The 72,089-nt window shown below is 37.1% G+C and overlaps 2 protein-coding genes across 2 annotated transcripts; both read left to right on the forward strand.

Annotated features, from left to right (window-relative positions):
• Window positions 1–7,712: 7,712 nt before the first annotated feature.
• LOC115928218 lies at window positions 7,713–11,707 on the forward strand. The gene is made up of 2 exons (XM_030995191.1): window positions 7,713–9,122; window positions 11,306–11,707. The coding sequence occupies exons 1-2, from the start codon at window positions 8,045–8,047 to the stop codon at window positions 11,338–11,340; spliced, it is 1,113 nt and encodes a 370-aa protein (XP_030851051.1). The 5' UTR covers window positions 7,713–8,044; the 3' UTR covers window positions 11,341–11,707.
• Window positions 11,708–12,776: 1,069 nt separating this feature from the next.
• Window positions 12,777–36,535, forward strand: LOC105445551. The gene is made up of 8 exons (XM_030995067.1): window positions 12,777–12,987; window positions 14,019–14,231; window positions 16,676–16,840; window positions 22,531–22,698; window positions 31,963–32,130; window positions 34,142–34,515; window positions 35,013–35,114; window positions 35,868–36,535. Exons 1-8 carry the CDS (start codon window positions 12,901–12,903, stop codon window positions 35,881–35,883), a joined length of 1,293 nt encoding a protein of 430 aa, XP_030850927.1. The 5' UTR covers window positions 12,777–12,900; the 3' UTR covers window positions 35,884–36,535.
• Window positions 36,536–72,089: the final 35,554 nt, after the last annotated feature.

Consider the following 72,089-nt stretch of genomic DNA (forward strand, 5'->3'; position numbering starts at 1 on the left):
AAATGATTTGCCAAACTCCACAAAATTTTTCAACTTCAGGTTATTTGCTGATGATTCAAACTTGTTCCATACCTTTAAGGCTGGTCAGAAAGATATTGATATGAATGAGGGGAATACGGATTTGAATAAGGTCCAGCAGTGGTGTTATGCCAACAAAGTCACAATTAATCTAAGCAAATCAAATTATATGATAATAAAGGGCAAAAGGAGATCTGTCCAAGTAAAAGGTGCTCTTGAAATATCTGGATCTAAATTACTTGAAGTCGATAAGGCATCTTTTGTAGGACTACAAATTGATAAGCATCTCACATGGATTGAACATATAGAAATGGTAAATCGAAATATTCGTTCAAAAGTCGGAATTTTGTTCAGAATAAGGCATTATGTCCCACAGAACATTTTAGTGCTATTATACAAAGCGTTAATCCAGCCACATATTTTGTATGGAATTGAAGTATGGGGAACCACATACAAAACCAACTTGAATTGTATTTTCCTTACCCAGAAAATGGCAATGAGAGCGATAACTTTTAGCCCAAGAGGTACCCATTCGGAACCCTTGTTCCAAAAGATAATTTATAAAAATATTTACAACCTTCATTTCCTATCTGTCTCAACCTTCATCTATGACTTATTAAATGGCAATCTTTCTCATTCCTTAATTGAATACTGTCAGGTAATAGAGCACAGATATGGCACAAGGGGCAAAGAACAAGGACAACTATATCTGCCTAAATGCAAAACCACACAAGGTCAATTTTCAATATCATTTATGGGCGTGAAAATATGGAATAGTATACCATACGATGTATTAAGAGGAATACAATCTAAAAATGCTTTTCGGAAGTGGTTAACGAAACATCTAAATACTTTGAGTTAAACAAAAGTTAAAACTTCTTAAAATGGCAAAAAGAAATCTGAGATTAGAGAATTTATAAAAAGATCACTAGATAATGATTTATTTTTTATTTACTGTATGTTTGGTATTGATACGGAAGTCGACACACATTTGACTTCCATGTATATTAAGTAAGGAATATTTCTAAAGGACTATTCTATTTCTTTGTTTACTTATATAGTTTATGTTACATGTATATAATGTAGTATAGTAAAAAAAAAAATTAAAAAAAATAGTTTTAAAATTCTTGCCAAAGACAGGGAACCAGACTCGACTAGTACTTGTGCTAACTTCTGGTACCCCCCTTTAACAACAAAAGTGTACACATAATATTTTATTCAATTTGTATACGACATACTTGTAAAACAATATTTATATTATTCATGTGTAATGTTATCGATCTTGTGTTATATTGTTGTATTTTATGTAATCATGCTTGATACATTATGTTTTACTTGTTATTATTTTTGTTGTTAATAAACTCAAACTCAAACTCAAAGCTATTGTTTATCCAACATGTTGTCGTACTATTATAACAGATTGAGACTCTCAACATCCGCTCTAATGATCTCAGAGAACGTCCCTCTGCATCACGTGATCTCGCTCAGTTCATCAGTAAGATGCCTCATCTGAAGGACCTGACGCTCCGCATTCAGTATCACGATGATTTCTACTCAACATCGTCATCGATGGCATCACCTTCAAAGGTATTGATTTGATCATATATTTTAGTATTCTCAGCAAATCACTACATGTTTTGTTGTACTGTTGGTGCACTCTTTCCTATAAAGTCAATCGCAAGTGTACAATTTTACTCTCCCTGTTGGTACATCGATACGAGCAAGCAGATAGGAAAACTTGATCGCTTCAGGAAGTGGAAGCAAAAAGTGAACTTTCTGCCATAGTACATACACAGAATGAAGATTATAAAGATTGATATTGAACTAGACACATAGTACTTGTTTGGAACAAGTATAGGTGGGCTGGTCAACTAAAATTTGAGACAAAATAGAGCAAAAATAAGCGAGATACTGCTAAAAAACAATGTAATGTAGATTAATGATATGAACGAAATTCACCGTCCATAGGCATAACACGCAAATTAAGAAATTTCTGATACATGCCCTTTAATCGTAATTTTCACTATGATGACGTGATCAAAATGAAAAATGGTGTTAAATGAGCTTGTAGAAAATTGTCTTAGCTACAACATATCGAAATTTGGAAGAAAATCGATCAATATTTACAGAGATACAATCAATTTTCCATAAATATGCTGACTTCATAATATGCAAATTCGAATTTTGAGTTCCAAGGCCATTATGATGATGTCACGATACACTTAATGGCCAAATGAGACATGGAATCATATTTCCGACTCATACTTTATCTAAATATGAACAAAGATTGAAGGTCACGGTTTATTCCAAAGAGCTATAATGGATTTTGTATAGGCATGTTTTTGCCCATATATGCTATGTATTAAAAGAGTTTGCGCGCACAGACATTTATCTTGAATTGACGCTCATCTTGTTATTAATGGTCATAAAGAGATAAACATGGTATCAAATTCCTCGAAAAAATATAAGAAATATCATGAAAGAAAAAAAAATAACGTTTCTATGGTTTGTAATGGTGTTACGCGCGAAAACGCGCGCGCATGCGCGTGTGCGCGATTTTTTTATAAAATGCTTAAAATGGCCTGAAACGTATGCAAAATAAATCTGAGCGATTTTGAGTATTTAAACATTTTGCGCGCGTACTGACGCGCGGACGTACGCGCGCGTTTTTTGACATGAAATTGACCGGACTGATATTGACCTTGATCATGATAAATATGAATGAGAAATAACTTTTGGTTATGAAGATATGATCATGAGTTTATTTTCAGAAAATTTCACAAAATGGCGCCTAGATGACGCCATCAGTCAAGGTCAAGGTTGAAAATCTTACAGTGTTATGTCCATATGCCTATACATATGTGTGCTAAATTTCAAAGCATTTAATAGAACCATTACAAAGTTATTATGCTAACAAAAAAGTGGGTGGAAATAAGAAAAATAAACTAGACATATAATACTTGTTTAGAACAAGTATAGGTGGGCTGGTCAACTTAAATTTGAGACAAAATAGAGCAAAAATAAGCGAGATACTGCTTAAAAATTCTTAAAAAACAATATCATGTAGTTTCATGACGTGAACGGAATTTACCTTCTATAGGGATAACGCAAATTATGAAGGCCTTTTGACATGAGGCCTTTAATCGAGATTTTCACTATGATGACGTCATCAAAATGAAAAATGGTTACCAAAAAGCTTGTAGAGAATTGTCTTAGCTACAACATATCGAAATTTTGAAGAAAATTGATCAATATTTACAGAGATACAATAAATTTTCCATAAATATGCTGACGTCATAATATGCAAATTCGTATTTTGAGTTTCAAGGCCATTGTGATGATTTCACGATAAACTTAGGGGCCAAATGAGACATGAAATCATATCTCCGACTCATACTCTATCTAAATATGAAAAAAAATTGAGGATCCCGGTGCATTCCAAAGAGCTATAATGTATTTTGAATAGGTATGTTTTTGCCTATATATGCTATGTATTATAAGAGCTCGCGCGCACGGAAATTTATGTTAAACGGTCGATCATTCCGTTATTAATAGTCATAAAAAGACAAACATGGTATCAATTTGTTTGTAAAAATATGTGAAATATTATGAAAGAAAAAAAATGGCGATTCTATGTTGTGTAATAGTTTTACGCGCGAGAACGCGCGCGCATGCGCGTGTGCGCGATTTGAGAAATAGCTTTTGGTTATGAAGATATGATCATGAGTTGATTTTCGTAAAATTTCACAAAATGGCGCCTAGATGACGTCATCAGTGAAGGTTAATGTTGAAAACGTTATTGTGCCTTGTACATATGCCTATACATATGTGTGCCAAATTTCAAGGCATTTGATTGAGCCTTTTCTCAAGTTATCTTGCTAACAAAAAAGTAGTTAGAAATACGAAAAATATTTAATAATAAATAGATAAATAAATAATAAAGGCTATTCTAACGAAATTATAAGGTGGTATGTACGATATACAGCCCACCTGATAAATAAATAATAAAGGCAATTTTAACAAAATTATAAGGTGGTCTGTATTAGATACAGCCCACCTGATAATAGGGGATATAGGAACGCTGCTGTCCGTCCTTCCATCCGTCCGTGCGTCCGTGCGTGCGTGCGTCCGTCCGTAACAAATTGGTTTCCGATCTTAATGAAATTTGATATGAAGGTACATGATATCAAAATACAGGCTAAGTTCGATTGTGGAGTACGTAGGTCAAAGGTCAAACGTCATAGCTCATTAAATATGCGAAAAAATACACATCTGGTTTCCGACCGATAACTTAAGTAATGTTTAACGGATTTTAATGAAATTAGATATGAAGGTACATGATATCAAAATACAGGCTAAGTTCGATTGTGGAGTACGTAGGTCAAAGGTCATAGCTCATTAAATATGCGAAAAAATACACATCTGGTTTCCGATCGATAACTTTAGTAATGTTTGACGGATTTTAATGAAATTTGATATGAAGGTAATGGTATCAAAACACAGCCTGAGTTCAATTTCCGAGTATGTAGGTCAAAGGTCATAGCTCATTAAATATGCAAATCTAGTTTCCATTCGATAACTTGAGTAATGTTTGACGAATTTTAATGAAATATAATATTAAGGTACATGGTATCAAAATACATGTTCAGCCCAAGTTCGATTTCTGAGTATGTAGGTCAAAGGTCATAGCTCATTAAATTATGCAAATCTGGTTTTCATTTGATAACTTGAGTAATGTTTGACAAATTTAAATTATATTTGATATGAAGGTTCATGGTATAAAAAAAAAGCTTAAGTTCAATTTCGGAGTATGTAGGTCAAAGGAAATAGCTCATGAAATATGCGAATCTGGTTTCCATTCCATAACTTGAGTAATGTTTGACAAATTTTAATGAAATTTATTATGAAGGTACATGGTATCAAAATACATGTACAGCCCAAGTTCTATTTCCGAGTATGTAGGTTAAAGGTGAAAGGTCATAGCTCATTAAATATGCAAAAACACCTAATAATATATTATGTGAAAATGTGGTTAACTTTAATACTTGCCTAATAATAGTATAGTCCAATGGATGTCACTTGTTCTGATGTATATATGCCATTTGCATTCTGCGAGGGGATGCTACGCTTTGCGTTGACTTGTTCTCTTTTGTGTACGACTTTAGATCATGAGCCAAGTCCTTCATTCATATTTCCCCACTACTCCCTCAGTCAACAGGTCAATATGATCTAGAAAGTATTACCATTTTCTTTATCCTTAATGCCCACAGTCCCGATTGGATCAATCAAAAACATATTAATCACCTCTGTCATTATGTATCAGTTATGATTAAGCACAATTGAATCGGTCTCAAAAGTGTGTGTGTGTGTGTTGGGTTTTTACAGACGAATATCAATCAGATATGATTATTTACATCTGGGGACCGACCTTTAAACGTCACCATCCGAAAGACGTGACTCAGTTTCGAACCTGCGTCCTCGGCTGAATCAGTTTGTAACTTCCACTGTTAGCTGAATTACAGGCGCACGCCACAACGCCTAGCCAGAAGCCATGAACTATTAGTTTTACTTTCAGGTGTCAAGACTTGTACATCTTAAACAAAATAAATGTTAATGCGTTAAGAGTTTTTCACAACGGCCACGATATTAATATAATTTTTAATGAATTGTTGATTCTCGGATATAGTTTTATTCGGTTGTTATTAGTATTTATTCAACATAGCATTGCTATCATAACAGATTGAGACTCTTAAGCTCGACTGCTTGTGTCTCAGTAAACGTCCCTCTGCATCACGTGATCTCGCTCAGTTCATCAGTAAGATGACTCATCTGAAGAAGCTGACATTCGACAGTCGGTATCACGATGACTTCTACTCAACATCGTCTTCGATGGGATCATCCGCAAAGGTATTATTTTGATCATACATTTTTAGGACTCTCAACAAATCACTACATGTTTTGGATATACTAGAGGTGTACTCTTTACCTTTATAGTCAAACGTAAGTGTACAATTTTACCCTCCCTATTGGAACACCGTTAAGACAAGGTACGAAAAGTTGATCGTTTCTGGAAGTGGATGATAAAAGTATAAACTTTCTGTCATAATATAACAACAGAATGAAAATTATTAGAGTAATAGTGCATAATATACATTTTATATGACAATTCGAAGTGCTACGCAATTGCTGATGGAGAGACAGCTATTTTAATTGTGAATGCTGATGTGACTAAATATTTAAATTAAAAAACCTACAAAAGTGAAAAATCGAATCACTTTGTCCCAGTTTGTATTATTTTTGTCACCCTTTTGAAATTGCAAAGTGTTCCATGTTTATTTGTTTTCAAACTTTTGTGCTATGCCAAATTAGTTTTTCAAAGTATTATTTAAATCGAATGTCAGAATAACGTATTGCGTATGTAAATTATCAAGGATGGCTACTGTATCATAATGTACAGTGGATTTTGTTTAAGGTAGTGTAATGTTAGCAATTGTTTATCCAACACAATGTTACTATTATAACAGATATATACTTGACATCCAGTATGTAGATCGCCCCCTCCTCCACACCCTCACTCATTCCAACGTGAGTATGTATTAGTGTCAGTAAAATTACCGGATCATATGCCCGGGAAAGGGAATCCCCCCATCATATACAATCATAGATCTCCCACTATAATGTCATCAATAACATCATCAGGGTGTTCAGGTTCTCCACGGAAGAGAGAGCAGGGTTTTCTTAAGAGTAGTGTGATTGGTGACTGGCTCAAGACCATTTTGCTTTCTTTTTTATTCTATTTTTTCTGTTAGAATTTAGATCATGAGCCAAGTCCTTCATTCGTATTTCCCAACTACTCCCTCAGTCAACAGGTCTACATGATCTAGGAAATATTATAATTTTCTTTATCCGCAATGCCCAGTCCCGATTGGATCAATCAAAAACCTATTGAAGGTAATACAAAGTTTTGGTATGGGGTCATGAATTTGGTTCAAATGAACATATTGGAAGCCTATGCGATCCTACAATATTTAGTGATCGTTGTCGCGGTTGAAATCGAGTTTAAATTTATGAAATTATAAATAATAAACTCTTCATCTTTTATAGCTCCCTCTGAAGGTCAAGTTATTAATTGAGCAATAAAACAATGTTTCTTGTCTAAAATCGACAGATTGGCTATTCCCGTTTGGAAATTATATATCACAACTACATATTGTGAGATTTTTATGGTCGCAGCTGCCATTGTATGGCCGTAATCGCTATTTGAAATTTATCAAAATTTACCGGGAGCACTGGTAAATTTTTATATTAAATTATTTTCGAAAGCAGAAGTGTTTTAGGGGCTAAATTTAAGTTTATTATATATCCACAGGGGCATCCAAATATATCAAAATTGTAAAGATTCACTATCCAGCCAATTTTTTCAAAATTTCCCAAAACTTTGTATTACCTTTTCTTTATATATTAGTTATGAATAAACACCGTTGGATCGGTCTCAAAAGAAGCCATGAACTATTGAAATTAATTTTAAATTTCAGGTGTCAAGGCTAGTACCTCATTACAAAATAAATATATTGTGTTTAGTCATTTCCACTACAACGATATTACTATAATTTTTAATGAATTGTTGATTCTCGAATATAGTTTTATTTGTTTGTCTCGCAATGTGGTCAATATGAGAGCGCATGAGAGCGCATGAGAGCGCATAATTGCAGCACTCCACAGGGCTCCAGTTCTTTTGATTATATTTGTATGTTCTACTGCATTGTATGTTTTAAGTTTATAACCAGCTGATATAGTTATATGTCAGGACTCTACTAGACTGTTTCTGGAACAAATCAACAAGGTTGAAGTGAGTAATTTCAGTCAAAATTATTTTGGTGTTCTCGCCCTATTGGACTGAGGAAGGAAGCCATGCTCAGTTCACCCTATAGCATGTGCTCCACTAGAAGGTATCCATTATTGTCTTGAACTTGAATACAATAGAGGACTTGAATAGAGGACTTAATCCCACTGATCTTCCCACACAATGGGCTGCATTCAACTCCTCCTATTAGTAGCTACTGGTCTCCAAGTTTGTGTGAATGATCCTTGGACATACAATGCCCAGTCATTAGATGCTCACTTTGTTCAGAGTCCCCTTATCAGGAAGCATTTTCTGAAGAGAAGAATTTTGTACAATTCCAATAGCGATGCTTCCTTCCAGATTGAAATACTCAGAGCTGGAGACATTCACAGTAACCCTGGGCCTACTGCACATATTGTAAGTGAAGTTACACCACATGCTCGTGTACAACACAAGTACAGTCATGAGAGTCTTCTCACTATCCAGAATGACTGCAAGAAGCTATTACCACATGATGTTTATTCTACCATCAAGTCTCTTGGACTTAATCGTCAGAGGCCAACTCGTAGAGGAACCAGAGCGGGTCGGCAAACCAAGGCGCGGTCTCACCTCGTAACTACATCACCTCTTCAGACATCTCAACATGCCCCTGCTACACTACAGTCACCTACCTTCTCCGCAGCATACACAGTTACAACAGAGCAGCATATCCCTGTTGTCGAATTTACACCTAGATATGACCAATGCCCTAGATACCTCAGCAGAAATATCAACAACCTTATCGAGATACCGCGAGTATGCATCAATTCTGCTGGACAGGACTCGCTCAAACTCTGCACTGCCAATTTCAGGTCATTGAGAAATAAGTCAGCAGCAGTAATGGACTACGTTTGTGACAGCAATGCCGACCTGTACGCTATAACCGAAACGTGGCTTACAGAGAATGACGCAGCAGTCATCAATGACATCGTCCCTACAGGTCACAAATTCCTACACCATCCGCGTGCTGGTCGTCGCGGCGGAGGAACAGGTCTTCTTCACAAAGATACCATTGATGTCCGTGAGGGCAAAGCTGGTGAGACAAAGTCATTTGAATTTGCTGAATATCATGTCACCTTTGGATCGTTTCAGCTCAGACTTTTCAATCTTTACAGACCACCTTACTCCGAGAATCACCGCGTTCCCATCTCCACGTTCTTATCTGAATTCAGCGAGTTTATACAACCACATCTGATGTCGAACATTCCTATTATTTTGACTGGAGACTATAACATTCATGTTGATGTTATTGATAATCCTGAGTCAAGATCGTTTAGAAATCTGTTAGAATCTATTGGATGTATTCAACATGTTAACGTAGCTACTCATGTACAAGGCCATACCTTAGATCTGATTATAACTCGTCAATCTGATGATATTGTATTGGGGCAACCTTGGTCAGACTCATTGGTGTCTGACCACATGTCTGTTTTCTGTACGCTTAAAGTTTGTAAACCTCCTTTGTCTGTAAATATGGTCTCCTTTCGCAAACTTTCCACTGTTAAGTTCGATGCACTTAATAATGACCTCGCTTCAAGTGAGCTTTGTTTAAACCCTCCTGATTCTCTTGATGACTTAGCCTCATCTTATAATTCTACTTTACGGTCTATTCTAGATAAACATGCTCCACTGTGTTCAAAAAAGGTAAATAATCGCCCCAGAGTGCCATGGTTTACTGATAATATAAGAATGGAAAAGAAGAAGAGAAGGAAGGCAGAAAAGAAATGGAGGAAATCTCAGTCTGTCTCTGACCACAATGCATTTAAGTTAGCTCGAAACAAGATGTTGTTTGTAATGAATAATTCTCGTATTAAGTATTATACCGACTGTATTACTGACAATAGCTCAAATCAAAGGAAACTCTTTGATGTAACAAAGTCCTTGTTGAACATGACAAAAAGTGATTCTGTCATACCTCCTAGTGTTGATAACCATGATTTTGTCAATGGACTTGGTGACTTTTTTTAACAAAAGGTAGTCAAAATTCACTGTGATATCGAATCAGTGTTGCATGAAGAGGATATCAGTGTTGATAATTCCTTGGAATACTCATCCTCATCCAATCCACCCAAGTTTGCAAATTTCATGCCGTTATCCCAAAGTGATGTTCGGAAACTTGTAATGAACCTCAGTAAGAAATCATGTTCCCTCGATCTAATGCCAACAAGATTGGTTGTTGAATGTTTAGATACCTTACTACCTGTGCTTACACAAATCATAAATTTGTCATTACATAATGGCAAGTTTCATTCAGGTTGGAAACTTGCCTTGGTTAGACCTATTCCAAAGAAACCCAATTCTGAAATGAACTTCAGCAACTTCAGGCCAATAAGTAATCTCCAATATGTGTCGAAGTTGGTTGAAGGGGCAGCCACTGCTCAAATTCAGGATCACCTCCTTCGTAACAACCTTTTCCCTTTAACACAATCGGCGTATAGAAAGTATCACAGTACAGAAACCGCTTTACTAAGAGTTAAGAATGACCTACTTATGGCAATGGACCAGCAGAAAGTTACATTTTTTGTACTTTTAGATCTCAGTGCCGCCTTCGACACTGTCGATCATAATATACTAGCTGAAATACTACAGTCTGATTTTGGGATTACAGATTCTGTTTTATCTTGGGTACAGTCTTACCTGTGCGATAGGGAGCAACAAATATCAATTGGTAACACCACCTCAAAGAAATTCGATGTTAGATGGGGTATTCCTCAAGGCTCCAGGCTCGGACCCCTCCTTTTTTCCCTTTATTCGAGTCGCCTTTTTGCTATCATCAAAGCATACTCTCAGCACATATCTTGTCACTGCTATGCAGATGATACCCAGTTATACATTTCATGTAGCCCAGTCAGGGAACAAGAACAGTCCTGTGTTTCAGCTCTTGAACACTGTCTAAGGGATCTTCGTAGGTGGATGTTAAGCTGTAAGTTGAAACTCAACGACAGCAAAACTGAATTTCTTATTATTGGAACACCTAGGCAAGTGTCAAAACTTAATATAAATTGTATAACAGTCGGAAATACTGTAGTCGAGCAGTCTATGGTTGCAAAAAACCTTGGTGTCTGGTTTGACTCTCATTTGAACATGGAGACCCATATATCCAAAACATGCAAAGCAGCCTTCTATCATCTGTACAACCTACGTCACATTCGGAAATACCTAACTCGCACATGTATCATTACATTAGTCCATGCCTTTATAACAAGCAAATTGGACTACTGTAATGGACTACTGTTTGGCTTACCAGAATCTCAGATATGTAAATTACAACGTGTACAAAATGCATGTGCCAAACTCATCTGCAATTCCCCCAAATTCTCTCATGTAACCCCACTACTTCATGATCTGCACTGGCTTCTAGTTCGCCAGAGAATCTAATTCAAAATACTCCTCCTTACTTATAAGGCACTCCATGGCTTGGCCCCCATTTATCTCAGTGAACTCCTGACGTTAAAATCACCCACCCAGTCCTACAGGCTCCGTAGTTCCCATGATACCATGCTCCTGAGTCTTCCACCTTGTAAAACAAAGGTTACTCTAGGTGACCGCGCCTTTGTTAGCGCTGCACCCAAACTCTGGAATAGTCTCCCTGCCACAATTAGACATGCATCATCAATCAATGTGTTTAAAAATAACCTGAAAACCTATCTGTTTCAGGAAAGTTTTACATAGACATTTTCATTGTAAAGCATACACAGGTTCCCCCTTAGCATCGATTTTAACTTTTAAATGTTTATTTGTATTGTTCCTTTTACTATCATTATGTCATGCGCAGTTGAGTATATACATGTAGAAACTGCGCATTATAAATTTACAATTATTATTATTATTAATTATTAATAAGGAATCTAAAAGATCACGACGTTTCGTGCGCTATTTGAAACAATTCGTCAGGTGATAAAAACTAATGTAAGCAAGGGTCTTTAATACTTTACGGGAGGACCGGCGGAGCGGTCTATAATTCACAGTGCCCTGAGTCTCAACGGTTACCCACGCCGTTTTATACACAATACCAAGAATAGATCGTCGGAACCCAAGGATTAGAAGGTATACAAGACATTTACAGTCTTGCCGTACATTGATGGGGTCTCCCAAAAACTCAAGCGCCGCCGAGAGATCCATGGCATTCGAACGGTTTTCAGATCAGATACCACCCTACGTCAACAACTTACACGCCCCAACGATCCGATTCCTCCACATAGACGGGACGGCATTGTGTACAACATCCCTTGTAAAGGATGTGACAGATCCCACATCGGTGAAACTGCCCGTCCGATAAAAGAAAGAATCACCGAGGATAAGAGGCACGTCAGGCTCCGCCGAACTGACAACTCAGCCGAACATGCTTGGGAAAACCAGCATCAACCAGACTGGGACGGGGTTCAGTGTCTTTCCCAGGAACGGCATTAGTACACACAGAGGGTAAAAAAAGCTATCAATATCCGTCTCAATCCTAATAATTTCGAATGTTGGATGCGGACGATACGCCGCCATGACACTCACCGTCTAGCCGGTCAACACCGGTCGATTCCATTCAGCAGACGGTTCGAACCAGGGGCCCCTTGATTGGTTGAGCACCGTATGCGTCGGCCAATAAGCCTGGTGCATTAGCCGAACCAGCGGCCGAACCAGCGGCCTGGTGATCGGTCGATCACCGTGTGCGTCGACCAATAGGCATTGTGCGTTATTGTTCCAATTATCGATCGAATTATAGACCGCTCCGCCGGTCCTCCCGTAAAGTATAAAAGACCTTTGCTTACATTAGTTTTTTATCACCTGACGAAGTGTTGCAGATAGCGCACGAAACGTCGTGATATTTTAGATTCCTTATTGACCACATCCGCAATGAGTAATACATAGCATTAGTTTAATTTGGTTGCTATTAATTTCCATTCAACATAATGTTGCTATCATAACAGATTGAGACTCTTGACATCCGCTCTGCTGATCTCAGTGAACGTCCCTCTGCATCACGTGATCTCGCTCAGTTCATCCGTAAGATGACTCATCTGAAGGACCTGACGCTCCGCGGTCAGTATCACGATGATTTCTACTCAACATCGTCATCGATGGCATCATCTTCAAAGGTATTGATTTGATCATATATTTTAGTATTCTTAGCAAATCACTACATGTTTTGTTATACTGTTGGTGTACTCTTTCCTATAAAGTCAATCGCAAGTATACAATTTTACTCTCCCTGTTGGTACATCGATACGAGCAAGCAGATAGGAAAACTTGATCGCTTCAGGAAGTGGAAGCGAAAAGTGAACTTTCTGCCATAGTACATACACAGAATGAAGATTATAAAGATTGATATTGAATAATATATACCATATTTTTCATTGCATATGACAATTCGGAGTGCTACGGAATTGCTAATGGAGAGACGGCTATTTCAATTGTGAATACTGATAAGCCTAAATAGTTTGATTTAAAGACGTACAAAAATGATAAATCGAATCCGTTGGTCCCTGTTTGTATTATTTATTTACCCCTTTGGAAACTACAAAGTGCATAATTATGTTTGTTTTTACACTTTTCTTAAATGAATGAGGATGGCAATCATGGATCCGCCATTATACTGTCGTCAATACCATAATCAGGGTGTTCAGACTATCCCCCGATTGAAAGCGCACATTTTCCTTCAAGAATAGTCTGTTTGGTGACTGCTTTGCGACCACCGTTCTGCCTTCTTCTTTCATTTTCTTTTGTGTACGACTTAAGATCATGAGCCAAGTCCCTCATTCATATTTCCCCACTACCACTACCTCAGTCAACAGGTCAATATGATCTAGAAAATATTATCATCTTCTTTGTCCGTAATGCCCACAGTCCCGATTAGATCAATCAAAAACATATTCATCACCTCTGTCGTTACCTACCAGTTATGAATAAACACCATTATATCGGTCTCAAAGAATCGATAGACTACTGAAATTAGTACATATTTTAGGGGTCAAGACTTGTACCTCATTACAAAACAAATGTTGTTGTGTACAGGATTTTCAAATTGGCGACGATATCAATACAATTTTAAACATATAGTTGAATTTTGAATATATTTGTAATGGTTTGTTATTAGTATTCATTCAACATAATGTTACTATCATAACAGATTGAGACTCTTGAGATCTACTCTGCTGATCTCCCTGAACGTCATCTCAGTGAAAGTCATTTCAGTGAACGTCATCTCAGTGAACGTCCCTCTGCATCACGTGATCTCGCTCAGTTCATCTGTAAGATGACTCATCTGAAGAACCTGACAATCAAGGGTCCGTATCACGATGACTTCTACTTAACAGCGTCATCGATGGTATCATCTGCAAAGGTATTGATTTGATCGTATATTTCAGGACTCTTAGCAAATCACTACATGTTTTGTTATACTTGTGGTGTACTCTGTCCTAAATAGTCAATCGCAAGTGTACATATTTACTCTCCCTATTGGTACACCGCTTAGGAGAAGCAGGTAGGAAAAGTTCTTCTTTTTTGGAAGTCGATGCTAAAAGAGAACTTTTTGTCATAATACAAAAAAGAATAATAGTGAATAATATATATGGATTGCTCTTAAGAAAGATGACCTGCACACAGAATATCCCAATTGGAATCGTATAAGACCGTAGTCTAATGTCATTCAATCTGAAAGAACAAATTGAAGAATTCATAAGTACATAAGTCAACTGGACTCATTTATATCAGTTTCAAGTATAAATGTCACCTCTATAACAGAAAATGCAAATCTGCCTGAATATCCTTTTTCTCGTGAATAATTAAGCACTTATTTCAATATAGATATGATCAAAATGACATCTTATATCTTTCATAATATTTCTACAAATATCCCTCTTTAACATTTAGGTTTTATGAATGATAACACAAGGTCAAATAATTTATTCTGACCTTCATAACAAATGTGGCACACCTTTCAAGTCACTGATATTCATATTAAAACCCATACAGAAATTCCTTTAAATGACTTTGTCGATGGTCATACTCATTAAATAGCTTTACCAAAATACAACAGATATAATCAAATACCCTTTTGTAAGACTTTGTGTAGTTGCAAAGCCAACAGCAACCTCTGTATGCAATACCAATAACTAGTCTTAATTCAGACCATTAATCGAACGTCTATCAATACGACCATACATAAACCACAAAATCAGCCTTTTTCCTGTAAATTGTAAATACCAGAGTGCTACAATTAACCCTGAAAATAATGCCCTTTAATATTTATATACTGCTTATTCTTAGCAATGTTTCAAATACATGTCAAATATATACTTTATATCAAATGGTCTGCACACAAGACTATCAACTTTCCACGTGTACACTCTCACTGAGTGAAACTCCATTTCGTTTAGAACAAATAAGAAAACATCCATAATTTTCATGTCTGCATAAATAATTCTGAAAACACATTCACACCAAGCTGTACTCACTTCTTGGCAGGATATACTGTTGAAATAGTGATTGTCTCATTCTAAAATGAGGCATTCTTGCACAAAAAAATAGAAAGCGAACATCGCAAGATGTCACCTCTGTGAAACCCAATAGTGCTCTGCCTGTTTTTACATGAATTAGCACATACGAACACGTCGACAACCGATCTTCTTCTTCTTCGTTTGGTATTATAAATTACGTAATGGTATCTGCGAATCAAAATACATAATGAAAATCAGTTTCGTCAGCGAAACAATATACCAAACTTTTAATGTCATATGACAATTCGAACTGCTAGTGAATCGCTAATAGAGAGACAGCTATTTCAATTGTGAATGCTGATAAGACTAAATATTTAAATTTAAAAACCTACAGAAATGAAAAATCAAATGTCTCATTCCCCGTTTCTATTATTTCTGAAACCCTTTGGAGATTTCCAAGTGTTCCATATACATTTTATATAACAATTGTCTGTTATTCAAAAAAGAAGAAAAAAAAGTATTATTCAAATAAAATGACAGAATAACGTATAGCTTTTTAATGAATGAGGATGGCAACTGTACCTTGATGTAATGTTTAAAACTATTTTTAGGTAGTGCAATGTCAGCAATTGTTTATCCAATACAATGTTACTATTATAACAGATTAATGCCTGACATCCAGTATGTGGATCACCGCCCCCTTCCCCCACCACCCTCATTCATTCCGACATTTAAATGTAGTAGGATCAGTAAAATTACTGGATCATATGACCGGGGCATAAAATCCCCTCTTCTCTGACAATCATGGATCCACCACTATAATGTTGTCAATAACATAATCAAGATGTTCTGATCCCCCCCCGATTAAAAGCACACGTTTTCCTTGAAGATTAGTGTGGTTGAAGACTGGTTTGTGCCCGCTCTGCCTTCTTGTTTTATTCTCTTTTGTCCTGTAAGACTTTAGATAATGATACAAGTCCTTCATTAATATTTACCCAATAATCCCTCAGTCAACAGATCAATATGATCTAGAAAATATTATACTTAATTTTATCCATAATACCCAGAATACAGATTGGATCAATCAAAAACCTATTGATCACCTCTGTCATTATAACTATATGTTATGAATAAACACCATTATATCGGTCTCAAAAGAATCCAGGAACTATTGCAATTAGGGCTAATTTCAGGAGCCAAAACTTTAACATCATTGCACACAAAAAATTGATTGTGTAAAGAGTTTTTTTTATTTTGGTAATGATATGAATAAAATTCAATCATATTGTTGATAGTTTTATTGGGTTGTTATAAATATTTTGTCAACGTAATGTTTCTATCATAACAGATTGAGACTCTTAAATTCTTACTGGATCTCTTTGAAAGTCGCTCTGCATCACGTGCTCTCGTTCAGTTCATCTGTAAGATGACTCATCTGAAGAAGCTGACACTCCACGGTCAGTATCACGATGCCCTCTACTCAACAGTGTCATCGATGGCATTATCTGTAAAGGTATTTGTGTGATCATATTTTGTTGGACTCTTAGTAGTCCAGAATCTGCACGGTCCTTTATAATTTCCCTACACACTTGATTTAATCCGTCGAAGATGGCGTTATCAACAAACTCATAGTTATGCTCACCAGCCCAGCCAGCCGGGCGTCCTAATTTAATGATCACGCCATCATCGGCTGGTAGCAAGTAAGTAGGGAGATGTAGCGTTGTTGTGGTGGAGATCAAAATTAAAAAGGCCAGATTCTGGACTAGACTCTAAGCAAATCACTACATGTTTTTTTGTTATACGGGAGGTGTACTCTTTCCTATATAGTCATACGCAAGAGTAACATTTTACTCTCCCTATTGGTACACCGTAAAGAGTAAGCAGGTAGGAAAAATTTATCGTTTCGGGAAGTTGATGCAAAAATTGAGTTTCTGTCATAATACAAAATGAGAGGGAAGATTTTAAGATCTATAGTAAGGATATATTGACTGCTTTGAGAGGCATAGTGGTTTCTATAGGGTCAAGGGAAACTCACAACCTGCTCGCCGCGGGGTCATAGCAGGTTGTGAGTTTCCCGAGACCCTATAGAAACAACTATGCCTCGAATATTAAAAGCAGTCAATATATATTTTATATACCGAAAAAAAGGAAAATGTTGACTCACCCATTTAGGTTTCCATCTCTTTGAAGTCATGAATATTAACACCAACAATAACGAGACTAGTAAACAAAATGGCGATCGGTTGTCTGCGCTGCGTGGATTGGTAGATTCGTCGCCTGAAAGGCAGCGACCAAAATCGAATTGTACTCAAACACCGTTAACGGTATTGCGCATCGGTCATCGCACAAAAGAAACTTATACGGTAACACGTAAACCAAAATGGGGATCGCAGCAAAATGACGTCACGTTTCACAGCCATGGAAAAAGTGCTATGAAAAATGGATATAAACCGGTAGAGCCGGGGAAAATGACTATGAATTTCAATTAGCGGGCATGGTTAAGAACATGACTGCATTTTCAACCAATCAGAAGACAGGATTAGTAAAGAATCTTAAAATGAGGTATATAATGAATAATATTAACCATATTTTAAAATTTCATATGACTATTCGGGGTGCTATGGAATTGCTGATGGAGAGACAACTATTTCAACTGCGATTACTTATGAGACTATTTATATAACTTTAAAAACCTCCAAAAATGACAAATCGAATCTCTTTGTCCCCGTTTGTATTATATCTGAAACCCTTTGAAAACTGCAAAGTGTTCCATGCACATTTTATTTCACACTTTTCTGTTATGTACAATTATTTTTTTCAATATTTTTTTTTACTAAATCAAATTTCAGAATTACGTATAGCTTATGGCACTGTTTAAAAAAAAAAACTATGACCAAATAGCTAAATGGCCCTTTGAGAGCCTGAAACTTTACAAAGATAAAGAATTAGAAATCAGTTACAACTTTTTCTTGTAGCATGGACCTTAGTTAACCTCCCATAGCTTAACGAAAAATTTTCATTGTTCCTTTATGCGCATGAGGTATCCCTGAACAGCAAATTGTTTACGGAATTTCGTAACAAAATTGACATGCCATTTTGGTCGGAGCTGAAAAAAATATATAGCCACAGACAATATGTTTTTTTTCTATTGATGATTAATGAGCATGAGTGGATCTTAAAGAAACTTAACAGTAATCTGAATCAACTCCCCTATTTTGATGGAAAAGTGCAATTGAAAATGGCGTTTCGGACGTTACATTTTCTGTAAACAATGTAGACCCTCATTTAACCCACTGGAACAACAAATTAAGAGATTGTATATGGTTTGAGTGAGTTTATTAGTTGCTCCAAGTGATTATATTAAAAGAAAATATAATTTAATTATAGTAGCGCTTATATTAAAAATAAACTCAAAATTTGAAAAAGTCGTCTCATTTTCCGTAAACAGTTTTGTAACGTCCGAAACAATTTTCAAGTTGAAGTAGCAGAAAATATATGAACAGCAGGATATATCTATCATAACATTTTGTTAACATCTCATGGCAGCTACCCACCAAAACAAAGAAATTTGCAATACATTACTACAATACTATTTTATAGTTAAAACGAATTTTCCGTTAACAGTTGTAACGTCCGAAACAAATGTAACGTCCGAAACAAAAAATACCAATAAAATGATAATAATCCATAATTTAAGGTATTTAGAGTGAATAAATCATTATGAAATAAGTTATTATAAGTCTTAACACAAGTCAAAACACAAATCAGGTCTTTCAAATCCATTCATTTTTTGTAATCACAAGAATGGTGTTTCGGACGTTACACAATTTTATTGTTAACACAAAGTCGACAAATTTCACATAATTTTCGATCATATCCGCAATTTACCATTTCACATTGGACACTCCTGTTAAAAACACTATTTTGATGATTTTATTTAGGGTCCAAAACTCAAAATCACCCACTTAAAGGTAATACAAAGTTTTGGGAATTTTTTTAAAATTGGGTGGATAGTGATTCTTTACAATTTTGATATATTTGGATGCCCCTGTGGATGTATTATAAGCATATAACTAGACAATTTAGACCCTAAACTACTTCTGCTTTCGAGAAAAATTGAATATAAAATTTTTCAGGTGCTCCCAGTAAATTTTGATAAATTTCAAATAGCGCCTACGGCCGTACAATGGTAGCTGCGACCATGGAAATCTCAGAATATGTAGTTGTGATATATAATTTCCGAACGGGAACAACTAATCGGTAGATTTTAGTCAAGAAACATTGTTTTATAGTTTAATTTATATCTTGACCTTGAGAGGGAGCTATACAACATAAAGAGTTTATTATTTACAAGTTCATAACTTTTGACTCGATTTGAACCGCGACAACGATCACTGAATATTGTAGGACCGCATATGCGTCCAATATGTTCATTTGAACCAAATTCATGACCCCATACCAAAACTTTGTATTACATTTAAGCAATACCCAGTGTACATGGTCATGACATGGATATGATACAGGTATATGAAGTTGATAAAATCAAGCAAATTAAAATGTTTTTCTAAAAATTTATGAGAAATATGTATTTTCATCTGAAAATACATTTAAAAAAGGGCACTCAGTACATGTAACTTATCTATGTAGAAAGGATTACTACTGTCATTATCCAAAACTGGAATTGACATTTACGCTTAATAATGATAACAATTTATCAAGCAATTTCATGAAATTGGCTTGCACACATTATGACACACTTATTGGTTGCATACATGTACAATTGATGAGCACAAAGGCTTCCATTATAAAACAATAATCAGTAATCAGTATCCGATTCCTATTTTAGAAACTTGTACAACATAATGTTCACATAGCTGTAGATCTGCCAAATTTCTAAATGACAAGAAAATGGATTACCAAATTGTGGGGGTAATTAAAGCATGAACATAAAAATAAATTGTAGCCTTTTCAAAATTAATTAATTCATAATTTTTTCCTTTCATTGGATGAATTACCCTCAAATGTACTACCCTTATGTACAAATACTTTTCAAATACTTGACCCTCATAACAAAATGTACATGTTAATGATCATTTCATGATCCTAAAGATATAGTATCTTCCTCAAATTAATGCAAAATCTCGGGATGTACAATGAACTAGGATTCCCATATTTCTTATTATTTAAATGGCTGGGGATACTTTTGTATACTTTTATTTGTTAAAAGTATTTTTGTAATGTTTTGCTTACACTGTACATGCTGTACATGTATGTGATAGTGATATTATTGAATGACACACTACATGAATCTAGTTTAAGGCTAAGTACAAAGCAAGCCGATTAAACATCTATGTTGTAAAGTTTGTAGAAATTGATGATCTGATTGAAATGTTCACATCTTGTAACATCCTAAACAAACTATAGCATATAGTGTACACTGTTGTTCATAACCTGCAAAAGAGAGTATGTTTGTAAGTGAATTTTCTAGGAGTTGTGATGACTACAATTGCTATTTGCTCCATATTTCACTTTGTTAGATCACATAAGCATTTTTAACTACACGTTCCTGAAATGAACAGTATACCTTACATAAATTGAGTAGTCGATTAAGACAAACTAGGTATATGTGCAAAACTGATTAAAACTGCACAAGTTTTTCAAAGTTTTTTAAAACTATTTTAAGTAGTGTTATGTTAGCAATCGTTTATCCCATACCAGGCGCGTACGCAGGGGAGGGGAGGGGGGGTTGGGGTTACCCCCCCCCCTTCAGTTTTGTTTATGTGTATATTTTTTAAGAACCCCCCCCCCCCTTATGAGTTTTTTTTTTTTTTTTTTTTTTTTCCTAATGGACGTCCTAAAAAGATGACCTTACCCCCCCCCCCCCCAATGAAACGGAATGTCGATCGGTCAAATTTTCAAATTTCGGGACCCAATTTTTGGCCCGATTTCAAAATGTTAACCCCCCCCCCCCCCCTGCGTACGCCACTGTCCCATACGATGTAACTATTATAACAGATTAAGACTTGACATCCTGTATATGGATAGCCCCCCCCCCCCACCACCCCTCATCATTTCGACGTTTAAATGTAGTAGGGTCAGTAAAATTACCGGATCATATGACCGGGGGATGAAATCTCCTCTTCTCTGACAATCATGGATCCATCACTATAATGTTGTCGATAACATAATCAGGGTGTTCTGATTTTTCCTCGATTAAAAGCACACGCTTCCATGTAGAGTAGTGTGGTTGAGGACTGGCGTGTGACTGTTATGTCTTCTTGTTTTATTAAACCCCTCGTCGACGAAGTCGGAGGCGATATACATGTAGTAAAGCTGCCGCACGTCCTTCAATCTCGTTTCGGTTTGATAACTTGAGTAATGTTTATCGGATTTTAATGACATTTGATATGAAGATACATATTATTAAAATACAGCCTATGGTCGATTTCGGAGTATGTAGGTCAAAGGACAAAGGTCATAGCTCATTAAATATGCGAAAATGCCTACTTCAATATACGCGAAAAAGTTTTTTTTTAATCCAATAACTTAAGTAATGTTGTTAAGTACATATATCAAAGCTCAAAGGTCACAGCCCATTAAATATGCACAAATTGCTCAATTAAGGAAATTGAACCCGGCGAGGGGATGCTACACTTTGCGTTGACTTCTTATCTTTTGTTCTGTAAGACTTAGATCATGAGCCAAGTCCTTCATTCACATTTACCAACTACTCCCTCATTCAACAGGTCAACTTGATCTAGGAAATATTATAATTTTCTTTATCCGCAATGCCTACAGTCTCGACTGGATCAATCAAAAACAAACTAATCACCTCTGTCATTACCTATCAGTTATGAATAAACACCATTACCTCGGTCTCAAAAGAAGCCATGAACTATTGAAATTAGTTTTAATGTCATGTGTCAAGACTTGTACATCTTAAACAAACAAAATAGCTAGGATTATCTTTTACTTTTAGTGCCCTGTATTTTCCAGTAAAATGGAATTGTCCTGGGTTTTTGTATCTTCTCCTTTGTTGTGCAAGTTTGAACAATAAAGTGATGTATACAAAAAATATTGTGTTAAGAGTTTTTCACTACGGCAACGATATTTATATAATTTTTAATGAATTATTGATTCTTGAATATAGTTTTATTTAGTTGTTATTAGTATTTATTCAACATAATGTTACTATCATAACAGATTGAGAATCTCGACATCGACTCCGTTGATCTCAATGAACGTCCCTTTGCATCACGTGATCTCGCTCAGTTCATATGTAAGATGACTCATCTGAAGAACCTGACACTCGGCGGTCAATATCACTATGCCTTCTACTCAACTTCGTCACTAAAGGCATCATCTGCAAAGGTATTGATTTGATCATATTTTGTTGGACTCTTAGCAAATCACTACATATTTTTCTTATACTGTCGGTGCAGTTTTTCCTATATAGTCAAACGCAAGTGTACAATTTTACTCTCCCTAATGGAACAACTTTAAGGAGAAGCAGGTAGGAAAAGTTGATCGCTTCAGTAAGTGAATGTTAAAAGTGAACTTTCTGTCATTATACAAAAACAGAGTGAAGATTTTATGATTGATATTATAGCAATAATGACTGCTTTGAGAGCAATAGCAGAGGGCAATAGCACGATTGAGATCATGATTGAGATCTCCGTTCGTTCAATCGAATTTTAGCGACCGTGATTCTGCAGAATTATGATACAAAACGCATCTTTTTCAGCGTGTAGGTGTGTGTGTGTATTGGGTTTTTACAGAAGTGTATCAATCAGATCTGATTATTTACGTCTGGGGACCGACCTTTAAACGTCACCATCCGAAAGACGTGACTCAGTTTCGAACCTGCGTCCCCGTTCTCAGCGTTTCATGTTTGTGTTTTTAAACACGTTTATTTTTAATTTAAGCACCTACAAAAATGAAAAATCGAATCTCTTCGTTCCCGTTTGTATTATTTTTGTAATCCTTTGTAAACTGCAAAGTGTTCCATATTAATTTTATTTCACAGTTTTGTGTTAAAGAATTTGAATTTGAATTTGAATTTGAATTTGAATTTATTAACAACAACACATCACAATAATGACAGTACATATGAACAATCATACAATGCAAAAAAATAATAATACTGATACATGTATACATAACATAAGAGTAATGTCGATTGAACAGTAATGGTTTTAAAACGATATTTTTTAGACATACATCTGCATACTATTAAATGTACAAAGATATTACTATGTTTAGGTGAAGTTGTTAATGGGAACTAGAAGTTAGCACAAGTGCTAGTCGAGCCTAGTTCCATTCTTTGGCAAGTTTTTTTTTTCTGTTAATTTGTTTTTACATATGAATGTAAAACTTGATTGTTTTGTATTTACATATATACAGCAAAATAATACAATATCATGTAACTTTTTTCTTTACTAAAATGAAAAAATAAAAATAAAAAAGCTTAAGCGTAAAGCATTATAATGAAAGAAAACAAATCTTTGAAGAAATAAAATCATTAATGTGTTCATAAACATGAAAAGGATGTATTAATAAAAATAATCATACACATGTACGTACATGCACAAATCCTGTAAAAGCTTAAGGCCGCTATAATCGTTAACAAGGGAGTGTATACATATATAAAAGGAAGACAAGTAATATAAAAGGAAAATACGAAGGGGATGGGATTGAGCCCACGTCATTTACATTGAAGGTAGGTGGAAAGATGTCTCCGAAAAGATAACCTTGATGTTTTTAATCTAATTTCATCTGGCAGATCATTCCACAGCTTTGTTCCTACAAACGAAATACAAAATTGCCCGTGCGTTGTCTTACATTTTGGTTGATAAAGTAAGCCACTTTCTTTTCTCCTAGTTGCATATCTATGCTGTATCATCTGACAATAATCCACTAAAGAGTGTGGTAAAAAACCTTTTACCAAATCGTACATAAATGTTGATACAAGAAGTTCATGAAGTTGAAAAATATTTAAAATGTTTAGACTTTGGAAAAGAGCTTTGGAGTCTGTTCTAAGTGGACTGAATGTAATGGCTCTCATTGCCATTTTTTGACTTAAATATATACAATTTAGATTACTTTTGTAAGTGCTCCCCCATACTTCTACTCCATAAGAGAGGTGAGGCTGTATAAAAGCCTTATATAATAACACACAGGCGCGTACGCAGGGGGGGGGGGGGGTGTTTGGGGGTTAAACACCCCCCTTTGGTATTTTTACATGTGTAAACCCCCCTAAAAAAAACCTAAACCCCCCCCCCCCTTTGGGTTTTTTTTTTTTTTTTTCAACGGAGCAAAATGTAAAATTTTCAAATTTCGAGACCAAAAAAAAAAAAAAAAAAAGTGTCCTCTTACCCCCCCCCCCCCCCCCCCCCCCCCCCCGCTTATTCAGCGGTCGGTTGAGTCGTTGCGATTTTTTTGGGACCAAAAAAAAAAAAAAAAGTGTCCGCTTACCCTGTAAAGTCAGAATTCACTGGTGGCATTTCCTTTGCCAGCTTTGGACCTATGTTTACAACAAAGTTGTTAAATTCGTTAGCTATTTCATTGTCAGAAGTTATCACTCTATTTTCTCCACCACCTGAGCTTAATAATTTCTCTACATTGGTCACTTTATTTTTGACATTTCCACCACTCAACAACTCGTTAATTGTTCTCCACATTTTACGACTATCATTCTTATTAATGAAGAAGAGGTTACTATAATATTGTCTCTTTGCATTTCGTAGAACTGTAGTTAGAACAATATCTATACCTCTTGTATTCTTCCTCGTCTTTCTGTTGGAAATTTGATGCCTTTAGTTTAAAATACAACTTGTGCTTCTTCTTGACTGATTTTAAAATAGCATTAGTCATCCATGGTTTTCTCCCAGCATTTTCCCCCTTTTTTAGGTTCTTCGAATTTGATGATATAATTGGTGCATGCTTGTCACAGACTTGCGTAAACAAGTCGTAAAATACAGAGTACGACTCATTTAATTTTGTACAACCACTTACATTGTTCCAATCAATTTTACCTAGATCATCATGGAATTTATTAATATCATAATTTCTGAAGGTACGAAACACAGACTTTTTGTGGCTTGTTTTACTTGCCTTTCTAAGATGCTCAAATGCAACAAAGATAGGGAAATGATCTGATATATCAGTTTCTATAACTCCAGCATGAAGAAAAAATTATTTGTCAGAGTACTATTTAAATCAAAGTCAGTATAACATATAGATTTTGAAAATGAATGAGAATGGCAACTGTATACAAATTCTCAAAATAAAATCATATATATAACAGTTGGAAGAAAAAGACAACAAATTTAATAAATAAAGCATATTAACATCAAAGCACAACGATAAACGAGTAAAACTAACAATGTGAAATAAGTTACGATAAAAAAACAAAAACCTAATCTTTCATGTTGCCTTGCTTTGTAAAAATACAAATAGATATGCAAATTTTTTACATATTTAATAAAGTGAGAGAAAAAATAGAGTATAACATCAAATATGACGACAAATATATATAGTAAAGGTAAGACCATATTAAAGGTAAATAATGATACAATATATGAAGTTTAAATGACCTTTGTATTAAAAAACAGGAAGTGAGACACCGCTCATATAATATTGTAAAAGTGCAAGAAAGGTCAGATTTCACAATGTTTTGCAAGATAGAGGATTCATGATAAAATTGACAGAGAACCTATAAATCTCCCAGATCCAATTTAGTAGATACAAATTTAAAATGAGTTTGAGAAAATTTAAAAACATGTTACTTCTCTGATTCCATTCGTTTAAATACATATTGATAGTTAAACAAAGTCGGGCTTCCACTGTAAGTTTGTTCCACACTTTAACGCCATAATTCACGAAAGTGTTAGAATAAAATTCAGTATTGCACTTAAAAGGTTTCAACAGATTCTTATTACTATTTCGAGTTGTGCGTTGCATAGCATCATCTAGTCGTACACATTTTATCAGACATAGCTGGAGGAGCTAAATTAGTAATACATTTAAAAACCAGACAACAATTGGCCTTGTCGAACAATTCATTTAGAGTTGGCCATTTTAGGCCATCTAAGACCTTTCGCGACGGAATGTGCCAAGATTGTCTAGAAATAATATAAGCTGCTCTTTTATGAAGTTTATTTAGCATCGTTAGTCTTTCTTTATCAGCCGTTGTCACTGCAGGATGAAGGCCTCATCATGATGTCTCCAAATGCCTCTGTTCAGCGCCTGTTGATACCAATTTGTCTCTCCCCAGAACTGTTGCAGCTCGTCTCGCCATATTTTTCTTTGACGTCCCCTGTTTCGTTTTCCCTCATATGGTGTCCAGTGAGTGATTGCTGAGCTCCAGCGATTGTCATTCCTAAGGCTAATGTAGCCCGCCCAATTCCATTTCCTTCTTTTCACTGTTTCAAGGATGTCCTGGACTTTTGTCTGTTCCCTGATCCATTTGTTCGTTTTTCTGTCTTTGTATGTGATGCTTAGAATACTTCTTTTCATGTTGTGTTGAGAGGCTGCTAGTTTTCTTTCCAATTTTGATGTTAGTGTCCATGTTTCTGCAGCGTATGAAATTGCTGGGATGATGCACTGGTCATATACTTTCTTTTTCAGGCATAATGGAAGTTTGCCTTTTATGATGGTGCTGTATCTGCCAAAGGCTTGCCATCCAGCTTTGATTCTTCTTCTTATTTCGTTATCTTGATTTTTGTCTTGGAGGGAGAAACGATGCTCTAAGTAAATATACTCCTCTACTTGCTCCATTCTGGTACCGTTTACTTGGATTTGTTTTGGATCTTTGGCTGATCCTGCCATGACTTTATTCTTCTTCATTTTCATTTTGAGGCCTGTTAGTCGACTTGCATCGTCCAGTTCTTGCAGCATTATTTCGAGGTCGTTTAGGTTGTGAGATATGATGACAATATTGTCTGCAAATCTTAAGTGACTCATGTTTTCCCCGTTTATGTTGATTCCCTGTGATGACCAGTCTAATGTTTTGAAGATGCTCTCTAGGCAAGAAGTGAAGAATTTTGGTGAGCCGGTGTCTCTCTGTCTAACTCCCTTTCTTATCATGATTTTGTTGCTGGCCTTGTGCATTTTGACATTGTTGTAGCAGTCTGAATAAATGTCTTTAAAGATTTTGATGTATGCGTTGTTGATTCCTTGGTCGTGAAGTGCCTTCAGTACTGCATAGGTTTCTACGGAATCAAATGCCTTTTCGTAGTCTACGAATGCTACGCATAGAGGGATGTTGAACTCTTGGCATTTTTCTTTCAGTTGATTAATGGTGTGGATGTGGTCCATAGTTTAGCATATCGACATTACATTTAAATCGACTAGACCATACAGTGCAGCAATAAAGAGCATGCGGTAATACATAGCCCCAGTACAATTGTTTTAGTTGATATTGAGTTAAAGATTCACGGAGCCTGCGTACAATTCCCAGTTTCTGTTTAATTAAGAGGGGGATGTTTTCAACATGTTTACTAAATGTGAGATTTACGTCAATAGTAACACCCAGTCATAACTTTTATAGGCTGAGACACACTCCAGTCGCTTACCGCTTACACCAACCTTTAAGGTCGTATCATCATAAGTACTAATCCTTTGGTGTGAACCCACCAACATGACTTAAGTCTTGTCTGTGTTTAAAATCACTTTGTTCATCAATGTCCATTCATGGAGTTAACACATTGTGTGATTCAATTTATTTTGAATCTCTTGGATAGATGTTCCACTTACAGACAGTGTTGCATCGTATGTATACATATACACACTACATGAACTTAAATACTGGGGTAGATCATTAATCAGAATAATAAATAGAAGCGGCCCTAATACCGAGCCCTGAGGCACGCCTGAGCGAACATCCCTCTCAACCGAGGATTTATCTTGAATAGTAACAAATTGCTTTCGATTTACTAAATAGGACTGGAACCAATGTATGCTCTCTTCAGGACAACCATATTGAGCAAGTTTATGTAGCAGAATTGAGTGATTTACCGTCTCAAAAGCTTTTCTAAAATCAACATAAAAAGCAAGACCATTAACAATTCCATTATCTACATTGCTAGCCCAATGATCGATCATGCATAACAATGCCGTTTCACAAAGATGTCCTGGTCGAAACCCGAATTGGTTTTCACAAAGTTTATTATTCTGTAATAAATACTGGTACAGATGCTTGTGGACAGCCCTTTCTAGTACCTTTGATACTACAGAGAGTAGAGATATCGGTCTATAATTCTCAACTTTACTTTTGATCCCAGACTTATGGATGGGCTGAATTTGAGCTAATTTCAAGGATTCGGGCACGGACTGAGTTGATAAAGAAAAATTAAACATGTAAGTTACGCTTTCAATCGAAATCGGGACCTCACATATAAGTTTAAGTAGTTTAGTTGGCATACCGTCAGGACCTGTTGCTTTCTTAGACGACATTTGAGATAATTCGTTAAAAACAATCTCAGACGTAATGTATGGGAGATGAAATTGATCATCGCCATCATGTTCTGCATTGGAATAATTATACAAATTCTGACTCTCATTTCTTCTTAATTCTCTAATGCCTTCTATACCATCTACATCATTAGTAGTCAAATTTGTGATGGATTCGATAAGATAATCATTCAAGCAGTTTGCTACATTTAGTGGATTTGAAACAGTGTCACCATCAATTTCTAGACTGATTTCATTTCTCGGCCTTGCTTTGGTAATGACCTTTAAGGTGCTCCAAAGTGACTTTGTATTACCAAATTTATTTTGCAATAATCTATTTATATGCTCAAACCTTGCCAATCGTATGTTTTTAGTAATACAATTTTGACATGTGTATATTTGTTCCACATAGAATTACTACCACTTCTTATAGCTTGTCTATAGTACGAATCACGTCTTTTCATTAGTTCGATAATGTCACCTGTAACCCAGGGACAAGGGTTAGATCTCATAGATTTCTGTTTTGGGGGGCATGCATATTAACAGCTGCCATAAACACAGCATACCACTTGCTCCAGGCCTCCGTTGCATCAGTCATGGACAAATTGGTTTAAAAAGGCATTATAGATAACGAACTGAGGAAAATATTTTTGTTAAATTTAGGATAACTACGATATTTTATCACATTCATTTTACTTTCATTATGTTTATTACTGCCAATCACTGTATATACCATTAAGTGGTCACTGAGATGGGTTTTTATAATACCACATTTAATATGTTCTTCCGGACAGCTAGTGTAAATATGATATATCAAAGTTTGCGTTACCAAAGTAATACGTGTTGGTGACTTAATTATTTGGTGCATGAGAAATCCTGTCACAGCTGACTTTAATCTTTGAGTAGATGAATCACAATTCGAAGAGAGTTGATCACAATTAAAATCGCAAAGTATAATGATTTCTTCACTTCGAATGATTGCGTTATTCAACATGTCATCAAGCCTGTCAAAAAATTCAAGAGATGAATTTGGCGGCCTATACAAAGTACACAATAAAACTGGTTTAGAAAGAAAATTGCATTTCATCCGTATCCACAAACATTCAATTTCTGTTTCCAAATCTAAACATTGAGAATAGTGAATATTATTTTTAATGTATATTACCACTCCACCACCATGTCTTGTACGGTCTTTGCGTATTATATCGAAGCCCTCGATATAAATGTCATTGTCCAATATCGTCATGTCACAGTCGGACTCTGATATCGTAATAATATCAAAGGGATATTTCTTTACCATGAATCTCAATTGATCTATTTTAGCAGGAAGGGAGTTTATATTCAAATGACCTAATCGGATCCCAATGTCTGAAATAACTGGAATACATCCATTTACTAACTCAATGTCTTCATGACTATTGTATAATCTCTGTGACTGTTGAGGAGTCTCCGGGCTGTTTGAGAACAATCTAGCCAGTCTCGTGTGAAAACACGGTCGGACGCTTTCTTGCGGAATCTCGCTTTGCTCGTCGTCTGAAAAGACGGAGCATCAGAATATTGAGATTGGAGCCGAGGATGTTCGTTATCCAATCTAGCCGGATCAGAAACAGAAACAGTAGCTGATGGAAACTGGTCACGATGAAATACAGGGCGGGATCCTCGAAGATATGCGATGATATTCACTGCCAATACACGTACACCGTAGCCGTTTAAGTGTACGCCATCAGCGGCGAGATGTGTGTCAGCCGTGATGTTTTCATTGTCCACGACTCCCCAGCTGCGGCGATTGGCTATAATTTTCAACATTTCATTGACACTGCGCACTTTCTCGAACTCGCTTGCTGATTCTCCGCGACAATGGATTATTGTCGAGACACTTAAACTCAAGTTTTGCAACTATTTCATCTGCGTCGTGTCAAGTCGAACCTAATTTGGGGGTTATCCGCGCCATCTTGGGCCTGTGTATCACTTAGTACCGGGTAGTCATATATGGTAACAAAATGCTCACATATAAACTTGTCAAGATGAGGTAGAATATGACACAATAATTCTGTAACATAGTCTATACGGTTATCTCCACCGTGTTTTCCATAGCGTTCGTATGAACTGTGAAGTTGTGGTATGGCTATACGTAGACCAACCGTAGTTATATATTTCGGAAGTTTGTAATGAAAACTCTCAGCTCCTGGATTGCCGGAGTGGGTATTCGACTTTAATTGTGTCATTGCGTCCTACAGTGATGATATACTAGTACATATAAGTCTCTCAATAAAAGTTTCTTAAGAAAATACAGTGATCACAGTGTATCATGCATATATAAGCTCACCCCATCATAAAATGTCACAGGTGGGACCAAGACTCTAGTCCGGCATTATTATTATTATTCATTTGACCAATCGGAAAACATACAGTGAGTATAACAATCAGATAATACATAGAAATATCATAATGCATACACACAGCTTTAGGGAATTGGAGAGGAGAGAGAGAGAATGATACAATCTGCTGGTCAGGGATGACAAAAGCTATTGAAATCGCTATTACTTGAAAGCATGTCACCCCCAATCTTTCTATATGCACCAGGTTCACAAAATCACAAATTGCACAAGAAAACACAAAATAACAGTAGTACATCTGCATCCAACTTAATTTGGCGTTTTCACGGTGATATTTCACTTTGCGAATCAATATAACAGGTGTTCTGATTTACCCTCGATTAAAAGCACACGTTTTCCTTAAAGAGTAGTGTGGTTGAGGACTGGTTTGTGACCGCTCTGCCTTCTTGTTTTATTCATAGATCATGAGCCAAGTCCTTCATTCGTATTTCCCCACTACTCCCTCAGTCAACAGGTCAATATCTAGAAAGTATTATCATCTTCGTTGTCCATAATGCCAAGAGTATGGATTAGATCAATCAAAAACATATTCATCACCTCTGTCGTTACCTATCAGTTGTGAATAAACACCATTATATCGGTCCCAAAGAATCGATAGACTACTGAAATTAGTTCATATTTTAGGGGTCAAGACTTGTACCTTATTACAAAATAAATGTTGTTGTGTTAAATTATTTTCAAAGTGGCGACGATATCAATACAATTTTAAACATATAGCTGAATTTTGAATATATTTTTAATGGGTTGTTATTAATATTAATTCATCATAATGTTGCTATCATAACAGATTGAGACTCTTGAGATCTACTCTGCTGATCTCATTGAACGTCCCTTGGCATCACGTGATCTCGCTCAGTTCATCTGTAAGATGACTCATCTGAAGAACCTAACACTCAAAAGTCAGTATCACGATGACTTCTACTCAACATCGTCATCGATGGCATCATCTGCAAAGGTACTGATTTGATCATATTTTGTTGGACTCTTAGCAAATCACTTCATGTTTTTGTTATACTGTTGGTGCACTCTTTCCTATATAGTCAAACGCATGTGTACAATTTTACTCTCCCTATTGGAATGCCGTTAAGGAGAAGCAGGCAGGAAAAGTTGATCGTTTCAGGAAATGGATGTTAAAAGTGAACTTTCTGTCATAATACAAACACAAATTGAAGATTACATGATTGATAGTGAATAATATTTACCATATTTTTCATTTCATATGTCAATTCGAAGTGTTACGGAATTACTTATGGAGAGACAGCTATTTTAATTGTGAATACTGATGAGACTAAATAGTTTAATTTAAAGACCTACACTAATGATGAATCGAATCAGTCCATCCCTGTTTGTATTATTCATGTACACTTTTGGAAATTGCAAAGTGTTCCATGTATATTTGTTTTTACAATTTTCTTTAATCAAATGTCTGTATAACGTATTGCTTATGTAAATGAATGAGGATGGCAACTGTCTCGTGATGTAAAGTATTTTAATGTCAGCAATTGTTTATACAATACAATGTTGCTATCATAACAGATTGAGACTCTTGACATCGACTCTGATGATCTCAGTGAACGGCCCTCGGCATCACGTGATCTCGCTCAGTTCATCTGTAAGATGACTCATCTGAAGGACCTGACACTCAAGGGTCTGTATCACGATGACTTCTACTCAACAGCGTCATCGATGGCATCATCTGCAAAGGTATTGATTTGATCATACATTTTAAGATTTTAAGCAATCACTACATGTTTTGTTATACTTTAAAGGCCGGCTGTACTTGTTCAGCCAGAAGGGATAAGACCACTCGGCGAGGTCACTGGCAGGTGGTTATTTCATTAACTCAGCTTTCAATTAACATAAGAAAAAGAGGATCATGGGGGACCAACACCGATTGGGGAAGTTTTCTATAAAGAGGGAGCAAGTAGCTACAAGCAGTACAGTGTGGCCTTTAAGTGTACTCTTTTCTGTATAGTCAAACGAAATTGTACGATTTTACTGTACAAAGTACTACACCATTAAGAGGAAGCAGGTAGGAAAAGTTGAAGTTTCAGGAAGTTGATGCGATAAGTGAACTTTCTGTCATAATAAAAAAACGGACAAACGTTATAAGATTGATAGTACACGTAATATTCTTCATAGCCGAACTTCATCCAAATATATTGAAAAATGGCAATGGACGGCTCCTATAATGAACACAAATTTTTCACTTCTATTAGTTCTTTCAAAACTATATCTAGGGGGACTGTTTCATTGGAGATTTGTATCTTAGAGGATGATTATATTAATACTACTACTACTACTACTACTACTACTACTACTACTACTACTACTACTACTACTACTACTACTACTATTACTACTACTACTAAAAATAAAAATAGTAATAGTAATAATAATTGAATTTTAACAGCTCGTTTTCCCGAGGATCATGGGAACCATTGGTCACCGATTAGGCATTGTTTTCTATATAGGGGTAGTACAGTGGGCCTATAAATTACGAAGAAAGAAGTGCTTTAGGTTGCTTGTCGGATAATTAAAGCCCCTCTAAAGTGTTGGGAGCGCCAAAAATTTGATGGCAAAATTTCATTTAAATTATATCATAGTGTGAAAGAGGATGCCAAAGCAAATGTGTTTGAAGTCGAGTATTGAATCTATAAATTGTACTTGCGTTTAACATATTTCTATTCATTAATGATACATTTCTTATAACTTTGACTATCATGCAACTTATATTTGCATTTGCTAAAGGTTTATCGCATTTGCTCGGCTCATGTCCTTTTAAAATCCTTGTTTATACCTTACAATACCCATGAGGCTAGCATAACTAAATGTTCATGATTTTTGTCGCATTTTTTCATAAAACTTAAGAACGCAATTACATGTATATGTTTACCAACAATCAAACCTACTACATTTGCTAGTGCACTTTGATTTCCTTTTCTTATGTACATGATCACGTCCAGAGTTGTAACACGAGCCCCACCCTGACTGAGCTGACAGTGGAAGATGACACACTAGAAGGATGGCAGGATTGTGGTTCAGTGTTTGACAATGTGAAGAGGGTCACTATACAGGTACGGAGCACGATCAACTGTGACGTCATCCAGAGGATCCATCTACCAGGAGCAACAGAACTCACCATTCAAGCAGATGTGTATGCACCTCAACCGGCTGGCTTCCACGAGGAGCCCACTTCACTACCCAATGCCCTACTGATGATCTCCCCTCAGCTTGTCAAGGTAACATTCAGCGATCTGGACATTGGCAACAGTAACATGGAACTAATCTTACAAACTTTCAGATCACCTCACAACCTCAAACATCTGAAGATTATCAGGTGAGACATTATGTCATTTGTTAAAAGAGTACTTTGATATGTTTCATTTCTTTACCCCCCCCCCCTCTCTCTCTCTCTCTCTCTCTCTCGTTCTCTCTCTCCCTCTCTCTTTCTGTCTCTCTCTCTCGTTCTCTCTCCAATCCTTTTTCCTATCCATAATACACTTAGCCCCCCCCCCCTCCGAAAAAAAGTGTACACTGTTTATATTAAGAATTTTCATATTAAATGATTAAATAGTACTTATCTTTCATATCTCAAAATAAACATAAATTATTCCCTTTTCAGATGATTTGCAATTGGTTTCATACCATTCGCCCATGAGTGAGAATAGTCGTTTAACAATAGTCTATCACGAGAGAAATCGTAAATTGGGGCATTTGGTCTTTTAAATTGTTGATGAGCATTTCCATCTTGTAGAATCAAATTAAAACAATACGAAAAACCACGAGGAGCACGAAAGGAGAAATGCTGTATTCCGTCTATTTTGATACTGGTAGATTCATAAGATGCGGGTCAGATGAGGGCGTGGATGATGTCATACTTGCTTGCAATAAAGATCAGGTCATGGAGGTGGAGGTGGAGCGTGGCAAACCGCGTCGGTAAGTCCTTCAGACTCTTACTTCCAGGCTTGCAGTGCTCTTTAAGGTTCTACATGTCCCATTTGTAGGTCAAACAAATGAAAAGGTTGAATTTCAACAGCATTTAAAAAACAATACTTATTAAAGACTTCCCTCAAAAAGAAAAGGTTTGAAAATGGCTTTTGGTGGTAAAATAACGACTATAGTCTCGCATCAATTGGTGCAAAATGTATCAAAAAGTTGACAAATGGCGTGCATGTAAATTAATATTCCTTTGGAAATGTGTAATCATGAATGTCCAAGGGTGCCTATTGCATAATAGGCTTAGGTTACTGGATTAGCGAAGTGATAAACTAAAGTTATTTATACTATTTTTTATATTACATGTTGGCTTATTTCTTTACATTATTCGCTCATGTTTGTATCAACACGTTTTCTACGTATTCATTAACTGATTAACAGATTGTGCCCGTTTTCATGTTGTAAAAGAAAATAAGTTCAATTTAATTCAAATTAAATTAGTAAAGATGGTTCTGTTTGACGTAAAGCTGGGTGATATTCAATCTCTCTTCTTTGCCCTCCGTTTACTGCTCTATGTGATTATGTTGTAATGTAGCGCTGTTTGTATGTTGATGCACACATTTACACTTCTCTCTCACTCTCTCTCTCTCTCCCTCTCTCTCTCTCTCTCTCTCCCCTCTCTCTCTCTCTCTCCCCTCTCTCTCTCTCTCTCTCTCTCTCTCTCTCGCTCTCTCTCTATCCCCATCACTATAGTCTTTTATTTGATTAATCGTAGAGATGGCACCACACTCGATCTGACGAATCAGACGGAGCAGACAATCTTTGCACACAAACAGGAAATATGGGCTGAAATGAAAAGTGCCTCAATCATCATCCCTTTTCTTTTACCATTGTCATGCAATCGATTTCAGTATTCATCCACTGAATCACGTTGACATTAATATGATTTAGACGGATGTGCAATATATGCTTTACATCGGTATTGCAGCTCTTGTGATTGTGATTTTGAATTCCCTTCATAATGTTACTCTTACTGTTCTTGCATTTAATATACTTTAAAGGGTGTTAAGTGGATTTACACGCTGAAAATCTCAAACCTTGTAAAAGGACCAAAATGTTGTAAAATATCATGATTGAAATTTTATTAAATGTACGATGGAAAAATATTCATTATTAGAAAAGTAAATAAGTAATAATTCTATTCGAATTTGAATTGTGCAACTAGCAGTGCTTTACACACCACATTTGCTATGTAGAGAATGTACACGATATTGTATGTTCCTAGAGTATATAATAATAATAATAATAATAATTATCTTTTAAAGTCCACTCCAAATTTTATTAAGTTAAACCAAAAATGGAAATTCTTTTTGCCCAATTGATCGTGAGCCCGGCAGCCACTAAGCAGCGCCAGATCGACGTTGCTCTATCCCTTATTGTTATACGCCAAACAAGGTAGCAGCAACTCCCGTCTGTTAACGTCTTTTGGTATGACGCGGCCGGGGTTCGAACCCACAACCTCCCGCGTCAGCGATTGGAGGAGGCATTGACGCAACATAAGAGAGTAATATCGTACCGAAAAGTGAGTGCAAATCAAACAGTGCAAACCTCCCTTCGAATTAAGAGTGTTATATCCTAACTGAATCACCTAGCTCGGTTAAAGCAAGGAAATAAAGCAATCTAAACGCAACCTCGTGTGCAACAGGCATTGTCAAAATGATTTCTGTGCCATTAAAATCAATTGTCTTTTATGATTTATCTATTAGTCATCTATTACTTCTCAGAACCTATAAATGAGAGACTATAAACACGGCAAACATGAACAAGTGAGATTAATTTGTTAAAATAAAATAAAATATATAAATACAGAATATGCAAACGGTAATGCAAAAATAAAAAATAACATGAATATACATACAAAGAACAAAAAGTATAAACGAACCAACTATATAAACGAACCAACAAAAAGTAAAAACAAAAATGATGACCGTTTCTATTTTACCCTTTTCTGAGCCACGTAATCATAATTTATTAATACCCCATCATCTATCAAAAACACACTATTGGACAAGGTCATGAAATTTGCTAACTTGCAGGCTTATTTTCTGTGTGCATGACTACTTAAACCAAAAATATAGATTGATTTTCTCAAAATGGAATGTAAACATAGAAACGATTTTATTATTGATATGCTTATATTGACGATGTAAGCATGTGATTTCCTACAAGCGAAAGAGTTATAGGCAAAACCGTTTGAAGTTGTATCCACAGATAGGAAATGAAGGAATGTATTTATTCGTATATTAAGGCCTGTATCGACCTTCCAAAAAGGCCAAATGAAGACCACTTTTTATTTCACAAATAAAATACTGTATAGTTGTTCTATCCAATATATCTTGTGTATGAACTGTTGCATGTATCATATTAAAGGTTCTTATGATTAATGATTTTATAAGTATTGCATTCGGTATCAGCAAAATATCGTTGTAACGCCAAATATTGTTTACTGAAATTTGAGTATTTTGTTTATATTGATTAGATTATAAATAATTGCATATACATCGTTAATTTACAATGTAGGTCTATTTTGTTGCACGCATGACTAACTATATATATTAGAAACCATTTTCTTGAATTTAACCGTGATGTAACATGAAGTGAAAAGAATGTTTGCATGTCAATTTGAACGTAAATAATATAATGTGCCTTAAATTTGTCTACTTTATGTATCTATCTTTTCGTTTATTGCGTATGTTCCAATTTATATAAAGTTTGGTGTATTTTTATGAGCATGGCTATATTTGTTGTTGTAATTAGTTTTCGGAATACAATTATTCTGCATTACCATGTACAGCGGCAAAGGGATTTAACCGGCAATATAATGCGTTGTATAAATGTATCCTTATTGTTATGTTGTTTAATGAAACCCCTACTGATCCGAGAATTAGATTATTTTGAACTTTGTATTAGGCAGACGTTCGTCCACATTATTGAAATAAAATTAATTCTGTTTAAAAACTGTTTAATTCAATAAATGTTACTCCAGTCTCTAATTCAGATATATAGGCCTATAACCCCCTTCTCTATAGCTATCTCTCTTTCTCTCTCCTCATTGTCGAGTTTTAACAATCAGTTGGATCAGCGCAATTAACGTTCTTTTTTTTAATTTACGGAATTTCCTTGCTTCTTTTTCCATCATCATCATAGAGGTGTCGTAGTCGAGTGGTTTCATCACTTGACTGGAAATACAAACATCTTGTGTTCGAGGCCCTGCACGACACTAATATCAATGAGCAAGGCATTTAATCTACATTACTCCTCCCAACCTAGGTGTTTTAAAATAGGTACCCGGTGAGGATGCGATAGTCAATGTGACTGGAATAGCACATATGCATTCACGTGGACAGTCGTCGTGCCAACTCGTGTTATAATTATGTTCTCTAGCTCGTGCGATATACCCTGTATCCCATTGACTGTAGGCCACTGTATTATTCGTTATCCCCATCGATCTTAAATCGATGGTTGTGGTATAGGCCTACATGTAACCTCTACAAGTTTTGTTTGCACATCTGATTTACGGCCTTTAACAGCTCACATTGAATAACGATAATAGTTGTATAAACATGTACAATGGCAATATTAAATTGCCCGTATGAATTAAGTTCATATTTGTATATAAGTCTTGTACGTACAACTGGCATTGTAATCTAATGCGAAAACTGATATTCCGTCTTCTATAATGTTGTATGTTTTGCAGTTTAGCTTTGTTTGAATGGAATATGCGAATATCAACCATTTCGAAAACCATCACATATCCTGTCTATATATATATATTATATTTAAAAAGGCCCTTTTCATGAACTTACTATGTCAGCACTTACTATGTCAGTTTTACCTTCTTTTCCTTCTACTTTCCCGGTTCTTTCTTTTTATAATTTTTTTTTAAAATCGTCTTCTGTTGCACTTTCATGTCAATATACGAATGTGTTAACTAATTTGAAAGTGGGAATTTATAATCTTTTTGTGTATTACCTTTATCATTTCATGATATTCTCTCTTTCTTCTTACAATCATCCCTATTCATCTTTTATTTCGCATCAGCTCTCTTTCCTTTTCTCTCTATATCCTTCCCCTTCTGCTGACTCTTTTCCTTCTCTCCCCACCTCGATCTATTGTCCTTCTACCTTTATCACCCTCTTTCCAATTGCCCCCTTTCTTAGTGCTCATGCTATGGTTAATTTTACATTTTAATGTCAACGTCTACATATATTTATCACGTATGTATTCCGATTATTACTGTTTTTGTTGTTTACATTATGTATTTTATATTCCTTGTAAAAAGATACCATGTTACATTTTTATGTTGTTACCTTGGAAAAATACAAATTGAATTAAATTGAATCGAATTAAAATTGATTGAATAGACACTGCATTTATATTAAAGTAAACATGTGATGGTAATTATCAATGTGACGATATGTAAAATTGATGAAGGATTTGATTTCTAGCATTCGTTTTTGTATTACATAGTAAACCTCTTCTGATTTACATATATTTCTATATATTTACCAAGTATTGCTAATAAGATAACTGTATAAGTGTTATCATGAATGAATCCATTGACTCATATTGTAAGATATAATGCTTTGAGTTTTAATGATATTTCTGTTTAATATCTTGAAAGCGTTTAACAGAAATGTAGGGCAGTTGTTTTCATTATATAATGGAGGTGAACATATACTGATTACTGTCACAGTGTCATACTCAAGTATGGTAGCTGTAAAAAGTATTAACCATCATATACACTACACTGATATTCAATGGAAAATAAGATTCAAGGGTTGCTTGCATCTATCCTGTGCATTGTCTTTCACAATCATAGTAAATAATGTGCGTTGTGTCAAGATTTGGTTACAACTTATTATGACATATTATGACAGAATGGGCACTTTTCATGTATATGAACAGTACAATAAAATCTGAATCTGAAACAAGTCGATAGTTTTGTTCTTTTATTTGCAAAGAGTGTCTTGTATATTTTGTATACGTATGTATATGAAAAGGGGGATTCCGAATGCTGCATTTAACGAAATAGGATTAAACAAATGTATTACTTAATAGTAGAAAGAAATTGCAGATGAGAAAGATTTATGATTATGACGATGATGATTAATGTTATTATTATCATTATTATTATCATTACAATATTGATCTATTCAGCATAAAACAAAATCAAGAAAAAGTGAACAGCGGAGCCAACCAAATTAAAAAAAACTCACATGGATGCCGGGAAAGGAAAACGAGTAATAATAACTATAACCTGTCGTCTTTTCTAGATTCAACAGACAATTAGTTGTAAGCATAATTTAAACAGCTGAAAACATTGGTGTTATTCCTTAAAATTGGAAAAGAAAGGAGTGAGCCAACTATAATTGTGTTCATGCATAGGCCTATAGATCTAGATAATATAAAAGAAGTGAATACATGTACATGTTGCTCAAGCAGGACATTGAACATAAATATGGATGTGAAGAGGGCGCTGTGCAAGTGCGTAGAAAATTAAACATTGAGAATGGCCACATTTTATGGGTTTGACTTGGAATCAAAGGAAATCCCATCGTATGATATGAGGTCATTAACAATGCATTCGAATTTTAAAAAATTGGGAGTGGCTGATAATATGGAGCTGACTTGGGAGAAAATAAAAATAACAATATAATAATGGGTTTGTTTTTATTCAGTACCAATTAAGAATAACATCAAGGGATCATAAATTGCAAAATATGAAAAACATAAATACATGTCATTCTCTTGCATAGCCGAATTAGTATCGGGTCTTTGGATTTAACTTACATTAATACATTGGACTTGAAGTTTTGAGAGCCAGGTACTAAGAGATGAAGACACAACATTAGTCTACTCTTCAGATCAAAGGGAGAGTATCACAACAGCGGAAAGATGTGTGGATGGTAGAGCTATGGAGCCTTTGGGTGCGAGATTTTACATTTAGATAATTGAATTAAACGATTTCAGAATATCATTGTTTAATATGAATTGCAGACCGAGTTGCTTCGCAATTCATGAGGCGTTCAAGACTAGAACAAAATTAATGAAAATATAGTGTCGCCTATAGAATAAATAAAGTGTACCAGTTTAAGTTTGGGAGGCGTACATAATATTCCTCATTTTAAGTTGTGGAAGAGGAATACACAGGAAAGGAAATTTCATAGCAAGAAAACAGTTTAAATCAGTAATGATATAGCGATATTCCTACTCTATACAATCTGATCGAATGTCATAATATATATATATATATATTTCCTTCATATTCATCTATACATCTACTGCGTATTAGAATTTAAAACGAAGACGCCCCCTTTCCAATAAAAGAAGGGAAAAAGGAGGAGTTCAATTTGTTTACAAAAGAATCGAGAAGTTGTGCCAAATAACATCACTCACCGTGACCGACTCTTCAATAGGAGTAGCTCCATATCAATAGAGATGTTTATAGATTCCTAACTTCGATATTCTTTGTCCGCATTTTATCGGTTTTTCCCCGAGTTCCCCGTTTTCTCTTTCTTTTTTCTGTTCCCCAGCTCACTTGAGGCCTATTTCCCGTCATGATGTATACGCATTATCCCATACAGAGAGAGAGAGAGAGAGAGAGAGAGAGAGAGAGAGGAAGCGTATTAGAGAGCTAAAAAGTGAGGGGAAGAGAGAGAGAGAGAGAGAGAGAGAGTCGAATACTGCAACAATGAACCAATTTAGGCCATCTAATGTATTTCAGTTCATTGGAAATGAACAGCAGAACCCCTATCACTTATTTCACTTTTAAGTTCATTGCCATCTATATTATGGACGAAATTTTCCATGTGATATATGTTGTTATGCCTTGTAAACCTTTGGCAAGTCTTTAAGTCATTTTCTAGTTTATGCACGCATGGTATCAGTGAATATGTGATTAACGTGATTGTTGATGAACTGCAAAAGGTACGGTCAGCAAAGTTTCGCTATTTTGATTAAGGCAAATATTGGCAAAAGTTGTTCGGTACCAATGATTAGGTTGTACTTATTAACAGTCCGTCTAAATCGGTTGGAGTAAGTAAGATTAGGTAGCTGTTTACACTGAATTCACATCTCCATTAAACAATAATAAACTTTTGATCTGCTAGTCAGTATAGCTCTTTATCCATCAGCAAATCGAAGAGAACTATATGAGAAACCTATATTAACATGAAAAGCTTATACTAACAGCTTTACGATGGGGCGGGGACAGGGTGTGGTGGTTGCAGCTCTCCCGTCCCCGCCCTAAAATTTGAAATATTCCTATCAATATTATATCAACTTATTTCCAGGCAGCGAGATCGATGCGCGAGTTTGCAAGTCTGTATCCTATCACAGATGATTAAATAAAAGTCTTACCACATCAAGATGTTTTTTCGGCTCGACCGCAATATTTCATAACCTGGAACATTTGATATTCAGGCAAAGGGTGTAAGCCCCTCGCAAAACATGTGCCTGTAAACCTGTATGATTCTGGGAAAGTATATATAATATTATTCCGTAAGTTTCCCAGTTCACAGGCACAAACCCTTGTTGTTGTACGTAACAGTGACTGCGAAATGACTACAATAATTATGTACTTTACTTAAGCTGTTGTTTTATACAGGTAGAGACCGACACATCTATGCTCTGCTCAAGGCTTTAGGATTGCGGCAGAGTGTCACATTGGAGTCTGTGCTTGAATACTATACATTATGTTACAGACCTCACCCATCGAAATCCAAGTTTGAGTTCGTTGACCTCACCACAGTTGAAGTTGGCAGTCGAGGTCCATGATAGGACCAACAAATATTGGCATTTACCTCATTATTCTTCACTCATGATAATTGGGACGGCAACTTACCAATAACTGGGATCAGATTCCCAAATCCTGGCGTTGCCCCTCCCCCTTTTTGCTTTTTCTCTTTCCCCCGCTCTCCCCCGCTCTCCCCCGCTCTCCCCCGCTCTCTCTCTCTCTCTCTCTCTCTCTCTCTCTCTGTATTGCTCCTTTTCTCTGTCTCTGTTAAGCTCCCCAATCTATAGTACTCTCCCAGATAGCTAGCGCGGGCCAAATATATGATTTGCATCACAAATGTTTTTTTTCCGAATGACTAAGCAATAAATATGTATTGAAATATATGCTACATGGCTATGACGATGACTTTGCAAAGCATTTCATGTGATAAGTTTCGTTTTTGGGTGCGCCAAGAGATAATACGCAACACACATACACACTCTACACCACTTGTACCAGGGAGATCTAAGCAGGCTAAGTGATTGTATCTTGGGTTATAGATGGGACTCGGATTATGGATAATAACATATTTCTGCAAACGGAATCTGTATTGAGAATAATTTCTGGGGCGAATATGCATTGCGTGTATCGACATATAGTGCCAATAGTTGATTTGCCACTATAAGAACATCACCCCTCCTGTTTCTGATCGTGCGCAAGCCAATAGTTTCAACCTCATTTTGTTTCTTCAACACACGTTCAAGAACTAACCTTTCAAGTGAGTTGTTACCTGTTACTTTGACTGAAATTTGAACAAGATACACGTGAACCTTGGTAGCTGGGATACATTCAGTTAACACGGTCAACACTGCTGATGAGGGGAAATATTGACATAGCAGATAATTAAGCAAACAGTAAGCTTACATGTTAAAATTCTCATGATAATATTAAACATAGCGATGACTCTTTTACAAATTATTCTAAGTGTTAATTGTAGTTTTCATTATTTCGGATTTGAAATATATTTTTTCGCTATCAAAGATGCTCAAGTAAATTAAAGTAGATGATTCGATATAAAATGTTAAAAAGATAATGAGTCAATCTATGTATAAACAAGAAGAAACTAAATAAAGATTCAATAACAACCAAACTTGGTATTGTAAATATTCTGAGATTTTCTTCAGCAAAGTTCTTGGGTGTATTATTGATGTTGACCTATCTTGGTCTAATCATATTGGTGACATCTGCAATAATTTTCTAAAAGTATTGGTGTCATGTTCAGATTGAAATCTCTCCCTAAAAGTATTCTCAAAATGATATACTATGCAATTGTGTACCCTTACTTTATGCTGTATTGTCTGGGGCAATGCTGCTTTAATTCATCAAGATAGATTGTTTAAATTACAAAAACGTGCAATAAGAATTATTAGTAATCATTCTTCTTTTCTTGCCCATACCAATCCAATATTCTACGTATTAAACATTTATTAATATAGGGATGTATATTTATTACAAGCAGGTGTTTTTTTAAATGTCATTACAATCTGCTTCCTGATTTAATTAATTTCCAAATTGTTTATACTAAACTGCAATATTTAACATTAAATATTACTTTAATGTTAAGTATATTGAATATTAATTTATTAAAGTTATTTGTATGCGCCTTGAGCATCTCTAGAGATGTATATTTTGCGCTTTACAAATATTGTTATTATTATTATTATTATTATATTTATAATTATAATACTAGAAATGCTCAAAATTTTCATTTGCTATTGACTCGTACAGTACTAAACCAAAACACAATATATTTTCCGAAGGACCGTTTCTGTGGAACACTTTAACTCAATACATACATAATTCTGCTAGTGTAAATGTATTTAAAAGTAGGTATACATTTCTTTTGGTTAATTGATCATTTGAATTCTAGACATATTTTATTTGTCTGTATGTGTGTTGTCTTGATTTGTGTATTGTATAATGTTTATTAACGGATATGTTTTATATTTTTTATTATAAAAAATGGTCAACCTTTATATAAGGATTATGTTTCTTTCAGGTTGAAATCTATTCAGTTTTGTTTATGTCCTTGTCCAATATGTTCTTAAATAGTGCATTTTATGATATATAGGTGATTGTTATATGTAATGTTGTCTTTTTAACTGAATGAAATAAAATTGAATTGAAATTGAATCGAATACCTGGAAATAGATTACATATTATAAAAGTCCGTTTGAACCTACCTACACAGAATGAATGCGATGTTACTTAAGATACCATGATTAATATTTGCAGGCAGCAATGTACTATTTATAACGCATACACGCTTATTGGAAGTTACACAGACAGTTATATCCTTACTGTATTGAACTTTGCATGGTCCGCCGGTATAATGTGCACAGCTAGCAAAACATCAGAGGTCCATGCGGTTGTGACCATTATTAGTATTAATCATGGCATTACAATGGCATTACAATCCATCCCGAGTGCCTTAATTGCACCCGCTTCAAAACCATACATTCCCCTTACCAGCATGAACCGTTAAGGTGACACTACACAATATGGAAAGCCGTTGGAGACTTTATTCACGTGCCCCAGATGTATGGAACGCGGCACACGTCTGCTAAATTGACCAATCACCGCCTGTTATTTAGCAGGCGCGTGCAAGGTGCGATAGCACACGCCTGTTACTTTATTAGCACACGTGTGCCTTTTTCCAGACGGATGCTGTTTACTGCGCATGCGTCTGGAATTGATCGACCAATCAGATACCTTGTTTAATATGGAGTTTAATGTGTGTGTACGGTGGGTGCATACAGCGCAGACAAGCAAAAATGTGCCGGGCACGTGGTGATCGACGCACGTGGTACTCTTACCGTTCTTAAAAGTATTGACTTTGATTTCTATGTCAGAAAAGAAGTATACATTGTAAGAGTACTTCCATTGAGGTTGGAACTTTCTGATGCAAAGAATAGTATGTCAAATTATAAACGAGGTACCGAACTGCTATATAAACGTTTATCCTCCACCTAGTATTGGAGTTTGTAAATACTATAAAGCTAGTCTAGGGTTGGTAAAGAAAAGGTAAGTCTAATATCATGAATGGTAGTTTCCAGATTTACAATCTATCATTCAGAACCTACTCTAATTGCAAATTAGGTGATATACTATGCAACAGTGCCATTGTGATAATGTGTATGATCCAGTGTAGATACATAGTGTTGGAACGACAGAGTAGATCTCTCCCCCTCTTCCATCTCTCCCTTATCTCTCTTGGGTCACTCTGTACAGAGGTCAACCTCACTCGTGGTAGGGGAACACACACACACTCTCTCTTTCTCTCCCTTTCTTCCCCAATATTCTCGTTCATGTTGTGTTGTTGAGCAACACTCTCCATTAGGCTAGGACAGGGGGATTAATAGGAGGCATGTTTGCTTAAGAGCTCAGATTAGAAGTTGGAAATGCATTTGCTTGGCACAAGGGATTGTCTGACCATTATTATTTGGTAGTTTTCAATCGAATAAACCTGCTCATAATTATCCCATAGGCCTTATTGTATTTAAGGGTTGATGTTTGGATGTTGATTGGCTAATTATAATACAACATGTATTGCTGTATATTGCATAAGTGGAAGTTATCACATTTCTTAGAGACAATCAATATTCTTTAGTCTATATTTCTTGTCTTGTATATAGTTTATGATTATTCCTTTACATTTCTATGTTATATGTCATACGGGTAGTCGAAGCATAATAATAGTGCAATAATTATAGGTAAATCACATGCAGATTGTAGTATTAATTGATAATACTGGTTTTCCTAAAACGATATTTACACCTGAGATTATGTATGTGTTGTGTGCTGGAGGAATACAACATATTTCTATGTTAGTATTATTAATGCTAAATCTGAGAGGATAATAGATTCAATGAAGGTCTAATTTAGAGTTAGGGTATAACAAATCACCATCAGGGGCGCTCCAAAGGGGGGGGGGTGTGTGGGGTGCGACACCTCCCACCTGTCAGGATATTGTCGGAAAACTTGCGCTGCCGTCGGGAAAAAAGAGAAAAGGGGGAGGGGAAAAAGGAGAGGGAAAGGGAAAGAAAACTGAGAAAAGAAGAAAGGAAAAGAAAAGAAAGAAAGGAAAAGAAAGGAACGAAAGGAAAAGAAAGGAAAGAAAAGAGAAGAAAGAAAGATAGAAAAAAAAAAGAGGGAGGAGAGGAAAGAAAGAAAAGAAAGAAAAGGAAAAAAAGAAGAAAAAAGCGTAAAAGGGAAAGAAAAGAAACGGGGGATGAAAGAGAGGAAAAAGAGGGGAGGTAAGAGCCTGAGAGAGGAGTTGGAGTAAAAGAGAGAAGGGGGATGTTGGGTGGAGTCGTTATGGAATTAGAAATAAACCACGTTCGAATTTCACCCCCCTCCCCTATCATTACGCCAGTGCCCCCCCCCTCCCACCGATTTACACCTTGTTGGCGGGAAAACATCAACTGATCTACCCTACCTTTCTTCTTTCCCTTTTTTTCTTCTTTCCATTTCTCTCCTCTTTCTCTTTCCCTTCCCTTCGTTCTCTCTCTTTGAGGTTTGTTGGGGGGGGGAGCCAAGGGCCTTTCGCCCCCGATCCACACGTTGTTGGCTGGATTAACCGCAACTGATCTCCCCCTTATTTTCACCCTTTTCTTTTCTTCTCCTTTTTTTTGTTTGTTCCCTTTTAGCTCTCCTCTTTCCGTTTCCCTTCCTTCTCTCTCTTTTTCTTAGCGGGGGCCGGGGGGAGGCAATTGCCTTTTGGCCTTCTTTTCTTTTCATCTTCTTCTTTTTTCCTTCCCTCTATTTCCTCCTTTCCTTTTTTCTTTCCCTTTCCTTCATTCTCTCTTGTTGTTTGAATTTGGGGTGGGGCGGGGAGGCAAGGCCCTTTCGGCCCCCGATCCCCTTCCCCTTTCTTTTCTTCTTCCTCTTCTTTCTTTCCCTTTCTCTCCTTTTTCCCTTTCCCTTCTTTTCCTTCTCTCTCTCTCTCTCTCTCTCTCTCTCTCTCTTTTTTGCGGGGGGGGGGGCAAGGCCCGCTCGGCCTCCCCCTGGATCCGCGCCTGCCCAAACGCTAAAACACTATTGTAGACACACTTCACTTCCAGTCTCGGGTGCAAAAGGTTTCTTTAACATGAAATATCTTATTTCCTCAAGGAAAATGTTAGAAATAAGTAGGAGGACATAACTTCAATATAGCATACTAATCTTCTTCCTTCCTGATGCAATATTTCGGTGATACATTGACAAAACAATGTCAATGGACACATAATATGCTGTGATTTATTTTTAATTAATTAATGCATATCTTGATGTTCAATGTTTAACTATAGTCTGTTTTGCTCTAGACATTATCTAATTCATTAAAATAGCCACAGGGCAAGAAAGGCATTATTTCTATCTTGAATTACACATTCCTTAAAGATACTATGTCACTTTTGCAGCCAACATCAAATTATGTAGAAAATTGCAGGAATTATGAATATGTCATGTATATGTCCTATCTGTGAAATTTAAACGTTAGCAGTGTCCAAATATTCAAATTATGCAAGGAAACCCGTTTACTTGCACTGTGAAAAGGTTGGGCAATATTTTTCCAACACTTTGCCCAACATTGTGCCAATAGTCAACCCAACCATCTATTGGGCAATATTTTGCCCAGTGGTATTGGCAAACGTATAAGTACCCTACTTCACACGTGCATAATTTGTTCGTATTTTGACCAACATTTGGGCAAAGAAAGGACCCTTCAACTGTCCGACTACGGTAGCCCACTTGTGGGGAAAATCTTGACCAGCTGTTGGGCAAAATAGAAACAATTTGCCCAATAGATGGTTGGGTTGACTATTGGCAAATGTGTTGTAAAATATTGCCCAACTTTTTCACAGTGTGCTAGACTTCACTGTTATACACTATTGATGATGATGATTCACAGCATTTGTATGGCGCCATGTATCTGTTTAAAAAACATTCAAAGGCGCGAGCTCCTCCAATAAAGTTAGCATTTAAATATCTGAAGGAAGATGCGAGTTTTGAGTGAAGGTTTGAAGTGGTCAAGGTTGTCAATTTCGCGAATAGATGATGGGAGGGAATTCCACAGGTGAGGAGCAATAGAGGAAAATGCTCGGTCTCCATATCCCTAAAGATGAGAAATGGGCATCTAGAGAGTAAGGCCAGATGAGCGAAGTCCAGGGCGAAGATGACTGACTTGCTTTTTTTCTTCTTCTTTGGCAATACAATAACATACGTGAAATGAGCTGTAAAGGGTACATGAGCATTTGTCTACATCAATAACCCACTACTTGTAATGGCCAAAATTAAACTGATTGAATCTTTGCACATCACAAAACGTACGACCTTTCGTACAATGGTCCAAAAAATCAGACTATTACTTGGTAGCACTGATAGTTCTTATTTTCCCACTTAAAGACATTTTCAAGCCCCCCTTTTTTTAGGGAAGTTCTAAATTAGTATTATACTTCAAATGCCGTTGTAATTTAACCTTTTCATTTTGTTGGCCTGCACATGGGACATTATACCTTTAAAACGCAAAAAAAATTGCTTAGTTTTATGTTATTCTAGAAAACGAAAAATGTTTTTTGAGTTCTCAACACAAGGAAAATGAGACAATGCAGTATGAGAGTAATCAGGAAAAAAATCATGCCATAATAGCTATAGTTTTATTACGACCAGCAACATCAATGATTCTTTCCTTTCCCATTCACATTAACTCAATTGAATGTACATTGAAACAAAATAAAGCATTACAACAAATATGAAATAGGATACCCATTAATGACACACGAGGCATACCTACATACACGCATAAACGCATCCATTTTTTGTATAACCCACACTTACAAAACGGGTACAGAACGGGATTCAGATAAAGATTGAACCACCCTGAAAATACAGAATTCCACCTAGTAAATACACGAACATATGAACATCCATCCAACACGATCAATGTCCATGTTTTCCCTTTCCAGAATCCACAATTTGTGTGATTTTGTGGCTGCACTCAAAATGAATAACAGGCCAATACCATTGACATGCTACATTTCATTTATCACAGGACAGGCATCTGTCAATGTCAGATCACATCACCAAGAGTTGTCAATTAGCTGTCTCGGGCTTTCGGCCATTTGCAAAATTGGACAGATAAGGAATTATCTTAATCATAAATCTATAGCAATCCTTGTTCACTCCTTAATCATATTCCATGTTGATAATTGTAATGCTCTTTTACATGGTCTACCACAAAACCAATCGAATCGTCTTCAGAGAATCCAGAACACAGCAGCAAGGCTCATAACAGGCGCTCGCTCTATAGAGACCCAATTTAACCTATATTGTTAGATCTCTATTGGTTACCAGTTGAAAAACGTGCACTTTTTGAGATATTAATTTTATGGTTTAAAGCTCAGAATTACGCCCTCTCCACACTCGTTCATCAGTACACACCAAAACGCAACCTGAGATCATCCTCGCATCATCGTCTTCTTTCTGTTTTATACGCCTACTAAATGGGTCTAACACACATACCGTGACAGACGTATGGCAACATAGCCTGTTCGGTCTCCGTGAAGCCCAACCCTACTAAATGTTGTGTCATGAATATCTCGTTCGTAAAGCAAGTGCAGTTTCCTAAACTCCAAGTCGCTGATACCAGCTTATCCGTGGTCGACCACCTCACGCTACTTTGTGTCCATCTTCAAGCCGACTTAAAGTGGGACACCAATATTTCAGCGATGGTTTCGAAGGCTAGCAGACGTCTCTACATTGTATATCGCCTCAGAAAATGTAGACTTCCGACCTCTGATTTGGTTGCTATTTATGCTATGTACATCAGACCTGTACTTGAATACGCATCACCTGTCTGGTCCTCGTCACTGACCACTGCTCAATCCAATGACATTGAACGTGTGCAGAAAAGGGTCTGTCGAGTCATCCTTGGTGGGTATGACTCCTACCGCAGTGCTTTGGATCACCTCCGTCTTGATTCTCTCTACTCGCGACGAGAAGGTCTTCTCTTCTCTTTTGTACGTGACCTTCTCACGTCAGCTCGCCATCTTGACTTTCTTCCAAAGTCCCGACGATCACTGTCTGGAAGGCAGTTACGGAACTCACATCTTCTCCATGAACCAAAATGCAGGACCACAAGATACTACAATTCTAGTATCCCATCAATTGTTCGTTTACTAAATAGGAATCCCGAACTCCTCATATAGGTCTAGCTATTTAATCCTAAAACTCTATCTGAATTTTTATGTAGTTTTATGAATATAGTTTTGATAAATATGATTTTAATAAATAGAACTTTGATAAAATGCAGTTTTTAAGAATTTTATTTTGAGAAAAGAAATGTAATTTTTAGAGATATAATTAAGTTTAATGCAATTTTTATCCGATAAATTATTATAAAAGATATTCTCATTGCCAATCTATGCAACTCAGAAGGAAAATGTATATTATCTGACTTTTTAAATTTAACTTTGATAAATACAAGTTGATTAATGCAATAATTATTAATGTTATTTAAATAAATGTAATTTAATAAATGTAATTTAATAAATGTAATTTAATAAATGTAATTTTATGTTTTCAAGCCGGGTTTTACATCACGTATTCATGAAGATCATACATAACAATATTTAATAATTGTATTTTATCGATTTATTTTTTGAATATATATACTTCATGTAAATGTTACAGTTTAATCATTTAGTTTCAATTTTTTAATGATCAATAATAATTTGTTTCTTAATACATTATCAAAATGTCCTGCACCGACTCTCAAACTGTGTATTTGATCTTACACCCTTTGATTTTCTATTTATTTCATATCCACGAATGGAAACCAAACTAAATATTATTATTGTTTTCATTATATATGATTTATTTACTATGTACTGTTTATATCTGGATTCATTTAAAAGTGTTGAAGCATATAATTATATTTTTATGTCTATGGAATTATTTTTACCTTGTAAATTCACTTGCATCAGCCTCCAGCTGTATCGTTGAATATTCGAATAAAACCTTATCAAATCAAATCAAATCTATACTCCGGAATTCTCTACAAAATTTAGAGATAAGAAAAACTAACTCACTTGCAATGTTTAAGACTGCTGTCAAAACTTATCTATTTTCAAAGAAATTATTATTTGAGGTAGTAGAATATCATTTGATTGTAATGTAATTATCTATAATTTATATGTGGGCCTAAAAATTTAAGTTGTATGAATGAAATGATGTACAGCGCATAGAGGATTGTCATCGATGATTATTATTCGCTATAATTATAAATCACAACTATTATTATTAAACTTGTGGCAAAATCTAGTTCAGCAAGTTCAAAGTGCGATCCAACCCTTGTAATAAGTTCAATTGTATAAAAGCAGAAAAATAAGATGCACAAAATGTTGAGATGTTTAAGGCAAAATAGAGTCAATAGGACAAGAAATGAATAAATATGATAGTCATATTTGTATTACTTAATAATTCATTCAATGATGGATTCATAATTGTTATCGGAATTTTTCGGTTATAGGTGGTATGTTGGTGAGAATTAAAGAAAACTAAAGTATGATATCATAGTACTCTTTTATTTCATTTTCAAGTATAAGCTAGGTTGGTTGGTTCCAGTTTATTCAAACCTTTTAGGACAAGCTTCCACAGAAATTGTCCTCTTCATGCAGAATATATTTACAAGGACATTTTTCTCATGTATACGCTTTACAGATATCTACCATTGATCATAATTATTTACTTTTAATCATAAGCCCAGCTGCGTAAACAACGTAACAATATGTGTTCATGGTGTTGAGGGTGTGAGTGTATGTGTGTGTGTGTGTGTGTGTGTGCGCGCGCGCGCGCGTGTGTGTGTGTGTGTGTGTGGACATGTAGGCGCTCGCAATTCGGTTATACAGACGTGTACCAATCAGACATGATCAATAAGTGTGTCTCGGGACCGATCTGTTTAACAATAACCATCACAAGAAATCTTAATAGTCGTAACTGGTCATAACAAGGAGTTGTTTCAAGGAGCGGTCACGCCGGTCAGCATAAACAAATCATTGGTTATGGAGAAATATTCCCTCTTAAAAATGTTTTTTTAGTACCCCCTCCAAATTAAGAAAAAACAAGTGAACATGAGGAGAGAAGGCGCCAGTGAAAACGATAATAGGATAAAGTTGAGACAATGTAACACTAACCCCGATATCCTCATACATCTTTCAAATTTGTTCGGCAGAAATTATTAGGTTGTAACTGTAAAAAGTCCGTTTAAATTGGTTTGAGTTAGTAAAATTTGGTGGCTGTTGTTTACATCAAATTCACATCTCTATTAAACAAGATTTTACGTTCGATCTTTAAATCAGTGTAGCTCTTAATCCACCAGTAAATCAAAGAGAACCATATGAAAAGCTTATACCAAGAGCTTTATACGATGCGACGGGGTGGTGGTTGCAGCTCCCTCCTCCCCGCATTAAAGTTTGAGATATGCCTATCGAAATTATCAATATTTGGGGAAACCGTCACGCTTATTATATACATAGGCAGCAAGATCGATGCACGAGTTTGCATGCGTATCAGGACAATTACCCCCTGGGCAATCACCCCCGGGAAATTACCCTCGGAAAACTACCCCCAAGGACAATCACCCCCAGGAAAATTACCCCCCCCCCGGAGAATTACCCCCCGAGGACAATTACCCCCCCCCCCCCCCCTCCCCTCAAGGACAACTACCGGCCCCGAGGACAATAACCCCCCTAGGACAAATGTAACACTTTGACGTATATAGCGAGCTTCTCTCCAAATTACTATTTACATAACATTTCATGAACTTTCATCCACTTAGTTAGTTATGAAGTTCATTTCAGTCTTTTCAAATTATTCAATTCGATGTGGGGGCGGGGGGGGGGGGGGTGAAGGTTGCCCAATTCCCCCGCAGTTTTGCCACCGAGTAAAGAACAGAAATTACATTTCTTATAAATCTAACAATACCTTGCGGGCAGATGAGTACGCGTTACAGCCTCTCTCCCCAACAATAGCACAACAAGAAAATTAGGATGTAAACAGATTTCATTTACGCATTCTCTGTAACTTTTTTAATCAGCTGATCGTATATTTGTCTTTGTATGTACAGTGCGTCCCAGAAAAAACGAAACAGAGAATTATCGTTGTTTTATTGTTTGTTTGTTTGTTTGTTTTTATTTCTGCATTTTCAAAATGAAACATAATCATATACATAAAGTAACAAATATTTCTTCATTTTACATAATTATACATTTTTAAGTTCATTGAATAAGATGCATACAAACACAAATATAATTTCAATGAAAAAAAAAAAAAAAGAAAGAAAGAAGATAAATTACAGAAAACGCAGGAGACCGCCATCATGAGCGGTAAGCTTGAAATCGATGGCGGCCTCGAGAGAATAGCGGCAAACTCTTAAATTATATAATTGTACACACGAAATTGATCGCGCGAGAGGGGGAAACTGAATTCAGATAAATAGGGCTTAATAAGAGTCTGTTTCGTTTTTTCTGGGACGCACTGTACATACAAAGACAAATATACGATCAGCTGATTAAAAAAGTTACAGAGAATGCGTAAATGAAATCTGTTTACATCCTAATTTTCTTGTTGTGCTATTGTTGGGGAGAGAGGCTGTAACGCGTACTCATCACAGACAAAAAGCTTCAAATGGAAAGATGGATTGAGCACTATCAAGAGCTGTACTCACGGGAGATTGAGGTCAATGAAGCTACCATTGAGAGTATTGAAAGCTTACCCGTCATGGAAGATCTTGATAGTGAACCCTCCTTAGAAGAGCTGAAAAAGGCTGTGAACTCCCTTTCCTCGGGTAAGGCCCCAGGAAAAGATGGCATACCCTAAGACATAATCAAAGTCGGAAAGGACACAGATCTTCTACGCCATCTCTATGAGCTTCTCTGCCAATGCTGGAAAGAGGGAACCATTATACAGGATATGCGTGATGATAACATCATTACCTTGTACAAGAACAAAGGGGATCGCAGTGAGTGCAATAACTATCGTGGAATATCCCTCCTAAGCACTGTTGGGAAGACATTTGCCCGTGTGATCCTGAGCAGACTGCAAACGCTTGCAGCCCGTGTATACCCAGAATCGCAGTGTGGTTTTCGGGCTGGAAGATCAACAATCGATATGATATTCTCCATTCGACAACTGCAGGAGAAAAGCCGGGAGCAGAGACAGCCACTGTACATTGCCTTCATCGATCTTACAAAGGCCTTTGACCTAGTCAGCAGAAAGATCCTCTTCAATCTGCTACAGAAGATAGGATGTCCACCTACACTGCTAAGGTTGATTGTATCCTTCCATGACGATATGCAGGGCACCATCCAGTATGACGGCTCTACATCGGCCCCTTCCCAATCAAGAACGGAGTGAAGCAGGGATGTGTGCTTGCTCCCACGCTTTTTGGGATCTTCTTCTCTGTGCTGATATCACACGCTTTCAGGTCATCTCAAGACGGCGTGTACATACACACACGAAGCGATGGAAAACTGTTTAATCTTGCACGACTTCGGGCGAAGACGAAAGTGAGGAGCATCCTGATTAGAGAGATGCTATTTGCAGATGATGCGGCTTTGGCATCCAAGTCTGAGGAAGCTCTACAGAGGCTGATTAACTGTTTTTCAGAAGCATGTGAAGACTTTGGCCTGACTATCAGCCTAAAGAAAACAAACATCATGGGCCAGGATGTACGCAGCGTTCCCGACATCTCCATTGGAAACTACACCCTCCAAGTGGTTGAAAACTTCACCTACCTCGGCTCCGTGATATCCAGCAGCCTCTCCCTCGATCCCGAGCTCAACGTACGTATTGGCAAGGCAGCAACCATGATGGCTAGACTTTCAAAGCGTGCCTGGAAGAACACTTTACTAACTACCTACACAAAAATGAAGATCTACCAGGCCTGTGTGCTCAGCACTCTCCTGTATGGCAGTGAGTCGTGGACCCTGTATGCACGTCAGGAGCGCCGTTTGAACGTTTTCCATCTCCGCTGCTTGAGGCGAATTCTAGGCATCAAATGGCAGGACCACATTCCAAACAAGGATGTCCTCAAGAAAGGAGGCATGATGACCATCTATGCTCTTCTATCACAACGACGACTGAGATGGCTTGGTCATGTCAGACGAATGGAAGACGGCCGCATTCCAAAAGACATAATGTATGGAAAGTTAGCGACCGGGACCAGGGCTGTTGGAAGACCTGTCCTTCGCTTCAAGGATGTGTGCAAGATGGATATGAAGGCCAGTGAAATCAACCCTACAAACTGGGAAGCATATGCTTCAGACCGTCCTGAATGGAGACGCGTTGTAAAGACGGGTATACAGAGGAGTGAGCAGAGGAGAGTAGAACAGTGGGAGGAGAAAAGACAACAACAACAACAACAAAGACAGCAGCTAGCTACGGCTCCAACAGCACAGCCACAAATGACTTTTATCTGCAGCAACTGCAACAGGACCTGCCTCTCTAGGATTGGACTGTTCAGTCACAGCAGGAGCTGCACACCAAGAAACTGACTAGTACAACTATATAGCGCAATATTCTATTGTCTTTCGAGACAGACAGATGCCGAGAGCGAGAGTGGGTGCAGTGAAAGTGCATGTGCAAGTGCGAATGGGGTTCTGGTACGTAATGTTTATATAATACAATACTATTGTATTTTAAGAATTAATAAATTAAAAATATATTCGAATTAAGAGACGAAGTTTAATGAGTAACTATTTTGTATAAGGATATAAAGTGACGTTTTAGTGTCGCTTTAAAAGAATAAAGGGTCGAGCATGATTTAATTATTTTAGATAAATTGTTCCATAAATCGGGGCCATGGTGTCTGATTGATTTATGTGTAATCAACAATCTGGGATTAGTTAAATGAAAATTCTCAGAAATACGAGTTGGATAAGAATGAATTGTATTATTATGAACAAAAACATTATCGAATGAAGGTGGCAGTTGCTTATTCATGTATTTGAACATAAAAATTGCAACTTGGAGAGTATGTAAGTCAGTGACTTTTAAGGTTTTTAACTTAAGAAATAATGGGTCTGTATGGGCTAAAAAAAGAGATCCAGTACAAATACGCAATGCCCTTTTTTGTAATAAAAGAATTGCATTAAGTTTGGTTACACCACAATTTGCCCAAACAATATTACAATATGTTATATATGGAAGTACTAGTATGTTATACAATAAAAATAACGTAGTATGGGGCAAAAGAAATTTTAACTTATTTATGATTCCAACACTTCTGGATATACACATAGATACATAATGTAAGTGATCATTCCATGTTAAATTGTCGTCAATAAAAACTCCTAAAAACTTTAATGTCTTTTTTTGTTCGATTGCCATATTATCAATTTTAATATTAATACGGAAATTAGTCAAATGAGAAGTATATTGTTTAAAGTGCATAAAATGTGTTTTTCTTATGTTAAATGAGAGCTTATTACACTTGAACCAGTTCGAAACTTTGCGTAATTCACAATTTAAAATATTCACTAATGATTCTAATTTCTTATGAGAGCAAAACATATTTGTGTCATCTGCAAAAAGAATAAATGACAATAAAGAAGATGTGTTGGATAAATCATTTATGTATAAAAGAAATAACAGTGGGCCTAAAATGGAGCCTTGGGGAACGCCACAATTAACAGAAAGTAAATCCGAATTAAGACAGTTAAAATTAACATATTGTTTTCTATTTGTTAAATAATCCTTAAGATATGAGAGGACTTGGCCCCGAATACCATAAAAAGAGAGTTTTTTTGAGTAAAATATTATGATCGAGCGTATCAAACGCTTTACTGAGATCTAAAAAAATACCAATTACGTGTTCTTTATTTGATATTGCATTAGTAATCTTATCATAAATTTGTACTAAGGCTAAGTCAGTGGAGTGATTTTTCCTAAAACCATATTGATTTAGATTTAATATTTGGTGAGTATTAAAAAAAATTATTAACCTATTATACACAATTTTCTCTAAAACTTTAGATATACTAGGAAGAATAGATATTGGACGATAATTACTAATTTCATGCGAATCATCTTTTTTAAAGATCGGTATTACCTTCGCTATCTTAAGTAAATCTGGAAAAACACCTTGCAAAAAAGACTGATCAATAATATGGGTTAGTGGACTAGCAATAACATGTATCATTTGTTTTAAAAGTGATGTACTAATTCTATCACAACCTTGAGCTTTGGACATGCTTAATGCTTTAGTAACGGTAATAATCTCATTAGGGTTTGTTGGACTTAAAAAAAGTGATTGTTGGATTCGATCTGATAAAAAGTCAGTATAATGAATGTTAAGAGGACTTTCAATTTTACTTGCAAGTTGGGGCCCAATATTAGTGAAAAATGAATTAAAATAATTAGCATAATTACAAGAATCCTCAATTATAACATTATTTAAGGTGAGCTCATCTTTTGGTAAAGGGTCTATTTTTTCCCCATAATTTCTTTAATAACTTTCCAAGTAGCATATGTGTTACAACTAGCTCTCTTTAATTTATTTGAAAAGTGTAGCTTCCGGAATATTCGAATTAATTTTGTAAATTTATTACGGTATTTTTTATAAGTTGTTAAATTTACATCAGTTTTGTTACGTATATATGTTTTATACATGCGATTTCTAGTGTGTATTGATTTTAGTATACCTTTCGTTATCCAAGGGTTATTTGGTTTATTATTTTTACGTTTAACTTTCGCTAAAGGAATATTACTATCATAATAATTTGGTAATTTATTATTAAATTTTCATAGGCAATATTTACATCGTTTACATTATATACGTCCAACCATTCCTCTACAGCTAAATTCTGCTTTAATAATTCAATATTATGAGGGGTTTCTTTTCGATACATAATATTATTAAGTGGTTTTAATTGGGAAATTTCATGTTCACATATTATAAAAATAGGTAAATGGTCAGAAAATTCTGAGCATAATAATCCTCCAGTTATTTTTTTAGTAAAGGCATTAGAAAAAATATTATCAATAAGCGTTGAGGAGTGTAAATTTAGTAGGCTTACTAATGTATGAACAAAATCCATATGAACGCATCAAATGAATAAACCTGTCAGAGTTTCTACTATTATGGGGTAAAGAAAGAAAATTGATATTAAAATCACCCAGAAAATAAACATGTTTATTTTCGTCAGATATTTTATGAAGACATGATTCAAAATTGTTATAGAATAAATCAAAATTACTGTCAGGGGGTCTATAAATCAAACCAATAACACAATTTTTCAATTTATCGTTATCAATTTCAATAAATAATACTTCTGTCTGTTCAAATTTAATATCGTAACGGACTCTAAATTTCAAATTATCATTAATATAAAATGCTACCCCGCCGCCTCTCCTTCCTTCACGATCAGCCCTTATTAATGTATAATTAGGTAAATTAAATAACTGGGGAGAGTCATGATGTAACCAAGTTTCACTTACACCAATTACAGAAAAATTAAAATTATTTAAAGAATGAAGGAGATTTTCAAAATATTCAAAATTTCTATTTAAACTTCTAGAGTTAATGTGTAATAAGGAGATATTATCCAAATTATCTTTAAATGTATCATTAAATTCCAACGGTGTATAATATTCATTTTCATTTACAGAATCATTAAATATATTATCTAATGATGTTGGGAAAGGTAAGTTAGAAGCCATCGTCTCCATTAAACAAGGGGGTAAAAGTTATATTTATGTGGATGAGTGCATGTGCATGTGCGTGCGTGTGAATAGGTGCTGGTGCATACAAAATACAAATCTTCAAATCATTAACCAAAACTTCGACACCCATCATGACAAAATCGAGTGCAAAAGCGCATAAGTGGCTCTCAGCCAACGCCCAACAAACAAAACTCACACCAATCAAATCTATTTTGGCTTAGTGAATTGAAACAATAGGTTATAACTGTGTTTCCAGTTTTAAAAAAAAAAAAAAAAAAAAAAAATTATAAAAAGTAACATTTATAATTAATAAATGAAACATATTTGGAAAGCTTAGATCCTCCTCTTTCATTTGATGCAACTCTATGTATATTTCACGTATGAGTGATTAAAATGAATTGCAATAGAGGAAACCAAAAAGTCATTTGGCGGACGGTATCTGAATTTCAAAGAGATAATCACATTTCCAGAAACTTGAGTTTCTGTCCTTTCATATGACACCTCAATCAGACAAAAATGAGCAAGGAATGACAAAGTTCCGTTTGTTTAAAGTAGTGCTTGCATTTCCATAATTTTATCAAACGAATTCGTTTTTACTGGCTGCCTGCGGTAGCAACAAGCATAATTGACTAAAGACTTAACTCCGTTTCGATGACAATCAGCCATGCATGAAGTCTTTCGTCCACGGCTGATTGTCAACGAAACGGAATTAAGTCTTTTGTTAATTCCGTTTGCTACGGCAGGCAGCCAGTGAAAACGAATTCGTTTGTTTCTCCCACTTCAAGTCCTCTGAGATTGTGACTGCCAGGTAACGGATATCTTGGACATATTTCAGGATGTTGCTATTAAGTTGGTAAAAGAAGGAATGACTTGCTGCAGATGCTCATGGTGTAGCACTTCTTTGTGTTAAAACACATGCCCCACTTCTTTGCCCAGGCATCTATAGGGCTGGAAGATCATCTCGTAGGATGTGATGGTCTTGTTGCATCCCGATTTGTCGGTAGAGGAGGCAGTCATCTACGAACAGTCTAACTTGTCATTTCAGCAACATTTGTAAATCACCGGTATCGATTTTTTTTTTTTTGGGGGGGGGGGGGGAGGGATGCCTCCCCAAACCCCCCCCCCCCCCCCCCTCCCCAGATCTACACCTTGTTGGCGGGAAAAATCGCAACTGATCTCCCCTACCTTTCTTCTTTCTCTTTATTTTCTCTTCCCCTTCCTTCTCTCTCTTTTAGGATTGCTGGGGGGGGGAGGGGGGGGTGAGGAGGCAAGGGCCTTTCGGCCCCCTGATCCACACGTTGTTGGCGGGAAAATTGCAACTGATATCCCACTTCTTTTCTTTTCTTCCTCCTCTGTTTTCCCTTGCCTTTATCTCCTTTTTTCCTTTTTTCTTTCCCTTTCCTTCCTTCTCTCTTATTTTGTTGATGGGGGGGGGGAGGCACCAGCCTGGGAGGCAAGGCCTTTCGGCCCCTCCGATCTCCTTCTTCCCCCTTCTTTTCTTCTTTCTCTTCTTTCTTTCCCTTTCTCTCCTCTTTCCGTTTTCATTTCCCTTTTTTTTCTTCTCTCTCTCTCTCTCTTTTTTTTGCTCGGCCCGCTCGGCCCCCCTGGATCCGCGCCTGCTTTAAATCGTTTCTAGTGTGTTGATTATAAGTTGATTACCAGTTTAAAAATGTCTTACATAGCACTTGACAAGTGCCAGAGTCATGCAAAATAAATAGTCTGTGAAGACTTTGGGATTTGGGTTTTGAAATAACGCTGCTCCAGAGAAATGTATTTATATGCATTTTTAAAAGCGCTGGACAATTTCCTAAAACTTACTTCCTTCGTGGAAATCAGCAACCGCACTGGCGTTGCATAAATTATAATTGAAGGGATATGTGTAATAATGAGGAAGATAACGTGCTATAGTATTTGAACGAATATGGGTTTGTAGTGATATGCGTGTGTGAGGTATTGTGAATGGATATTTGAAAGCGTGTTCACTCGTGACACAACATAACTCTTATTTTTACTTAGCTACGAGGAAGCAAGGTTGCACTGACAATAACATACATGAAAGAAAGTATTCCCTTTTCGTTAATTTATTGAGTTCTGATGTTGCAGACCAGACACTTGCAAAGTGTCGTCATGCAAGCAAATGAATGTCGTGATTCGTAATTATGAGAATATTGCACGGAGTTTAAATGGTCATGTAATGATGAATAAATGCAATGAAATGAATAGAGCTTACGACAGAGTGGAAATCATTTGATTCGGGGGGCAATTCTCCGGGGTATTTTCCGGGGGTAATTGTCCTTGGGGGTAGTTTTCCGGGGGGGGGGTGATTGCCCAGGGGCTAATTGTCCTAGAACCGTTTGCAAGTCTGTATCTTACATCATCTGATTTTTTACAGATGATTAAATAATGGTTTTACCACATTAAAGTGTTGAGTTGCGTAGTGTGGAAAGGAGCTTAAGCTGAAGTAATAGATATGTATTGAAATATGTGCTTACATAGCCATGACGATGAGTTTATTTTTTTCTGTGAAAGGTTTCGTTTTGGCAGGAAGCTGTAACCGCTTCCTGGTTTCGGGGTGCGCGAAGAAATAATACACACACACACACGCACACACAAACAGATACTCTAAACCACCTCTCTGTACTAAGTATATTGATGCACCGCTGTGCTTTTATTATCTCAGTCATTGTATCTTGTTCGCTGATTTTACATGGGACTCGGATCATGGATAATAACATATTTCTGCAAACGCAATCTGTATGTAGAATAATTTCTTGGGCGAATGCACTGCGTGTTTCCAACTGTAGTGCCAATACCGGATTAGTCATTATTATGAACATCACCCCTCAGACCTGTTTCTGATCGTGCACAAGACAAGTATTTCAACCTCATTTTGTTTCTTCATTACGTTCAAGAACAAACCTTTCAAGTAAGTTGTTACCTGTTACTTTGACTGAAATTTGAAGAAGATACACGTGAACCTTGGTAGCTGGGAAGCATTTAGTTTACACAGTCAACACTGCTGATGGGGGAAAACATTGAAGGCCCCGTTTTATCGTGTTTTTCTTTGGACATAGCAGAGATTTAAACAACGGTAAGCTTCCACGTTAACATTTTCATAAGAATATTAAACATAAGTCATAACGATAAAATCTAAGTGTGAATTGTAATTTCTGTTATTTGGGATTTGAAATTTGTTTTTTCGCCATTAAAGCTGCTCAACTCATCATGCTCATTAAAGTAGATGTTTCTATTATAATTCTATATCAAATGTTTAAATGACAATGAGGTCAAAAAGTAACTGGAAATTGTCAAACAAGCATTAATAAGTCCGAGCACACTTTGGTATAAAATTCAAACATCAACGTTATGGTTTTATTAGGTGAATAACACCGGCAACACAACTGGCTGGGCCGGGACGCGAATTTGCGATTCCCAAACCATTCAGCTATAGGAAACATTTTGAGCAACGTGATTGGTTAAAAAAGTTATAAAGACACGCCCACATCGACACGAGCCATCTCATCATGGCGGTGCGAATGTGTCTGGGGCCAAGTCCGAGTGAACCATCAAATCTTCAAAAATGATTTTCCAAATCTGCATGTAGACCCTAAGTAGATATTTAGACCCTGTATTTAATTGTTTTATTATAAAGTCGCCATGATCAGATCCGTGTCTATGACTTTTGGAATGATGATTGCATGAATGGGCTGCACATAGACAATGGATAACAGTGGGCCTGTATGTGCCTGTAGCTAGCTCGCGTGTGAAGTGCATTATACCTAACAACATAGCACCTGAGTGTTTTGTTGAGCCTAGCCATGCATTGTTTGAACATAGACAATAACACAAGTTACATGTAGATGTAGATGATAGATCTTTTAAGTTAGATACAAGTATGTTCTAATGAAATATAGATATCGAAAATACAGAGTCTGAATCGTGAGACTACAGTAGGCCATTTCATGTAGATAGACTTCCCTCAGACATGATATCTTTCGTAAAGTGTCAAATTAGAGTCTGTGCTTGCAGACTAACATTGTGAGTGTTTGTGTGTCTGTGTCAGCTGTGAGCGAGCCCGAGCGTGCAGTAAATGACGTAATATTTATTTCTTCTCTCGACCAATCACGTTGCTCATAAAGTCTCCCATAGCTGAATGGTTTGGGAATCGCAAATTCGAGGCCGGGACCACCATGATTATGAGCGGGCTAAGTTGTACGCGTATACATTATGACGTCAGATACGTCACTGCGTATATAGTAGATCATGCATTACAAGACATATTACTACATAGATTACAGATTTTCTAAAGTCTGTTTAAATCTATTTTCACAAAATGAGCGTGATGTTACTTAAGAAACCATGATTAATACAGGGCTGTCAACCCTCCTGCATTTGGAGGAAGTCTCACGTACGCCACCATGCTCATTCTCCCGCCGTCCCACAAGCTCGTAGCTCGTAGCACATACCCTCGCCACCACGCCCTTCCTTCCGCTCTCCCGCAATCTCCCGGTTTATGAAAAAACCTCCCGCCAAACGTGTAAAATGAACCAGCATACCGTATCGTATGCAATTATTTTGCTCGACGGGGCTTGGGGATGGGGGGGGGGGGGGATGAGGGGGGTAGTGAGCAATTTTTGTTTTCAACACCCCCCCTCATAAATTATGATTAAAGGGAAATGTGTAGTAATGAGGAAGATAACGTGCTATAGTATTTGAACGAATATGGGTTCATGCATGGGATGTTATGGTCTCGTAGCCATCTTTCAATGTGTCAGATCGGTCTGCTATCGAATCCTAATTGTCCACAGTGGTTAGTTGTCCTCGGGCGGGGGGGGGGAGAGGGGAATTGTCCTCGGGGTAGTCGTCCTCAGGGGTAATTCTCCGGGGGTAATTTTCCGGGGGTAATTGTCCTTGGAGGGTAATTGTCCTCGGGGGTGATTTTCCGGGTGGGGGGATTTGTCCTTGGGGGGGGGGGGGGGTAGTTGTCCTCGGGGGGTAATTCTCCAGGGGTATTTTTCCGGGGGTAATTGTCTTGTTGCTTCCCGATTTGGCTGTAGAGGAGGCAGTCAGCTACGAACAGTCTAACTTGTCATTTCAGCAACATTTGTAAATAATCGGTATCGATTTATATATATATTCTTTTTTTTGGGGGGGGGGGGAATGCCTCCCCAAGCCCCCCCCCCCCCTAGATCTGCACCTTGTTGGCGGGAAAATTCGCAACTGATCTCCCCTTCCTTTCTTCATTCTCTTTATTTTCCCTTCCCCTTCACTTCCTTCTCTCTATTTTAGGTTTGCTGGGGGGGGGGGGAGGGAGGCAAGGGCCTTTCGGCCCCCCTGATCCACACGTTGTTAGCGGGAAAATTGCAACTGAAATTCTCCTTCTTTTCTTTTCTTCCTCCTCTGTTTTCCCTTCCCTTTATCTCCTCTTTTCCTTTCTTCTTTCAATTTCCTTCCTTCTCTCTTATTTTGTTGATGGGGGGGGGGGGGGAGGCACCAGCCTGGGAGGCAAGGCCTTTCGGCCCCTCCGATCTCCTTCTTTCCCCTTCTTTTCTTCTTCCTCTTCTTTCTTTCCCTTCTCTCCTCTTTCCGTTTTCATTTCCCCCTTTTTGTTTCTCTCTCTCTCTCTCTCTCTCTCAATTTTTTTGGCTCGGCCCGCTCGGCCCCTGGATCCGCGCCTGCTTTAAATCGTTTCTAGTGTGTTGATTATAAGCTCATTTTTTACCAGTTTGAAAATGTCTTACATAGCACTTGACGAGTGCCAGAGTCATGCAAAATAAATAGTCTGTGAAGACTTTGAGATTTGGGTTTTGAAATAACGCTGCTCCAGAGATATGTATTTATATGCATTTTGAGAAGCGCTGGACAATTACCTAAAACTTACTTCCTTCGTGAAAATCAGCAACCGCACTGGCGTTGCATAAATTATGATTAAAGGGAAATGTGTAATAACGCACCAACCATGACGAGTCCGGATGAAACAAAGGAGAACTTCTACAATCAGCTTAGACGAACGTTGCGGGACACCCCCCGGACTGACAAGCTGATATTGATGGGAGACTTCAATGCCCGGGTAGGACGAGACTATGAGAAAAGGCAGTCGGTGTTAGGCAGGCACGGAATCGGTAAATGCAACACCAATGGTGAGCTACTTCTAGCGATGTGCTCTGAGTTCGAACTCCTACTGACAAACACCGTGTTCAAGCAGAGGGAAGAACACAAAACCACCTAGAAAATGAGTTAACGAATAAATGAGGAAGATAACGTGCTATATAGTATTTGAACGAATATGGGTTCATGCATGGGATCTTATGGTCTCGTAGCCATCTCTCAATGTGTCAGATCGTCTTTTGATACCGAATCCTGATTGTCCACGGGGGTTAGTTGTCCTCGGGGGGTAACTATCCTCGGGGGTAGTCGTCCTCAGGGGAAAGTCTCCGGGGGGTAATTTTCAAGGGGGTAATTGTTCTTGGAGGGTAGTTGTCCTCGGGGGGGGGGGTAATTTCCCAAGGGGTAATTGTCCTTGGGGGGTCATTCTCCGGGGGTATTTTTCCGGGGGTAATTGTCTTTGGGGGGGGGGGTAGTTTTCCCGGGGTTAAATTTCCGGGGGGGGGGGTGATCGCCCAGGGGCTAATTGTCCTAGAACAGTTTGCAAGTCTGTATCTTATATCATCTGATTTTTTTTTACAGATGATTAGATAATGTTTTACCACATTAAAGTGTTGAGTTGCGTGGTGTTGCGTATCAAGAACGCCGAAATTAGGCTGTCCATTCATAACACAAATGTTGCTTTGGCGTTCATACCTGCGTTGGTGATGCGTAGGCTGGCGTACGGTTAGGTACCCTGTGCATAAGCACCGCGTACCTAAGGCGTATGCAATCGTCGTACCTACGCGTATGCCTATACGATTGCGTATAGCAGGCGTAGGGTTGCGTACGTTTACGTAGGCCTGGCGTAACGTGTACGTAGGTTTGCTTACGGGTTCGCACAATTTTGTGTGCGCAAATAGGATCTACGACGCCTTATACGCTTTTACTGCTTCGTCGGACTGGTGTAGGGTAGCTTACTATTGCGTAGGCATGGAGTACAGTAGCGTAGTGGTGCGTAGACTTGCGTAGGAAATGTGTAAGTTTTGCATCTAGTGTCTATACGCCGAAAGTACGCGAACAAAATTAAACATGTTTAATTTTTTGCGTCCATCTCGTGTAGGCCTACCCCTTTGCGTCCCTCAGCGTCTAGCTACGTAGGCCAGCGTAGGGCAGCGTACACTCGTCGTAGAGTCGGTACGCAACACTACGCCACTATACGTTTGGCCCGGTGTGGAAGGAGCTTAAGCTGAAGTAATAGATATGTATTGAAATATGTGCTTACATAGCCATGACGATGAGTTTATTTTTTTCTGTGAAAGGTTTCGTTTTGGCAGGAAGCTGTAACCGCTTCCTGGTTTCGGGTGCGCGAAGAAATAATACACACACACACACACACACACACAGATACTCTAAACAACCTCTCTGTACTAAGTAGATTAATGCACCGCTGTGCTTTTATTATCTAAGTCATTGTATCTTGTTCGCTGATTTTACATGGGACTCGGATCATGGATAATGTATAGATTAAACGAGAACTTACCTAAGTTTGAAGTTTGATCTTCATTTTATGAAGTAACGTAGAGTCTAGGGATTATGTGAGATACGAGCTGCGCGTGCGTCAATCAGTCTTGAAAAACTAGTGAGGCCAGAGTGAAACTATATGATTAAACAGAGATTCTGTCGATCCTGCCCCTCATCCAGAATAATGTAATACGCCTTCAGTTGGTTTAATTCTCGAAGCAACGGGAGGGTGGGTAGGGCACATAATCCCTAGACTCTCCGTTACTTCATAAAATGAAGATCAAACTTCAAACTTAGGTAAGTTCTCGTTTAATCTATACATTTTATCTCGTAACTCCAAGTTACGGGATTCTGTGAGATATTGAAAGCCACTCTGGATTCACTAGTAAACATATACTCATATATGAAAGAAGATAGAATAGGTCAACAATTTTAATATATACATGTGCTTCTGCACGGATTGACATTTGCCAGGAAGAAAAACATGATTTCTTCTAGAAAACAGAACATTTCATTTAGAAAACTGCACCAGTGTGTATGAACATAAAATACTTGCCAGTGTGAAAAGACGGGCACTCGGAAAAACTAGCCCGTTTCTGTAAACATATCAAAAAAGCATGAAAACGAAAACTTGACCACTTTGGCCTACCAGTAATGAATCTTAGAAAATGGAATTTCATGCTAGAAAGGTAGACTTAATCAGGCTTATGCCATTAGGGTGGGTAGCGTCGCGTCGCGGCGCGTTGACTTGAACGCGACCATTCGTCCAAAGCCCCCCCGGTTTGACCGAAAGGGTGCGTTGGGAGTGTCGCGTCGCGTCGCCTTAACTTGAACGCTACCAATCGTCCAAAGCCCCCCCCCCCCCGGTATGGCCGAAAGGGTGTGTTAAAATATTTAAAAAGTATTTAAAAAATAATAAACAAGGGTATCGTATCGAACAAGAAATAAACAACGTTTGAATTATATTTGGCATCTGTCGCCAATGTTTTAGGTTTGTTGGCGGGATTAATCGCAACTGTTCCCTTCTTTTTACCCTTTTCTTTTCCTTTTCCTCTTTTTTTTTCCCTTTTAGCTCTCCTCTTTACCTTTCCCTTCCCCCATTTTTTGTGGGGAGGGGGGAGGGGGGTGCCCCTTCTTTTCTTTTCTTCTTCCTATTTTTTCCTTCCCTTTCTCTCCTCTTTTTCTTTCCCTTTCCTTCCTTCTCTCTTATTTTTTGATGGGGGGGGGGGGTAACAGCTGGGAGGCAAGGCCCTTTCGGATCCCCGATCTCCTTTCCCCCCTTTTTTCTAATCGTAGCTGATCTCCCCTACTTTTCTTTTTTCCTTCCCTCTCTCCCTCTCTCCTCTATCTCTCTCTCTCTCTCTCTCTCTCTCTCTCTCCCTTTCCCCTTTAATATCTTTTCTCTACTTCTTTTCCTTCTCTCTTTCTCACTTTGAATTCATGTTTTCTTGAGGTACATATTCCCCTTTTCCTTCGTATTTTTGCTTTTGTTTAACATTTGGTACAAAATTTAAGATAATCATGTGACATAATACGTGTACTTATAATTATGTAAATGATACAGCAATGTATATCCATGAGTTCTGCTGTTTTAAAAGATGAAAATTAGCTGTTCCTACTTCCTGCCTCAATATCTTGTCTACATTATATTAAGTTGAGTTGTGTTCATGCAAGAAGTTGTATTGGTGTTCTTTTTTAATTGTTGTGTTTACTTTACTTTATTTCTTTGATTGCCATCAAAGTTCTTACCGAGCTGGCCTTGCCCCCCCCCCCCCGCACAAAAGAGATACATAGAGAGAGAAGGAAAAGAAGAGAAAGGGAAAGAAAGAAGAAGAAAAAAGGGGGGAAAGGAGATCGGGGGGGGCAAAAGGGCCTTGCCTCCCCCCCCCCCCCATCAAAAAATAAGAGAGAAGGAAGGAAAGGGAAAGAAAAAGAGGAGAGAAAGGGAAGGAAAAAATAGGAAGAAGAAAAGAAAAGAAGGGGAGAACAGTTGCGATTAATCCCGCCAACAACTTGTGGATCGGGGGGGGGGGGTGGGCGGCGAAAGTCCCTTTCCCCAGCAAACCTAAAACAGAGAGAAGGAAGGAAAAGAAAAAATAGGAGAGAAAAGTAAAGAAAAAGGAAAGGTAGGAGAGATCAGCTACGATAAGAAAAAAAGGGGGGGGGAAATGAGATCGGGGGGGGGCGAAAGGGCCTTGCCTCCCAGCTGTTACCCCCCCCCCCCCCCCCCCCCCATCAAAAAATAAGAGAGAAGGAAGGAAAGGGAAAGAAAAGAGGAGAGAAAGGGAAGGAAAAAAGAAAAGTAGGGGAGATAGCTACGATTAGAAAAAAGGGGGAAAGGAGATCGGGGGTCCGAAAGGGCCTTGCCTCCCAGCTGTTACCCCCCCCCCCCCATCAAAAAATAAGAGAGAAGGAAGGAAAGGGAAAGAAAAAGAGGAGAGAAAGGGAAGGAAAAAATAGGAAGAAGAAAAGAAAAGAAGGGGCACCCCCCCCCCCCCTCCCCACAAAAAATGGGGGAAGGGAAAGGTAAAGAGGAGAGCTAAAAGGGAACAAAAAAGAGGAAAAGGAAAAGAAAAGGGTAAAAAGAAGGGAACAGTTTCGATTAATCCCGCCAATAAACCTAAAACATTGGCGACAGATGCCAAATATAATTCAAACGTTGTTTATTTCTTATTCGATACGATACCCTTGTTTATTATTTTTTAAATACTTTTTAAATATTTTAACACACCCTTTCGGCCATACCGGGGGGGCTTTGGACGATTGGCAGCGTTCAAGTTAAGGCGACGCGACGCGACACTCCCAACGCACCCTTTCGGTCAAACCGGGGGGGCTTTGGACGAATGGTCGCGTTAAAGTCAACGCGCCGCGACGCGACGCTACCCACCCTAATGGCATAAGCCACTTAATCAAGTATTGGTTGCATAAATTGGCCCAATCTGAGGCCCAAATTTGTTTATCCGGATTCTAATCCATGCTCAATGAACGACAAAGTCAAGCTTCCAATACAGCCCTTTGGAAACTGTCAACATGTTTGTACATTAGAGGCTTGTTATAGTAAGTACAAATGTGTTCTCTGATGGCCATCCGGCCATCAACATAATATCACAGATGGGCACATGTCTCGCTTCGGCTGCGGACGTTGAAGCTTCAAATCCTGAACGCGACAAAACCTCTCTTGCCCAACGGGAATCGTTTCTATACTGCACAGTGAGGTCTCTTGTAACTTTTGAAGAGGCGTTTTTCTTCTCCCCGAAGCGATCCTGTCTTTGTCAAATACAGCCTTAAAGTCTGTACTACACAAAGTCGCTTGTTAAGCGGGTATTCCTTCAAATCTCTTACAGAATCTTGCACTACCTTCTTGCAAGCTTAGTTGTCTGTTCTCAAGAGGTAAAGCGTCTATTCGCGCTGTGCTGATAACAAAAGTATCAGCATACAGGATTTTAATTTAAACACTTCCCCCATGAACCTTGCCACCTTATGGTTGTCCTTTAATGATTGCCCTCCTTGAAAAAGAGCATAGCTACCAATATCACAATTTTAGCTGTGTTTATAGCATTATATCCAATTCCTCTCTCCATCACATTTGTTCAGAAAATCTAACACCTCACCGACATGCGTCTGCAACGGATCAGTCGACCGTCTGTGACAAAGGTAAATACATCGCCTAATGTAGGAGATGTACTGTTTTCTGTTAGATTGCCTCCAGGATTGAGCTGATTCCGGAATGCCTCTTGCTTGTATCGATTTCATGATAATCTGCAAGCAAGCAAGACCAGTTTGTTGCATAGGGGGTGAATTCTCCCAGTTTCTGTTTGGATTAATGTATGCGCACTCTGTGGCAAACAGTAGACACATCAATTAATAATTGTAATAACCTTGGGAATCATGACATTTGACGCGAATTTTTGGGACGATCAATATCCCAGAACAGAACAGAGGGAAAGCATAAAACTAAAGTTCCCCTTAATATAGCGTGAATGCATTAATGAATGGCTAGTGTCTCTGGATCTGGTTGCCATGATACATAGTCTGGTAGCTGGGTATTGAACCTGGATGCAAAGAGGTCAATCTTCAGATTACCCATCAAGCTACATTACTCCTTAAACACTTTTGGGTTTAACATCCATTCAGTTTCATCGCTGAAGTTTCTGGGACCTTTTGTCTGCAATGTCATTTTCTACACCAGGCAAGTGGGCTGCTGTGGCCCATATATCCCTTTCTATACACCATTGCCATAATACATGAGCAAGTTCATCATATTATACAGATTTGATACCGCCCATTGCATTAATGTAACCGACTGTCGTGGTGTTATCTAACCTCATGAGAACATGGATGCCACTCTTGCCCTTACAAAAGGCCTTCATTGTAAAGAAGGATGCAAGTAACTCTATATTTTTATATTGTTCCAACTGGCGAGGGGCTCTGAATGTTTCCATCGACCTCCACACTAGGCTTTACCATCCGTGCACCCTCATCCAGAACCACTATAGCATCACTGCTCAACTCAACATCTCGTTTCCTTTATCCCAAATGTTTAATTGGTGACTAAAATGTTTTCCACGCACCAATGCAATTCTTCCGTTGCTGTGTCTGTGAGTGTCAACTTAGCATCATAATTGCCCTTATGTGCTTTCAGGTTAAAGATTTTGTCTCTTGCGAATGCTCTGTAGTGCAATTTTCCTTGCTCACAAGCAGGAAGAGTTGCTACAACTTTCCCGATAAAACAAACCAGCTGTCTTGCAGTGACTTTGCTTGTTCTGAGCAACTTGACCGCAACTCTCTAATCTCAGCTACTTTCCTCTCTGTCGGTATGACAGTCATTG

The sequence above is a fragment of the Strongylocentrotus purpuratus genome, unplaced genomic scaffold (genome assembly GCF_000002235.5).
Source record: "Strongylocentrotus purpuratus isolate Spur 01 unplaced genomic scaffold, Spur_5.0 spur5_scaffold_21, whole genome shotgun sequence".
Lineage (NCBI taxonomy): Eukaryota > Metazoa > Echinodermata > Echinoidea > Camarodonta > Strongylocentrotidae > Strongylocentrotus > Strongylocentrotus purpuratus.

Bases quoted from the DNA above. Each gene is read 5' to 3' on its own strand.
- LOC115928218 (XM_030995191.1), top strand. From the start codon at position 8,045: ATGGGCTGCATTCAACTCCTCCTATTAGTAGCTACTGGTCTCCAAGTT. The intron at 9,123-11,305 runs GAGACTATAACA...CTTACTTATAAG, and splicing joins CATTCCTATTATTTTGACTG to GCACTCCATGGCTTGGCCCC.
- LOC105445551 (XM_030995067.1), top strand. From the start codon at position 12,901: ATGACTCATCTGAAGGACCTGACGCTCCGCGGTCAGTATCACGATGAT. The intron at 16,841-22,530 runs GTATTTGTGTGA...CTATCATAACAG, and splicing joins CGATGGCATTATCTGTAAAG to ATTGAGAATCTCGACATCGA. The intron at 22,699-31,962 runs GTATTGATTTGA...CTATCATAACAG, and splicing joins TAAAGGCATCATCTGCAAAG to ATTGAGACTCTTGAGATCTA.